Source organism: Stenella coeruleoalba, assembly GCF_951394435.1.
Source record: "Stenella coeruleoalba genome assembly, chromosome: 9".
Taxonomy (NCBI): Eukaryota; Metazoa; Chordata; class Mammalia; order Artiodactyla; family Delphinidae; genus Stenella; species Stenella coeruleoalba.
Window position 1 is genome coordinate 286920 of NC_137155.1, and position 72089 is coordinate 359008.

General features: G+C 38.5%; 1 long non-coding RNA gene across 1 annotated transcript; it reads right to left on the reverse strand.

The window, feature by feature from the left end:
• Positions 1 to 24089: 24089 nt before the first annotated feature.
• On the reverse strand, positions 24090 to 39964 carry LOC307191252. Its single transcript, XR_013829667.1, has 4 exons — positions 39573 to 39964; positions 34783 to 34864; positions 32419 to 32509; positions 24090 to 25289 (listed from the first exon to the last, which is right to left on the reverse strand). It is a non-coding gene; the product is annotated as an uncharacterized lncRNA (long non-coding RNA).
• Positions 39965 to 72089: the final 32125 nt, after the last annotated feature.

Consider the following 72089-nt stretch of genomic DNA (forward strand, 5'->3'; position numbering starts at 1 on the left):
GCAAGTGAAAAGTACAACCCAGGTCTTTCCTGAAGGAGCACATAAAGGAAGACTGATCTCTGAATAGTAAGTGACACAAGATAATGGCTGAATGGGTGGTTGCTTTTTATCGTGTACTTGCAGGATAGAAAGCAGAGAGAAAAATAGCTCCAAAGAGTTGGACAGTTATATTATCATTGATTTTCGAGTGACCACCAACTAAAGGGCATGCTTAGCAGCTAGAAATGAGGACCTCATTAGATGACTACAAGAGCCAGACACTTTCAAAACTTTCCCCTTAACTCTCAGTTCCATTTTCATTTCATGAAGAGACAGCTTGGGAAGTCAGAGGTCATGCTCTTGTATGTCCACAACAGGGATGATTTAAGGCACTGGTAAGCTCCTGCTGAGCTGCCACCTAAGGTCATACGACTGTGAATCATGGCGGGATATAATGACTTGGGCAACATTCTTTCCTGCAAATACGTACAAGATGGATGATGAACAGTATTGAAGTATAATATATGGTGCCGATCATGAATTTAAATTCCCTCAGAAATGGAGGAGAAACAATTAGCAAAGGGCATTCTTGACTTCGTTGAGCAGCAATGCCTCTCTGACTCCCGAGACACTCATTTTCAGCAGTCAGGCCACAAGATGTGTCTTCAATTTCTGCAAAATCTAGTTCTAGCTAGATTTGGGGAACTAATGGGAACATGATCTTAATGGATGTCTCATGTTTCTCATGCAGTGTGGCTGTGGAATTTTATGGGAAGGAGTCAACAAAAAAGACAGGTCCTTTTTTAAAGCATTCTTTATATCTGTTCAATCTTGTCACTACCATAGTGTCCTACTAAAAGGACGTTTCAGGGACTGTGTGAGGCCTGGTACAGTGCGTTTTTATAGTCAGAGTGGGTCAGCGGATGGAGAATCACATGAGAGAAAAGAAGAGGATGAGGTGCTATTCCTGGCTCCAGCTTCACCTCAGAGAATGACCTTGGCAGAAGCACTTAACCTCACTTTGAATCTTTGAACCTCAGTTTTCTCATCTGTGAAATGAGGAAAGAACATCTGCCCCTTTGCTCCCTCTCAGGATTGTTGGAGGATTAAACAGATCAGGGCTATAACCTGAAGTACGGTGAACTCATGAGGAAAAAAATTAGACATCACTTAACTGTATAATATTCTTTTTAATCATTACTAATTTCCAAAGGTGAAGAAAACCTTGTTTAAAAAAAATATGTAAGCTGATTGTTTTTCTGGAAACAAAATAAAGGCTCAACTAGCAACCCTGCATTACAAAAGAGAACCTGAAATGCACATTCCAAATCTACTTCAAGACAGAAAGACCCCCAAATTCCTTCCAGTTTCCTAAGATTTTTCCACTATAATTTTTTTCGTTATTGTCTTCTTCATAAAATGTTAGTTATATTTTGGGGTTTTGCTATTGCATAGTTTAGCATATATAAGGAAATCGTCTTTCCAATTCACTAATAAAAAAGGGAGTACAGGAGACAAGAAGGAAGAGAGGGAAGAAGGAAGGAATAAATAGAGAACAAACCCACGTGGCTAGAAGAAACTGACCTGAGAAGACCAAACAATTCATAATTTAAAATACTATATAATACAAATGAAGTTAAAGATGTGTTTGCCCAGAAGAGGACTGACTTGAAGTAAACTGATATGATTTTCTGGATAACACCCTGTATTTCCCTGCTTTAGTGAAACAGTCACTCATAGAAGAGCTCTATCTACAGGGAAATTATGAAAGAAATAATCTTCATTTCTCCATGATTCTTTAAAACCAAATTGGACTTTATTCCTTCTTATTTCTCTCTCAAACTCCACTCTTTGACATAGAAAATAGCATTCTGGAATGACTTAGAATTAGAGATCAGTCAATATTTCATGATTTTTAAGGTTCTTCATTATGAACAATGTGAATTTGGACCCAATAATCCTAATCCTAGCTTTTTCTTTAGTTCTATAGTTCTATTAGGCCATGTTGTTAGAGCACTGTTTACACTTATTGCCAATAGTCTCTGGATTGGAGGTCAAACTGTTACTTACCTTCTTCAGCATACCCTTCAATGATTAAATGCCCCCAAGGACTTTTAAGAATCATTTTCATCTTGTAAATATTTTTTAATTGACATCTTAACTTTATAGTTGCTTCCCCTGTGAGGGAAAGAGACTAGGGTGATGGAGGGTTTTTGCTTCTTACTTTGTATTTTTTCAAGTACTTATTACTTTTTAAATTAAAATCAAGGAACCAGCACAAGAATGCTAGTAAGGTGTAAGTGAGATGTAATGCTTGGTGTGCATAAGGGTTCAATAGTCCACTGTGAGAATGCAGCCTTTTGAACAACCTCAGCGATAAGTGGGAACCACTTGTCCACGACTATTTTATTTAAGATGCAATACTCAGTTCTATCCCCTTCAATACATTTTAAGTACCCCAAGCTAGAATAATGGGGCTAGAGGTGCAAGAAGAATATTATACCAAACAGGGGCAATATAAAAAAACATTACAATCAAATTTTCCTTATTAAAAATATAAGTCAAAAACCTAAATACACTATTATTCCACGGAGTTTTAAGGTATATTAAAAACATTGTGATAGGATGTTTCAAAAATTATGGTACAATCCCCTTCTGACACCCTCATTCCTGAGTCACCACTTCAGCAGGACTGGGCTTTGGCATACTCAACCCACATGATGAGACAATAGCAAAAGAGCTTGATGGCTCAGTTGCCGAGGACTAGCCCACTAGGTTCTGAAGACAAGTGGACCAGGTGCTCCCACTGTCCATGCCAACCACCAAACCTGTGAGTGAGGCTGTCTCAGACCAGCTCTCACTCAGCTGATCCATCAGTTGACTAAAACTGCACGAAGGAGCCCAGATAAAACCAAAAGTAAACACTACCCAGATGAATCCAGTCCCAAATTGCCAAGTAATTGCTATTTTAAGCCACTAAGTTTTTTGTTGTTTTTTATATCTTTATTGGAGTATAATTTCTTTACAATGGTGTGTTAGTTTCTGCTTTATAACAAAGTGAATCAGTTATACATATACATATGTTCCCACATCTCTTCCCTCTTGTGTCTCCCTCCCTCCCACCCTCCCTATCCCACCACTCTAGGTGGTCACAAAGCACCAAGCTGATCTCCCTAAGCCACTAAGTTGTGAGGTGGTTTGTAATACAGCAAAAGCTAATCTATACTCTAATACGATTTGGTCAAGTGGGTGTATCCTTGAGAATGCAAGGTTGGTTCAGTATCAGCCAATCAATTCATATGATTCACTGTATTAGTTAAAAAAAAGGAGAAAATCATATCATCATTCTTTTTAGATAGAGGAGATAAAAAGCATCCCATGAGGTTCAAAATCTATTGGGTAGGGTAAATTTTATAAAACTAGATCCAAATAATAACTATCTTTCCTTGATAAAGGCTATATACCAAAAATACATGGCACATGTATACACTAACAAAAATTATTATACTACTAATTTTTTTTAAAAATTAGCATTTCCTTTAAGGAGAGAATTGAGATAAAGATTTCTAACATTACTGGTCTATTGGAACTGACCTTTTTGGAGCTGTGTATTGAGAGAAGTAGAAAGAGAGAGAAGGTTTAGAAGAATATAGATAAAAATGTCATATTTATAGATTGTTTTGATTATGTATTTCATTGGAAACACAGGAAAATCAATAAGCTATTAAATCTAAGAAAAGAGCTCAACATAGGGGCTGGAAAAAAATTAATACACCAAAATCAATTGTGTTCCTCCATAGCATCAATATCTAGATACAATACAAGATGAATTTACCATAGTAACAAAACCTATAGAGAGTATGGGGTTTCACCTAATAAATTATGCAGAAAACCTTCATAATGAAAACTTTATTAGAGGACACATGAGTAAAAGAAATATATATCACAGGTATGGATGAGATGACTTGCTATAAAAATATAAATGTCCTTATATTAATCCATAAAATTAAATGCAACTGTAATAAAAGGCCAAGCTTTTTTTTTTTTTTTTTTTTGAGGGACAGCATAAAAAAGTGATTCTAAAATGTATCTGGGGGACTTCCCTGGTGGCGTAGTGGTTGAGAATCCGCCTGCCAATGGAGGGAACATGGGTTCAATCCCTGGTCCAGGAAGATCCCACATGCCACGGAGCAACTAAGCTGGTGCACCACAACTGCTGAGCCTGCACCCTAGAGCCCACGAACCACAACTACTGAAGCCCACGAGCCTGGAGCCTGTGCTCCGCAATAAGGGAAGCCACTGCAATGAAAAGCCTGTGCACCACAACAAAGAGTAGCCTCCTGCCCCACCCCTCGCTGCAACTAGACAAAGCTCACACGCAGCAATGAAGACCTAATGCAGCCAAAAAAAAAAAGAAAAAGAAAAAAAAAGAGCAGATTGCTCTATCTCTTATAAAAAAATTAAAATAAAATAAAATAAAATGTATCTGGAAGAATAAAGTTCTCCATACAGCTAAGGTAGTTTTGAAAAATAAGCTCAAAATGGAGAATGTGCCCTATACATTAAGATATATTGGGAAGTCATGATAGATAAGAACTGTGTGATGCCCTTGGAAGAAACGGCAAACAAGAAAACAAATCAAACAGGTGGCCTAGAAATAGAGCTATATACAGATAGGAAGTTGGCACATGAAAGAGATGGAATCATAGTCCAATGGAGGAAGCTGAATTACAGCTTTTGGGGAAACAGTCTCATTTTAAAAAGAGATATGAGACTGGATCTTAACCTAGTGATATCACTTATGTTGTACCCAGTCCTATATAGCTCACCTAATCTTCACAAAAAAATCCACAAGGCATAAACTATTATCCTCATTTTACAGATGGAAAAACTGAGGTATGAGAGATAAAATGACTAGCCTAAGAAGTACATGGTGGAGCTGGAACTTAAACCCCACAGAAATCATTCTATTAACCATTATGTTATATAATTCCACCTAATGTACAAAACTAAAATACAACAGTTTTAATATCTAAATGTGAAAAATAAAATCTAGAGAGAATAAAAGAAATTGCAAGGTAATATATTTGTGATTTCAGGGTAAGAGATGAAATAGATCTTTGAAAAATAAAGAAGCATACATTGTATGAAGCAAAAGTGATGAATTTAACTATATTAAAATTATAAATTTATTAATATAAAAAATCTGATTTAAAAAAATGGGCAGAAGAGCTGAATAGACATTTTTCCAAAGAAAACATACAGATGGCCAACAGGCACATGAAAAGATGCTCAACATCACTAGCCATCAGGGAAATGCAAATCAAAACCACAATGAGAGATCACCTCACACATGTCAGAATGGCTATCATAAAAAAGAACAAAACGAACAAGCCTTGGCGAGGATGTGGAGAAAAGGGAACCCTGGTACACTGTTGGTGGGAATGTTAACTGATGTAGCCACTAGACGGGTGGGATAGGGAGGGTGGGAGGGAGACACAAGAGGAAGAAGATATGGGGACATATGTATATGTATAGCTGACTCACTTTGTTATAAAGCAGAAACTAACACACCATTGTAAAGCAACTATACTCCAATAAAGATGTTAATAAAAACAAAAACAAAACAGAACAACCATATAATCCAGTAATTCCACTCCTGGGTATATATCTGAAGAAAACAGAAACACTGATTTGAAAAGATGCATGCACCCACATCCAGTGTTTATAACAGCATTGTTTACAATAGCCAAGATATGGAAGCAACCTAAGTGTCCATCAACAGATGAATGAATAAAGAATGCGTGCCATATATACACAATGGAACACTGCTCAGCCATAAAAAATGATTAAATTGTGCCATTTGCAACAACATAGATGGACCTGGAGGGTATTATGCTTAGTGAAATAAGTCAGACGAAGACAGATACTGTAATGATATCACTTATAAGTAGAATCTAAAAAATAAGACAAATGAATGAAGACAACAAAACAGAAACAGATTCACAGATATAGAAAACAATCTAGTGGTTACCAGTGCGGAGAGGGAAGCGAGAGGGGCAAGATACAGACTGGGAATTAGGAAGTGCAGACAACTATGTATAAAATAAATGAGATACAAGGATATATTGTAGGGCATGGGGAATATAGCCAATATTTTATAATAACTTTCAATGGAGCATAATCTATAAAAATATCGAATCACCATGTTGTACACCTGAAATTAACATAATATTGTAAATCAATTGTACTTTAATAAAAAATTAGAATTTTATGTACAATAAAGGATACCAAAGTCAGACTGAAAAACAGTTGATGGGTAGAAGACATATACATTATCTAAAACCCAATAAAGGACTCAACATCTGAATACAAAAACTTCTGCATCTCTAAAGACACTGAATACTCAATAGAAAAATGAGCGAAGGTCATGATAGGCAATTCATAGAATGGAAAACATGAATAGCAAGAAAGCATATGAAGACCTAACTTTTCTAGAATCAGAGCAATGCAGAATTAAAACACCTTACTTCCTATGAATCCACACATGCCAAATTTCCAGAAGTTAAAATGCAAATTATGCCGTGGAGCAACTACGCCTGCGCACCACAACTACTGAGCCTGCGCTCTAGAGCCTGGGAGCCACAACTACTGAGCCCGCGCGCCTAGAGCCTGTGCTCCACAACAAGAGAAGCCACTGCAATGAGAAGCCTGCGCACCACAACGAAGAGTAGACCCCTCTCGCTGCAACTAGAGAGAGCCTGAGTGTAGCAACGAAGACCCAATGCAGCCAAAAATAAATAAATTGATTACTTTTTAAAAATGCAGATTAACAGCATGTGGTGACAAAAGATATGGCAAGAGAAAAATTCCAAGTATTGCTGGTGAGGGAAAATGGTACAGCTATTCTGGGGAGGAATCTGTGAAATAAGGCATATATATGACTTCTACCTCAGCCATTCCACGGCTGCACTGTTACTCTGCACTGTTACTCAAGGGAACATGTGGAAAGAGTGTATTAATGCTTTATGGTGGACATAAAGTGTTGAAAATAGCCTAAGTATGTATCACCAGGGTAATGGATAAGCAAAACATGGTATTAACATATGGTGGAATATTAGACAGTGGCCAGAAGCAATAATTTCTATGAAGCAACATAGACAAATTTTAAAACAATAATTTTGTGTAGAAAAAATAAAAGAATAGGATGTGATTTTTAGTCGATACTACTTTTGCAAAAATTAGAAAATACAAAACAATTCGGTATTTCAAATATATACATATGTTTAAAATAACTATGAAAGGTGAGTTGGGAAATTACATATTAAATGGCCCAAATGGTGCTATATAGGGGAAAATAAAGGAAATAAATCTGGCAGAGGAACATTGGGGCCAAAACCAATCTTAAAAGTATTAGAAAATAGAGTGACCATACACACTGATGATAGAGTGACATGAACTGAGGCATATGGTCCCTTTTGAGTAAATGCCTTAAATACAACTAAAAAAGTAATGTCATAAGATTTACAAGCACTATAAAAATATTTAGCATTATTGCAGTAGATAGTAGAAATATATAACCTTTCAACTTAAATAAAAACAAGACTGATGAAATATCATCTTTGTTCTCAAGTCATCCATGCAAAGGAAGAAATAATAAATCAGCTTTTAAGATAGAATTTTTTACAATGAGAGATAAAAAAACAAAGAAAAAGAAACCCTGTTTATCCCATGAAGGGAGAAAAAAACAATTTGAAAAGTCAGAGTAGAACTCTCTGAGGACAACATTTAACATCAATTTTTGTAAAACAGAATTTTAAGAAGCTGGTTTTGAATTGTTTATAGAGTTTCTAATTAGCATGCTGAGGAAATACAGGGTCCATCTTAATCCAGAAGCAAATAAAAAGTTCTGACTCTTAAAATTCTAGGCTCTAGAGTAGGTGCGTGCTGGTGTGCTGGTGTGCATGTATGTGTGTGTGCACATTTGCTGTGTGTTTTCAATAAACTCAAGAGTACATAACGGTGTATGTTATTACATTGTAACAATTCTTAAGCAAGTCTAACTGAAGGTCAGTAGCAAACAAGTAGATGCCGCTTAGTGGCCCCCCAAACTCTCAGGTAATGTGCAGATCTGGCTTGGCAATCATGTTCTGCTTTTAGACATAATGCATTTTTATGTTCTTGTTAGCATTGAAAGACTAACTTGAATATTCTGCAACTGATGAAATGGACAACAGAGCAGTAACCTAGAGTTTACAAGTATTTGGGGCAGTAAAACTTTAGTTCTAGATTTAACTTGGATTTTAGTCCTAATTTAACTTGGATTTTCTACAACACATTTTTTTTCTATAAACTGGAGGTATATACCACCATAATCCTAAAAAACCTGTGACTTAGGGCTTCAGGGGTCTAAGCCTTCTCTCTAAGTGACTGAAAGGTACAACTGGATATTAGACCCGTCTAAAAATTGTCCTTTTCTGCCCTCACATACAAGGGTTCAGCTTGATTTTTGGATAGCTGTCATTAAAAAAAAAAAAATGTGCAAAGAGCTAATGCCTTTTGCTACAAGACAAAACCATTTCTCCTGGACATGCAGGAATAGGAGGCAATGCCATGTGTTGGAAGCATGCACATATTTTATGATAGATATTAATCTGGAGGTTAACAGCTAGGTGCTCTGGTTGAAGTAGTTTATTTCAAACATACATATAATGTTAACCCACTTTGTAACAAAGCCTTCAACATTTCATATGCAGATTCTTTTTTCTTTCTAGTTTAAGCCCAAGGAAATCCCTATAAATCTTGTCACCAAAGAGAAAATATAAAGAATTCATAAGATTAAACAGTTCTTATCAATTGTATAAGAAACTAGAAATGTACTAACTAGACAAAAATGTAGATGTCTAAGAGAACGTCCAACAAACAGAAAAGTAGAGGACTGCACTGAGATTGCAATCCTGAGAAAAATACATTATTTCTAAATGAAGAAGTAAAAGGAGATAGTATAAATTGAAGCCAGAAGAAAAATTTAAAACCTACAAAAATACGAGTCAATACAAAGTTAAAAACCCATTAATTTTACTATATACCCAAAGGCTTCACAAAAGATCTCATGAATATCACAAATTAAAATAAAACAGACAAAAGCCAGAAATATTGTTTTCCCCAAATTGTACTACTACCTGCTTATTGCTTCAGTGGTAAGAAGAAAAATTATCTTCAAATAGTTAAATTGTATACCTACTTATATTTTAACTCTTAGGTGGATTTGTTATATAATATATATGATCTTTAAAGAAAACTTGTTGATTGTTTATTTTGGCATCTGTTAGGAAATTCCTATTTAATTAGATAAATCTCCTTAGATAACTCTTAAATAAAAATAGATGCAAATATAGTATGTTTCATATCATTCATTTTAGACCTCTGAGAGTTGGAAAAGCTCAACCTGGAGAAGAAACTAATTTTATTGAGGGAAGAAACTACTTTCCAGTTTAGAAGAGGAGGGATTATCCCATTTCTGTAGAGGAAGCAATCAGGAAGATACAAAAAGAATGATCCTTGCCTAGTGCTAAGGCCAGAACTACTGTGAATATTGTACCAGATCTTGTAAAAACAGCCACTGTGCTGGCACTCACAGGCCTGGGTCATGGTGTGTTTAACAATAAAACTTTGTTCCAAAGGATGGAACTCCTTTGGGCCGAAAAGCTTTCACCTGCATTACTGCATTAACCTCACTGTTTTGTTATGGGAAATGTGTTTATTTTTTGAAATGACATTGAAATATATCCTTAAAAGAACACTTTAGGTCTCAACAAGATTCTCTTCTCTTTCAGCCAACACATTACCTTTTAGAAATCAACAGTTTACTACTTTCTTTAAATCATCACATTTCAAAGCTGTAGCAGCTAATAAATGTTAATATGATTTTTCCAAAACTGCAATCTCCCTAAATTTCTATGCTGTCTTCTTTATCCTGTCTTTTCAAGGTAAAGGTATCTTTCCAGTTTTCTTAGCATTATCAGGATTATGGATTTTGTTCATTGTTAAAGTTCGTTATTTATGGACATAAGTTAATGTAAATGCAAAAATATCTCGTATTATTCACAAGCTGGCTGACTTAAATCACTCGCTCTTAAAACAACTTTACTGCTCTCCAATCTGTTCAAATGCACGGAAATATAAATTCAGGATGATGTGGCTTCTCTGCAATGCTTTCTTTTCAGGCTGCAGTCTACATGACAGCGTTATATCTTATCCTTGCTGCTGCTGTTGTTCAATCTATAAAATCTCTCTTGAAGACCCCCAAAACAGCTTGTAATTTAAACTTTTACTTTTGGTGACTCACTGTTTTCAAATTGCCATCTCTGACCATATCCCCCTTCCAGGGGAATTTATGCAGACTCTTAACCCATAACTGCTTTACTCTTTACCTCTATTTCTGGGTTCTTAAATTAACTGTTACATCAGTGTGCTTCATTACTCAAATTATTTTTTCTTAGGATCTTTTCCTGGAAGTAAGTTCCTGCTATTTTTGACAAGCAAACATTTGACTTCTGAAAGAATTCTTATGGAAATGGGTTTATATCCCAAATGCACCACCAAAAATCTTTGTGACCTTGCATAAACGTCCCTTACCATTTCAGGTGCTATCTTTACTTGACTCCAAAGTGAACTGATTAAAACTATAAGCATCTAGCTGTTATGCACTTTTGTCTCAGTTTGGTCAGTGAAACTCTCAAAAATCCATCAGATTTTCATTATTTTTATCATTAGCCTGTTTGTATAAAATAAGTTACCATTTATGGAGCCAGTGTTCTCCTTTATTCCGGCATCCAATCATTGTAAATATTTCTCATGGACACATTCTTAGAAGGCCTATGAATAACCTGGCCTCTTACTGATTCTCCCTTTTGGAGTCTTACTAGCCAGACTTCCCCAATAACTTTCAGAGAGAGTTTTCCCCCTTTCTGGGTCTTCTTTTTGACTTCTATACGCCATAGAACTTTCAAAAGTCATCACACCAATACTAATATTACCACATACCCTCCAAAAAGCTCCAAGCTGTTTATGCCTATTCATTAAGTTAATACTTTATCAAAACTTGTCCAATTAAGTAGTTTTAGCACAGACATTTTACACATTTTAGCACAGACATGCTCTGTTTAAGGCTGACAGATCCATTAGGAATTAACTTTCTGGTACATTTTCCCTCTGACATTTTCCTCAACTGGGTTTCCTCATAACTGAGCCATCAGTTATCTCTTGCCTATAGAAAGGCAGATAAGAGAAAAGAAAGCTAAGTGAGAAAAGATATGTAAATAGACTAGCACAATATTGGACACATAATAAGTATTCAATAAATGATAGCAAGTATTCCTACCCTTATCCTCACATTAGTTTATATGTATTAAAAACTGATTACTGGACTCAACTCTTACTTCCATTGCTCATTAGATCCTCACAGAAACCTTGGAGGAAGCGAGGTTTTATCCCCATTTTACAGGTTGGGAGACTGCAGCCTAGAGGGCTTAAGTACCTTAACTGAAGTCATATAGTCAAGAAATAAGCCTGTATTTGTCACAATCACTTGCCCATGCTTTGATGTGACACCACCACCCATCATTTACCCAGCTTCACCAAGGTACTACTAAATTTTTTACTCTTATTCTCTTCTCTTTGCTTCATACTGCCATTGTCACCAGCCCACTCAAATTCACTTTTAATTTTCCAATGTTAATGAAGCGAGTAGAAGGTGGAAATTGAGGTTAAAGGAGGAAACTTTAATGTTATTCAAGGATGACTTCATCTTAACTTCCAGCCTTCGTCTACCCATTCTCTGCTCCAGTCACACGCAGAGTATTTGCTATTTCTTCCATAAGTCTTGACTTGCCTTGTCTTTATGCCACTTTTCTTTTCTCCATTTGCAATGAATCTCCCTTTCCCTTGGTTCTTCACCATTTCTTACTCCATACTCTCCATTAAAATTCAAATCTACCTTTAAAGCCCACCTCATATACCAGTTCTGTCCTGCAGTCTCCTGGATCTGCCAAGTCAGAACTAACCACTTGCTCCTCCGTGCTCCTGCAATGGCAATGATGTTAGAAGGGCGAGTGATTTTACAGCTCGCTCACCACCTGCGGGAAATATGTCCTATTTGCCCTTCCACATCCTTTCTCCACCCAACTCTATATGGATGGCTTGCATGGCCTATCTTAGTAAGTGTCCTTGCTCTGGCTTCTGTTTGGCTCACCAATGAAGAGAACCAATAGAAGATTGTAGGGAATGAAGGAGGGGAGTGAAGTTAGGGTATTAATTCTTGCCAAATTGCTGGGAGTCGGCCGCATCCCCCAACTAATGTATAGTGTTTCTCTGTGGGGCGTCACAGCATCTTTGGGGAGGACTCTCTCTCCAGCAAGGCTTCCTTTCTCTTTCATCTCCTATAAAGTAGCCACACTTTTACTGAACCCAGGGCACTACACTATCTCTTGATTCTCTACATTGGGCTCAATTTATCCTTACTGATGTACCCCTGATTTCCTGCTGAGACCCTGTCTGATGAACTTCGTAATATGCTCTTCTAAGCTGTTAATTTTACAAACCACATTATTACACTTATTAGAAGAATGTCTTCAGGACGTTGTCAGTAAGCTCTGATTGATGATAATGGTAAACAGCTAGAATTTATGGAACATAAAGTATGCTTTGGTTACTCTCGAGTACACCGTGTGCATTATTCTAATTAATTAAAATCACTATTAGCTAAGCAAGGCACACAGATGCTAAGAGGTTCCCAGAAGTAACTTGCTCGTGGTCACTCCAGTGTCTCAGTAGTGTTTAGGACTCAGATCTGTCCAAAGCCTAAACCTTAAGCTCTAGGTCTAAGCAGTGGGTCTCCAACTTGAGTATGCATCAGCATCACCAAGAGAGCTTGCTGAAACAGGTAGTGGGCCCACCCCCAGAGTGTCCGAGTCTGTAGGTCTGGAGCAGGGCCCAAGACTTTCATTTCTAAAAATTCCTACGTGCAGCTGATGTGCTGGTCTGGGTACCAGACTTTGAGAACCACTAGTCCAGGCATTTTAGGTCCAGAATTTCAGGTGTTAGAATAATTTTCTGGTTGATAAATGTCCAAAAAAAAAAAAAACACTGCATTTTTCTGTTTGTAAGGAGGTAATACATTCAATCTTAAAGAGTCAATAATGGGGCTAAGTATTTAAGAAAGAAGAGTTATTCTCCAGGAAGATGGGAGGAGATGGACATTCTAAGGACAGGAATGCCCTTTCAGGAAACTTGCAAAGGGAACAGAAAAATAACATAGTAAGATTCTGCTATCCAGTGTTCACAGAACATGAGTGGGGTACTCTTGACGGTAAAATGGGAAGCCAACTTTTGCTCACCATATACATACCTTATTCAGTACAAATGTTTATTAAGAATCTCCAAAAGCTAGACACTAGGCATCAGGGCTACACTGATAGAGCAGATAAAGTGCCTGGCCTCAGGGAGCTTGTGCTTCAGATGATGTACATCAGCTAGATAGACTGAATGATGGATACTATATTGGGTTCACACTTCGTCTGAAGAAAAAAATATATCCATAGACGTGATCCAGGAGTCAAATGGCAAAAGACCTAGCCTCAAAGTGAGTGTTAATTTCATTAAATGGTAGGTAAAAATTATTTTATATGCCGAGATAGGCTCTGCTTAAAAGACACACTATTCCTCCAAACGTATTACACAAGCCAGCTTATGAACCTGTGACTTTTTCTAGGAGAAATGATGCCTTCTTTCCCAAGAAGGGAGCGGTAGGGGTCGGGGTGGAAATAGTTTCATCATCAGAGGCACAGTCTCACTACTACTGCTCAGCCCCAATTCGCAACCTTCTGAATGGTTTCCAGACTAAGTAATTTAGCAAAGTGATGAAGAAAAAAATGGCCCATTAATCTTATGATGCGTGTTATAACTTAACTTTGGGTTTAGCATAGGAAAAACATTATTTGCATTGATTAGAAATATGCTTTATGGCTGCATATATTATTCACTCTGAACATTCTAAAATTATTAGCTGGGTTGACATGATGAACTGCACAGGAGTACTTCTAGATGGCATCTCAATGTCATCTGTTACTCACATCATATAGGTCTAGGAATCAATATGTATTTTACTCAATATGAGATCTTATTCCAAACACCAAAAATATGCCTGTTTTTATTCGATGGTTATCATCATGAAACTACCAGCTAAACATCATTTAGAAAATTCAAAGCAAGTAAATTACTGTATTAACTGTCCAACTATGATTATGACTTTCCTCCACTTACAGCTGAACCTAATATAATGATCTGGTCAGTCTGACTAGGAGGATTTATTCATTAATTTACTCAAATGTTCTGAGGTATAGTTTGAAGGACTTAAATTATGGTCTGGTTTGTAGGATCCAACAGTAAGGGTGCAGGTTTATCTCCTACAAGCTCTGTGACCTTGCCCAAGTGACTTAGCATCTCTGAGCCTCACTTTCCTAATCTGTAAAATGGAAACAATAATAGAACCCAAGTTGTAAAGCTGAAGGAAAAAAAGTAATATGGTAATGTATTTTGGCACGAAAGAGCAGTTACGCTGATGGTCATTATTTGTGAATACTGTTGCTAAGATTATTGAAAACCTGTTGTGTGTTAGGTGCTGTTCAAGGACTAGAATTTTAAGACTGTTCTTCACCTTTATCCCAGTTTTACCTGCAAAGTTCTGCCATGCACTGGAAAAACATACTGGTATTTCTAGGGAAGGGGACCACTCAGGTGACATTTTTGTTTCACCAGGTATATAAAGTATACAAAGGTTATAGTGTACCTTTTAAGTCCTTTGGACGTCTAGTTACCTTTCACTAGAATGATTCTAGTAGATCCTGATAGATACCTGAGACAAGGTCAGGTCAGTGATGTTGGTACCTTTTCTGGCTTAAGAGCATAGGGCAGAAACACAGGAAGACAGGTCTTCCTTTTCCACTCCTGTTACTAAGAACCCTCTCGAATAATGACAATCTGAAACAGATCACTACATTGTTGCATGTTGCAGACTCAAAGCAGTGTACACAGCAAAGAGCACTGGCCTCCATTATACTTGCATTTCACTTGAGATTCACTTTTCTAGACCGTGGAGAAAGCAGATGTTTCAACACTTTCCAGGTACTGGAATATTACAATCTGATGGCAATCTCCACCACTGCATGTTTGATCACACTATTCCCTGCAAATGGAATGCTGTTCCATCAAGGTCAGATTGACCAGTGCAAATACCTGATTTTATCATACGGTCAGAACCAAATTAACTTACTGAAATTCTGCCCAGCTCAGGGTCTACCTTCTCTGTGAAACCTCCTGTGAGATCCCAAGTTACAAACAACTCTATCTTCTTCAGAAGACATTGTACACTATATAAATAGTAATTTACATATAAATATATGTATATGTGTGTGTATTTCTTTGTTACATTAAGTTATAACTCCTGTGGTTTCTCTTCTTAACTAAACTGGACCCCCTTATCATCACAGTGGCCATGTACATCATTGTATCCTCCAAAACATCCAGATAATAATATCATGGATTCAGTATATAGTTGTTTAATAGAAAACAACTAACCACTGCAGAATACTAGTGTCTCTCAAGGTGTGTTCAGTGGATCATAAATCCTATGAGACAGTCCATGAAGGAAAAGATTTCAAGTAAATTTGGGATCTGTTGTCCACTACATCTCCTTATCAGAGACTCATAATTCACAAGACTCGTAAAAAGCTCTGTAGCCAAAGAAACTGTTGACTTAGTTTGACCCAGTATTTCTCTTACAAGAGTATCAGTTCTGGAGGTCAAGGACATTTTCCACCTCTAATACAACATCTCTACTGCCTAGTAGAGTGCCTGGCACTTAGTAGACACCTAATAAATATTTGAATAAGTTTCAACATACATTCCCCTTTTAAGCTATAGAAGAAAAACATAGTATATAGTAGATTTTGATTGGGGAGAATAATCATATGAATAGATAAATTCACACAAATCATTTTAAATGATTTTTTTCCCACAAATCTACACAATTGCACATTTAGTGGTGATAGTAAACGAACTACATTTGCTTCTGAAAACTTGCTAAGAAGCATGGCTACTAAAAACTACAACTTGAACCCAGAACAATTGATTTAGTTCATTGGTCCCCACTCCTTAGCACTTTTAATATAGAAGAAAATAGACGCATATATTTCTTTTCTGCCATAATATGACATCATATAAGGAATGCTATTTCATTAGCTAGAAATAAGATTTGTTTTTGTTATTTTAGTACATTTGATCACATAAGAATAATTCTAGATTTTTTCCCCTCCTATGACTCTCATAGCATCCCCATCTAAAATAGACTTTGGAGATTTAGATCAAATGTCATATCAATTGTCCTAGACTGCTTACTACGTGCTTTCACTATAGATTTTAATGTCAATAGAGAAAGGAGAAGGAAAAGTCAGAGGGAAATGAAACAGGTGTATGCAACACCCCTCTCTACTACCGACATTTCTCAGAATTCTGGGGGAAGTTGCATCTATAAGTGGAAAGTTTTTCACCATGTAACTCACGGTGGTTGAACTTCTCATGAAGAATTTTTTTTTCACTACTGAAGAAAAATATGTTTGATTTTACCATAATTGAAAAGTTCTCCTGTTTCTACTTCTGAGGTTTGCCCTCAAGACTACTGTTTACCTAATGGAAGTGACTCCTATGCATGGAGGAAAAAGTACACCATTTGAAGGAAAAGCTAAAGGAGTGATATTCAGGTAGCTGCTCATTCCACCAATGAAAACATACACATAGATTTTCCACTTTACACCTCATTTTCCACCTTATTTTCATGATTTTGAAATGAATATGTAGGGTCTGATGAGTTTGTCAATAGTCTATAATTATTAGTGTTATTAAAATAGAATACAAATGATAAGCCATATGTAAAAATGCTGTGTGAATAAACTGCTATACCCCAAATAATACAAATGAGTGAATGGCAGTAAATGCTAAGAGGGATTAACAACATAAAGGATATTAAAAAAATGATGACCGTATTTCATATTTATGTGTCTTTTTCTCTCTCACTCTTTTTTTTTTCTTTTTTTGCGGTACGTGGGCCTCTCACTGTTGTGGCCTCTCCCGTTGCGGAGCACAGGCTCCGGACGCGCAAGCTCAGCGGCCATGGCTCACGGGCCCAGCCGCTCCGCGGCATGTGGGATCTTCCCGGACCGGGGCACGAACCCGCGTCCCCTGCATCGGCAGGCAGAACACTCAACCACTGCGCCACCAGGGAAGCCCTTCCCTCTCACTCTTACTCAACTCCTAAATAACTAAGAGAATATGCTCACAAATGGTAAGCATGTTTTGGATGTTCGATGTGTGTTTGTGGGAAAGAACAAAAAAAAACTGCCTCAATTAGGTCAAATATCATACAAGAGATGAATGAGATTAGAGATGGGATTGGGATTTGTGTTAGTTACTCAATAGCTAACCAATCACAGATATGACAGTGTAGTGCAATATGCAAATATACTTTTAAACAACTTCTCTTAAGTTATCTACTGTCTGTAAAGACAATCACACTCAACTGCTCTGCACTTAACCCCAGAGCTTGAGTTAGAATCCGTTAGAAATAGGTACACGTTTCATTGCTTTGGCAACATTTACATGGCTCTGCATCAGGCAATACAACTGCTAAGATCACACTCTGGGAATTCAGGAAAGGCTAGTGTCCAGTTCTGGTCGTTCTACCACCCTACTGTGATCTAGGATAAATTCCTGATTAAAAAAAAAAAAAAAAAGAAAAACCCTGAAGATGCTGAAACAGTATTTCCTACTTCACAGGGTCGTCATGGGGATAAAAGGTCATTAGGATAAAGTGCCTCTCACCCAGGAAACACTGATAAATGCTACTGATGCTACCATCATCATCATCATGACCGATCAAGAACATATTGCCACATGGAAATTCAACATTCCCTGGGCCATTCACAGCTTTCCTTTAAAGGACTCATATTCTATGTGGGGTCTTAACACCTTCAAATAACAGAAAATACAAGTCTTTAGCCTTTTTTTCTGTAGCTAATTTTGGCATCTTTCACCTCTGTCCACTTAAGTGTTGGTTTAGCATATTCTTGTCACACAAAGAAGCTACTTCCCAAAGAGAGGAACAACGGGTCAAGTGACAAAGACATTGAGTGAAGTCTTTCACATCCTAGATTGTCCACGGTACAGCTCAGCTGGTCTCTGGGTTGGAAGGCCTGGGTCTACTTTGCTCGTCTGTTACAGGGGCAGGGACATGGTCCTTAGCATGTGGTCTGTGAAACAGAGGCAGCTGCGGGTAGAATTATAACACAAGCAGAACTGGCTTCAATTCTTCCTTCTTAGGTCTTTTCCTTCTTTTTCAGCTGTTCAAGGAACTTGCCTGCCCTCTGTCCCTGCCAGGACGATGTTACATCTGCCTGGATAAGTAGGTCACCATTGTATATCAGGAAAGGTCTTATCTGTAATCATCAGGAACCATATACGGCTAATTTGAGCAGAAAAGGAAACTTTTGGTAGTTTATGGTTAGGTCTCAGTAACTAGAAGCAGACTAAACAACCGAAAGCCAAGGCTATGCTATTGCAATTATAGGATCAGGCCAAAGTGATGTTATAAGTCCTAGCTGGCCTTGCTACCAAGCAGGAACAGGAAACAGGAGGTTGACCCAGCACTGCTGGCCTTGCTTCTTTACATCATTTATTTGTAATTCAAAATCCAAGAGAGGAGTGCAGTTGGCCAACCCGAGGTCGTCCGACTGTTTTCCATCTGTAAGGGAGACTGAGCATGTGAGTAAACAGTGTATCTGACATGTTCAGCTTGTATAACGAGAGGAAGGCTCTGTTTCTCATCAAGACCCACAAAGTGGAAAATTCCCCAAAGAGGAAGGAATTTCAGATCAGATGCTTGAAAAGTTAAAAACAACAACAACAAACAAATGCAGATGTGGAATTAAAGACATGGAGTAATTAAGAACCTATATGTGGAGTGATTCAGACCTGAGTTCATACCTGGAGCAAGCTACTCAATCTTGCTGAGCTTCAATTTTCTTTAAAGGAAACAACGTGGAAGATGATATCCACATGTAACTTGTGGTACACATGAAGGAGGGTAGTACAGTATATGATGCCTGGCACATCCTATGCATTTTCTAAAACTACTAGTAGTACTATTATTATTGTTACTTATTATACAATTTATTGTAGAAATTAACAGGGGGAGTATTAATAAATGTTAATACAGTGCTAAGTGTCACATTTATGATCTCAACTAATTATTTGTTGATTCAACAAACATTCCACATATCAGAAAATAACCTGTTAGTGTGTATATATATATATATATATATATATATATATATATTTTTTTTTTTTTTACAGAAGAAAAGAAACCCTGAGGCTTAGAAAGTGTAAACAATGTACCAAAAGTCACTCATTTAAGAGGTAATGGAATATTATTCAGCCTTAAAAAATGAAGGAGATCCTTTCATTTGTGACAATATAGATGAAACAGGAGTGCATTATGCTGATGAAATAAGCCAGACAAGATAAATACGAATGATATCATTTATATATGGCATCTAAAAAGAAAAAAAGCCACACTTATAGAAAGAGAGAGTAGAAAACTGGTTGCCAGGGGCTGGGGTGTGGGTGGGGAAAAGAGGGGAAGATTGGTAAAAGGGTACAAACTTTCAGCTGCAGGATGAATAAGGTCTGAGGATCTACTGTATAACATAGTTACTACAGTCAATAATACTGTATTGTATAACTAACATTTTCTGAGAGAATAGAACTTAAGTGTTCTCACCACAAAAAGAAAAAAAGGTGTCATGAGCTGTTAGATGTATTAATTAATGTGATGGGAAGGATCCTTTTGCAACGCATATGTATATCAAATCATCATGATATACTCTTTGACTATCTTACAATTTTGTCAATTATACCTCAATAAAACAAAAAAAAGAGGTAATAAAGGCGAGATTCCAATCCAGGATTATCTAGCTCAAAAAACTACACTCTTAACCATTACAATATAGTATCCATCCATATGTTGTAACTGTAAAATGCTTAACACAAAGGAAACGTTAAATAAATGGTATTTATTCTAACTCTAATGCTTACTAGATATTAGTTATGTGGTATGCTTTACTTCTAACTACAAGGGTATAAGGTGCAAATTCTTGCTACAGAACATAAAAGCCCCTGTGGTACCCTGTAGGATAAACACAGTACCTGTAAATCTCTCATCTCTCAACCCAGAGTCTCCTCAAGTTGGAGGTCTTTACCCCCTTTATAATGTGGGAATAATGCCTTTCCCACATTTGCACTGGGCATGAAAATCCATACTTCCAGGTGTATACTGAACCTCCACTTAGCTCCTCGTCACCTTGGAATCACCAGACCAAAGATCATTTATTCCATTAATATAAATGATCTAGGGATAGAAGTACAGAATATACAGAGAGTGTTGGAGGAATCCAAACAACAAGTCCTCCACTCTCAAAACAAATTTTAGAGTTCCAAAAGTAAAGAGCAATGTTTGGAAATAAAACTAAAAATGAAACTAACATCTACAACTAGCCAAGTATTTATTATGGGCCAGGCTACTTACTAGGCACTTGATAAACATTACAGCTCATCTTCCTGCAGTCCTTCAAAGCATATAATATTGTTTCTACTTCATAGAGAAGAAAATTGTATCTAAGCAGGTTAGTGATTAGCCCAAGACCACAGGGCTAGGCTCTAAGAAAAGAAGGCCAAGTTTCAGTGGTCAAGATGGTGATGGATGTTATAACTAGAAGATTATGGCTAATCAAATAAAAATATTCAAAACGGTCCTAATGTATTATTAGGATTTCTTTAGAATAACTTGGGTCCCTTAGTGAATACAGTAGTGGTAGGCACTATAGTCTCTTTAATTTGCTAATCATACAAATCTACTTTAATATTCTTGGTGACAAGGAGCTAACTACTGATAAGACAGCTTCTTCAGTTTTGGGGCTACTCCAGGGTGAAATGCCGGAACGTCTTACTGTCTGCAATGTTATCTAGTTCCAGGGGGGAATAAAGCAGAACAAGTAGCCACTGTTCTTGACAAATGGATACAGTTTCAGTTTTTCAAAATATGAGTGTCAGATTCATTCACTGTATCAGATAGATCTGTCAAATGGCTTTGCCCATTTACTAATGGATGGCACACTGCAGACACACGTTGGGTCAAAGGACTCAATGTCACCTCATTGATACTGTCATCAGTATAATTTGTATTGGCATTTTGTCTCACCCTGACTTTAAGGACTATGTGAGGAGATCCAAGTCTCCAGACCATGGACTGATCACCTCTCCTTGACACAGTATTCTCTGCTCATTTCCAGAGGGGACCAAGGATGAGATCTTGTACCTCTGAGTCTATTCACCCTACCTGGCAACACATACTAGCTGGGCTGATTGGATCAAGCAGGAGCCCCAGAGTTTAAATTTCCAGCTGCATTGGAGGAAACAGAGGCTATGCCCCAATCCCATAACCCCTCACTTCTTACTGCTAGCCTATCCTAGGCTGTTCTTGCTGATAGGAGTATTTCATGCTAAAAATTAATTTTGCTTACCTGATGGCAGTCACACAACCTCAAATGCCATTTTTATAAATAAGGCAACCACCAATGGAGTGTGATTTAGGGTTTTTTCTTCTGTAGACCCTGCCTACCCTATAAAATCTCCCATTACTGCATCATGGAGACTACAATCCCTTTCCGAGGGAATAGATTCTTTCCAACCATAAGATGAAATAAGAACTTACATTTCCATACTGCCCAAAAGGAAATAAATTGATTACAAAATGCAGGAGAATGACTGATTTTCCACATTTGTTGTGTTCATTAAAGGGTTTTTGAATAGACTTGACAGTATTAAAAAAGTTCAACACACACAAAATAAAAATTAATAAATGAAGAGAAAAAAATTGCATTTACAACAAACAAAATAAACACATTGATATATAAAAGGTTCTTATACATCGATGAAAAATGGATGCCATAAAGTCACAAACTAAAAAGTATTCACAGCCAATAAAGATATGAAAATATGTTCAACCTTGCTATTATTAATCAAAGAAATACAAATAAAATAATTCAGGTGTCATGTTTTACTGACTAGAATGACAAAGTTTTAAAAAACTTGATAATACTGGTATTGATACTGATAATACTGGTACTGATGAGTGTGTGTAAGAAACCACACTGGATGTTAAATTCTTGGTAGAAATAAAAAGCACGGTAACCTTTCTGGAAGACAATATGTCAGTATGTACCAGAACTGACAACCAGCCATTCAAGTTCTAGAAGTCCACTCTAAGGAAATAAACAAATGCTCAAAGACATATGAACAAGGATGCTTGTCTCATTGTTTAGCAAAGCAAAACAGGAATAATCTAAATGTTGAACAGTAGGGACTGGTTAAATAAATAATAGAATGCTGTTCAACCATGAAAAATGATGCTGCAGATTTTTATTAGGTGATGAGTAATCATACTTATATTACTAAATAAAAATCTTATAGAACTGTATTGTAGTTTGATATAATAATTAAAGGTATTTTACACTTGCATTGTATTTATATGCACCCCGTCACAAAAAAGTTTCAAAAGATACCCTCAAAAATGTTACAGAGATGATTTATCAGAAATGGGATTTTGAGTTATTTTTCCTTTTTTCTTTAAATCCTTTCCATTTTGGAGTTTCTGCAATGAGCCTGTATTATTTTTACAATTAAAAATATTTAAATTTACAACAAAAGGATCTAAATTCACCAATTTTCCATTTATTTTCCACCCTGGCTCAGGGTATTTGTGTAAAAAAAAAAAAATCAGCTTATTTTCTCTTTTGTATCAATCTAAATTTACTTTTCATAAGTTAACTATTTTAGTCTGGCAAAAGTTTCACACAGGAAAATTGTTAAGGTCTGAGTATTCTATTACCTTTAAAAGCACTGGAAACTTTGAAATTATTTCTTTCAGAATTTTCATATAATACTGAAAGGCGGGGGGGGAGGTAGCAAAATGAAGGGAAATAGATAGTAGTAGTCAACTTCAATTAAGAAAAAGCAACAAGAGGCATTTTGTACTCTTTTGATACGGCAGAAGCCCCATGTGTCAACTCTTGCTAAAAAATGTATATATACACACACATATATATGTTTGTGTGTAGTATATGTATATGTGACACACACACATAATTAATCCACAGTCTTAGGCTAATCACTCATTGTGGCAGAAACAACGAGCTGTTGACTACACTTTAATTAGCTCCTCCAGCCTGTAGAGGCATCACTAGGACCAAGATAGGAACAACATTCTCCATCTCCGCTTGCATCTGGGTATGGTTCTATTCCAAAGAATGTGACCAGAGGTGACCTGAAGAGTTTATTTCTGAAGGATAACGAGTTGATAATTGTAGCTTGCAGCTTCCTCTCTCCTTTCCTTTTTAGGACAAACGTAGAGCCACTGGATGAAGGTGGTGGGTCCCTGAATAACTGAGCAGAAAACTGACCCTCAGACCACCAAAGTCCATACTACACTCCTGAGTGAGTGAGAAATGAACCGTCCATGTGTTGCTCCACTGAGGTTTAAGGTTTATTATTTAGTGTTTAACTAATGCATTTTTTCTTTAAACCTCAGTTGCCTTCTCTGTAAAATAAAGTATTTGAAAAGGACCAACTGTAAGTTTTTTCCATTGCTTATGTTTTTATCTTAGTTTTTAATTCTCAGAAACATTGCGCGCATTTTAAGTTAGTAAGTCTACTTTTTTCCCCACAAAGACGGGTTCTTCAAGGTATGGAGAAGTCATAGCAGACTGTTGCTTCAGTTTAAGATACACATTCACATATGAGATGAGAAGGGTGAGGACCCAGAGAAACGCCTTTGACAGAGGGGAGTGAGAGCATACTGAAGAATGTTTAGTAATAAAGAATTCAGATGGGAGAAGCGGATGTGTTACATCTAACAGATTTGCTCAAAGGAATTCTGGAAAGGCAAATATGTGAAAATGTATAGCAAAGACATGAAATGCCTTTTGGTCCCTAAATGGATTTCATTTCAAAGACGTGCATATTGCAAATACATGTACCATAACACTTCTCTGTCCACTTCTAGAATTTTCTAAAGCCTGACAGAACATCTGCAGAGAGAGATGTCATTCCAAGATAATCGACTGCAAGTTACTAAATTAAGATAAAAATGTCCTTAACCTTGAACAGTTTTTAAAGAGATTTTAGAAAAAAGGAGCCCTCCAGGGGGTTGTATAACTATATAATTGTACCCTTTCTAAAAGGCTATTTACAGATACATAATGTTTCCCCTTCATTCTTTAAAGTAAAATATAGGATAAAAAAATAGTTTGGGGATAATATTTGTTTGGGACAGCAGGCACTGTTAATCAGTACCACTCTCTCCTTATTCCTTACTATCAGAGCCCTGGTTTAGGAGACCCCATTATCCTTAAGGCTAAGATGGCCAGTTTAAAATCCGAGCTGATGAGATCTAAGTGCAAGTCTGCTGACCATCTGTGGTAAAAAATTTGCTCTCTGATTTACACACTGCCTTTTTTTTCTTACTTAATTTCTTTTTTTTTTTCCCTTTTCTTTCTTCCTGCCCAAATTGCTGGAACACTATTGGAGATTCTGGGGTCACTTTGAAGCTATGTGGACGTGCTAGAGATGTGGAAGCTGGAAGAGCTAAGCAACGCAGTCCCCTGGTGATGCCCTTCAGCTGCTGGACTAACGCTAGAGCGACTAACTCCAAACTTCCTGCTACCCGTGGAAAGTAAGGTAAATCACTCATTCACTTTCTGTTACCTACTAACTGATCCAGAACTCTAACCTCAGGGTTCTAGAACCCTTCTCAGTATCCCATAGTCATACTCATGTTCCAGACTCCTGATCATCAGACTTGCTTATAGTAGATGTATGGGGAGGGTGGGCTCTTCTGGAAGCCCTGATACTTCCTCCCCTACCCCCACCACACACAAATAATGATCTTTATGTCCACTCATCCTTTTATCTACACTCAGAGGCCAGGGCCCCCAGGAAGGCTTCACTGACAACCCTTTACTCCTCTCTACATGCAGAAAGGGTAGAGGTGTGGGCTCTGGAATCAGACTTCCTAGACTTGAATTCTTAATCTGTTACTTACCAGTTTAGGACGTGGGCAAAGTAGTTACCTTCTCTGGACACCCCTGTAAAAGAGGAACACTAAGTAGCACCTATGTACCTTACTGAAAGGATTAAATGAGCAAATGCAGGTAAAGTTCTTATAATTTTTTCTTGGGTCAACCAATTCTAGCTGCTATTGTTACCTTTGGCTAATTTAGGGCAGAGTCCCTTTGCCCTCCTTTGGTTCTCTGGGCCCGTCTCGTTCACAACACACACAATCGCATACTGCAGAGTTTTGAAAGGTGGTTCTCAAAATGTGGTCCCTGGGCCAGCAATATCAGCCACACCTGGGAACTGGTTAGAACTCTGGCACTGGAGCCCAGCAATCTGTGTTTTAACAATATTCTCAGGCAAATCTGATGCACACTAAAGGTTGACGACAACTGAGAACATCTGTCTCAGACTCTCCTGGAGGCATTCACCAAAAATAGAGTTACAGGACCTTACACCTGACCAGCTGGAGAAGGGGTCTAGTAATTGCCCTGGTTATCATGCTTGTCATGATTTTTCAGCTCATAAATGTTTGAGAATCACTGCCATTTTGAACGTGTGTTTCACTTGTCTGCTTTTCCAGTGGACTTTACTTCCTTGCAAGGAAGGTTTGTGAAGATTTGTTGTTGTTGTGTGCATTATTAGTTTTATTATGCTAATTCTAGAATCTCTGGTGCATAGTGCAATCTCAGGCAGGAAGTAGTGGCTCATTAAAACAGGTATCCCAAAAGTCTTAGTAGAACTTCAAGATTAATTCCTTCAGGAAGAGGTAAAATTGTCATTATATGCAGATGATATGATACTACATATAGAAAACCCTAAAGACTCTACATGAAAACTACTACAACTGATAAACGAATTCAGCAACGTAGCAGAATACAAGATTAACATACAGAAATTGGTTGCATTTCTTTATACCAACAATGAAATATCGGAAAGGGAATGTAAAAAAACAATGCCTTTTAAAATCACAACCCCAAAAATAAAATACTTAGGAATAAACCTCACCAAGAAGGCAAAAGACTTATATGCTGAGAACTGTAAAACATTAATAAAGGAAAATGAAGATGATTCAAAGAAATGGAAAGACATCTCATGTTCTTGGGTTGGAGGAATTAACATTGTTAAAATGCTCACACTACCCAAAGCAATCTACAGATTGAATGCGATCCCTGTCAAATTACCCATGACATTTTTCACACAATTAGAACAAATAATCCTAAAATTCATACAGAACCATAAAAGACCCAGAATTGCCAAAGCAATCCTGAAGAAAAAGAACAACGTTGGAGGCATAGCCACCCCAGACTCAGACAGTACTCCAAAGTCACAGTAATCAAAACAGCGTGGTATTGACACAAAAACAGACATATGGATCAATGGAACAGAATACAGAGCCCAGAAATAAACCCACACACCTCAGTTAATCTTTGACAATTAATCTTTGACAAAGGAGGCAATAATATATAATGGGAACGAGACAGTCTCTTCCACAAGTGGTGTTGGTAAAGTTGGACAGCCTTATATAAACCAGTGAAGTTAGAACACATCCTTTCACCATACACGAAAATAAACTCAAAATGTCTTAAAGACTTAAACATAAGACATGACACCATAAAACTTCTAGAAGAGAACACAGGCAAAATATTCTCTGACATAAATCATACCAATGTTTTCTTAGGTCAGTCTCCCAAGACAATAGAAATAAAAATGAAAATAAACAAAGGGGACCGAATCAAACTTACAAGCTTTTACACAGCAAAGGAAACCATAAACAAAATGAAAAGACAACCTACAGAATGGGAGAAAATATTTGCAAATGATGCGACCAGCAAGGGCTTAATTTCCAAAATATACAAACAGCTCATACAACTTGATGACAATAAAAGCAAACAACCCAATAAAAAAAATAGGCAGAAGACTTAAACAGACATTTCTCCAAAGAAGAAATACAGATGGCCAATAGGCACATGAAAAGATGCTCAACACTGCCAATTATTAAAGAAATGCAAATCAAAACTACCATGAGGTACCACCTCACACCAGTCAGAATGGCCATCATTAAAAAGTCTACAAATAACATATGCTGGAGAGGGTGTGGAGAAAAGGGAACCCTCCTACAACACTGTTGGTGGGAATGTAAGTTGGTGCAGCCACTGTGGAAAACAGTATGGAGGTTCCTCAGAAAACTAAAAACAGACCTACCATATGATCCAGCAATCCCACTCCTGGGCATATATCCAGACCAAACTATAATTCAAAAAGACACATTCACCCTGATCTTCACAGCAGCAATATTCACAATAGCCAAGACATGGAAACAACCTAAATGTCCATCAACAGATGAATGGATAAAGACGATGTGGTACATATATACAATGAAATACTACTCAGCCATAAAAAAAAAAGAATGAAATAATGCCATTTGCAGCAGCAACATGGATGCAACTAGAGATTATCATACTAAGCAAAGTAAGTCAGAAAGAGAAAGACAAATACCATGATACCACTTATATGTGGAATCTAAAATATGACACAAATCAACCTATCTATGAACCAGAAACAGAATCAGAGACATAGAGAATAGACTGGTGGCTGCCAAGGGGGAAGCAGGTGGGAGAGGGATGAACTGGGAGTTTGGGATTAGCAGATGCAAACTGGTATATATAGATTGGCTAAACAACAAGGTCCTACTATATAGCACAGGGAACTATATTCAATATCCTGTGATAAACCATAATGGAAAAGAATATGAAAAAGAATGTATATACCTATGTATAACAGAGTCACTGTGCTGTACAGCAGTAATTAACACAACGCTGTAAACCAAGTATACGTCAATAAAAAATAAGTTAACTAAATTTTTAAAAAGATTAATTCCTTCAGAAGAACAAGTACTACACATTCACCAAAAAAGCACCCTTTGAAAGTTTAAATTTTTGAATTTCTTTGCCACTTCCTTAGTTTTGATCATCTTGGACAATATATTTTTAATATTGACTTTTAAAAAGAATTGTGTTTCAGTGTTTGCTATCCTTAGAGAGACAGAAACAGATAAGTACAACTAAATACTTATTTTTCAAAAGTCTCAAAAGTATAAGGGAAATGAAAGTAATTATATCTTCAAATGATTTTGGGGTATGTTTCTAATTTCATACTTCTGATGCGATTCAAGATTAAAACTGTATTAAGACATTTGAGACATGCTGCATTGGTATTAAATGAATTTAATTTTGTGTAAAGTGGTAGAAATATTTTCTTCAGCAAACATACCTGCAGATATAAAATCACAACCATAGATCTACAAAACTATTGAATGAAATCTGATTGGTTATTTCCCTGCAGTATGGATCTGCTAATAATTTAATTTACTACTTGCTAACAGAAGCCAAAATTTAAATATACATATATATATGTGTGTGTATATTTATATATATTTATATACATATATGTGTGTATATTTATATTTATATACAAATATATGTACATATATATCTTCAATTTTAAATCATTCATATATATGAACAAATATACATACACATATATAACAATTGTTCATATATATATATATATATATATAAATAAACAATTTAAATTAAAGAAAGTACATCTGGTGGCCTATTTTTTCCCCCCGATTTCTAAAGAACACCATATTCTATTCTAGGCAGTGGAATGTCAATCCACCTTAAGGGTTGTTCAATGAGCATATCTGAGAAACCACTGGTTTAGCCAATGATGTACTTATTGAGGGAGGCCCTAGTGCCACTGTCAAGAGCTTATCCACAGGATAGGTAAGAAGGTACTTGTTTGGTTTGTGAAAAGGAGTAGTGAGGAACGGCAGGTAGCTGCAGGCTGATGACACATCATGTCCATATATATGTAGAACCAACACGCCCATAATTGCGCCCATTTTCCGTACCCAAATCCAAAGCCTTTATATCATTAATCCCAGGCAAAAATGGTAAGATTCATGTGTGTTACTATCCCACGGCTTCAAGATGCCTATAAACTCATATGAGTATGTCTTAGTTTTATCAGTGGAGGACAAACCAGGCTTCTATCACCAAGCCCCATTCCATAACAGGCAAACCAGTCCAAGACTTCTCTGAGTGCTGCAGGAGAGTCTATGGAAGGGGCACTCGCTCCACTGTGATGCCTAAAATGCCTTTGCACAGAGCAAACATTCAATACATGCTGAGTGAATGAATGAGTGAACTGGTGTCATAAAACAGGCTTATTTCAGGGAAATTCCATTCAACAGGCTGGCATTCCTTCCTACCCATCTTAATTGTTAAGCTTGCAATCAGACAAAAATTTAATTATAAAACGTTACAGCTGAGGAAATTTTAGAAACTATCTACTCTCCAGAGGTATACAACTTTAATTTAGTGGTAAAAATCACTAGGAGTGATTTAGGAGTCTATCAGACCTGAGTCCAAATTCCACATCTACCATATTTTCATGAGCAAATAACTACTTCTGAGGCTCTGTTCCATGTATGCATTATGGGATATCATAATAATACATACATTAATTGTATGACTATCAGGGGATGAAATGACACAATCCATTTGCCATGGTCGGCTAAGTAATTTACACCAAGTAAGCACTCAAGACATTAGCCAATATTAATAGCGGAGAGATGAAAACAAAACTCTGGGACTGATGCCTACCCTAGTGGCCCCAGTGGTCGTAATGATTTTCTTCCATTCAGCCTGCTCTCTTCTCACTAAGACTAAGGAAGAGAAGATGAACAAATTAGGAATAACAATTTGAAAATGGTTTTATACTCCCTGAATGAATGGAATTATAATAAAATGATTCATGAGTTCTGCAGAAATATGATGAGACTTTAGATCTTTATGTTAGTTCTCTACAAAACCAATTTATGGCCCTAAGATGTACCTTCCCACCCAGCCCCATCCTTACCAGGATCAAATATCATTGTAAATGGAAAAGTCAACAACACATAATCAACAAGCTAAGTTACGAGCCAGTGAAGTCTCGGAGCTTTGATAGAGAAAATTCAGATTTATCATTATATGTAAAAATAAGACGATATGAAGAACTCAGTCTAAAAAATATTACCTGGAGATCTATAATCTCTATAATAGTGCTATAAAAAGTAAACAGCTAGAAATCTATTTAGATGGTTTTCCTTATAAGAAAGCACTTTCTGTATAACTTTTAATGTACTATTGATGAGAACAATTCAACGAAATTCAAATAAATATCTGCAGATGTCCTACAAGAAGAAAAGAACAGAGTTAGATGTGACAGGGGATAACTGAACTTCAGGATGAGTAAGACCCTATACTTGACCTCAATAAATTAACATGAAATACAGTGGATGAGTCATGTACAGAATGTCAGAATTCTAAAACGCCAAGCTAAGTACCAAAAGGAACATGTGGGGACTCTTAAGAAGGAAGTAAAATATTGGTTAGTTGATTACGAAAAGGCAGAAGGGAGTAGGTTCCCTTTGGCTGCTCTTTGAAGAGATCACTTCCTTTCCCCCCTAGTCCTGAGGCTAGGATGGCATGGGCAATAGAGGAATGTGGGGACTGAGAATCATTTCTACTCTCACCAGAGCGGCTGGAAGCAGATTTTCTTACCAGGATGTAGTAGTAGGCTAATATTTAAGGGTTCTTGAAGTCAGAGAGAAGGGTTTGAATACTCCGGCTCCATCTCTTGCTGTGGGTCAAGTTTCTTACCTTTCCAACACCTCAGCGTCTTTATCTGAAAATTGGGGACGATGATAATGTCTCCCACCTGAGTGTGAGAACTACATGATATAGTGCATACGCAGGGCTAAATTTGGTGCCTGGCACACAGAAAGTGCTCAGTACAGCAGGCGAGTGTAGTGACAATAAAGGCAAAGATGACGGGGGTAGTGCTGGTGTTGCTTCTGCCCCCAGAACAGACTCTGACTGCGAGAGAGTTAAAGCACCTTTGGGTTCATGGGGGTTTATATATAAGCAACGGTTGATCAATGTGAGCTGGTTGTCCAAACGATTATGTGCAATCTAAGAAAAAAATGGGCCTCAGATTTGCTCAGCTACTTAATAATATTAGCAGTGGTAGTAGTCAAAGAAGCTATATTTTATTAAGTGTTTATATGCCAAACAACGTGCTGAACGCTTTAAAAGGATTTACTCACTTATTACAACGAGGCTATACGCTAGGTCCTGATAATGTTATTCGTCTCTTTCAGATGTTGACTGAGCCTCAGACGGGTTACAAAAGCACCTAAGATCCCGTTGTCAGTACATGACGGAAATGAGTTCAAATCCAGCCTGTCTGACTTGTTCTTAATCACTAAGGTATGAAATTAAGCATGTTGCCCTTTGCCTGATTCTCCTTCTGAGGCCTGAATATTTCACTTAGCTCTCTGAGTGCAGAAGAGAGAAAATTCTCTCTCCTTGACCCAACTTGGCATCAATATCCAACTCCCCTTCTCAAAATGGGTTGCTTCAACGAGCAGCAATGAATGCCGGGTCGTGGACCAGTCACCTTGATGACTAAGAGTCAGACACTAGGGAAAGAAAATGCTCTGTGACAAACCTACCCTTGTACAGAAACAAGACAGAAATGGGGGGACAGGGCAGAAGATAATGGAATAAGGAATAGGAAAAATAGCACCTGGCATCGTGATAGTAATAATAATAATAGTAGTAGTAGTAGTAGTAATAGTAATAATAATAGACTTTACAATGCTCTAGGCATTGTATTAAGTGCTTGGTGTAAGTGACTTCATTTTAACATTGAAAACAAGTCTATGAGGATGAAATATTATTAACATCATTTTATAGGCAGGAGTATTGAGGTTCAGGTAATCAGGTAAATTGCCCAAGCTCATATGGTTAGCAAGTGGAAAGCAGAGATTTGAACCAGCACCTACACTCCTAACCATTATGCTATAACCATTATGCTGAAGACATAAGAATTCCAATGGTCTTTCCCCATAACCCACTCCTGCACTCCAGACTTAAATAGTCCAAGATCAAGAGAGAGCAAACTTGGAGTTGCCACTCTTCAGTGAGTGTCAATCATTTCAAAACAGTGTATTTGCTAACAAGATGCAGTTCCTGTGATAATCTTCTCAACCAGGTATCAAGAAACAGGAAGCAAAGATTCAAGTAACAGTATGTTCCTACTTACGAGGAAGGTGGGACAGCATAGTTGACACTGGGCTTAACTGTTCTGGAAAACGTGGTCCCAGTAGGCATACACACTGGTACATTTTCCCCACCTACCAAATACAAAAGAAGTATTTCATTTCCATGTTGCTCTTCAAGTTCCACCTCATTCGTGCCTGTCATTCATCCTCTGGCCTCTTCCTGTCTCCATTTCTGTACAGAAAGGTGCCGAGTCTCTGCTCTCAGATACAAACAGGGTGTGTTAGGAGAGGGAGCCATGGTACCTCAATGTCTTTTTTTTTTTTCATCTTAATTCTATTATGCCAACTCCACTGAACTTAATTAGAGTGAATACAGAATTACACAATTACCCTCTGTTCTATTCTTCAGATGTTACATTTTGATAAAATTTACGACATGCTGCTCTCCCCTTGAACACCAGATGAACACTAGAAATGGATGTGTGTTGACATAAAATCTGTTATAATTACAATTAAAGTATAGCTTACATAATGATAGTGTTAACATAAAATTATAGATGTGTAGAGACAACGTGGTCCTGCATTTTTTAGTATAAGTACATGCTTAGACCAATATCTGTTAGCGGAATGAAGATGGAAGAGAATTTTGGTTAAGCCACAAAGGCTGTTTAAGGACTTGCAGATAGCTAAGGGGAACTCAAAGACCAGTAAGATAATATTTCCCCTGCCATGTTTTCAATTGCAAAGTGAAGGGAAGATGTGAAAGTAAGTACCCCTATGGAAATTACAAGACAAGTACATTTTTTTCCTTGAATACCTGGGTAAATGCTTAAATTCTAATGTATATCAGTGATGCAAATTTTCAACTGAGTTTGATAAATCATAAAATAATAATTATACATATATGTATATAAAACTGCATGGAACTAGACAGTTCAGAATTACTTCTAATTAAAGAGGTACCCTATAACAACTAACTTAAACCTTACAAAATATGGTTCCAAGTACCCTATCAGAGTGAAAAGTAGGAGATTGAAAGGTTTATTGTAAATGTTTGTAGTCATGGTGTCTTAACTAAAACTACCGTGTCACAAATACTATTAAAATAATTATGACATTTTATTCACTTTTACTGCAAACAACAAAACAAACTAGGTATTTTTTCATTTCAGGTAATTATTTTAGCTAACAGTTATTAAATGTTTTGAGAAGACAGAGTGCTAATTGCATTACTTCATTTTATCTTTAAAATAGCGCTTCCATGTAATTATTCTTAATATCTCCATTGTATTAAAGTGTATCTCTAGTTTAGACCTTTCTTCAGAACTGCAGACTTGTGTATCCAACTGTGTACTCAGCATCTCTACTTGGACGTCACAAAAATGTCTCAAATCTTATACCTCCAAAACTGGTCTTTAATCCCCCAAACATGCTCTACCCCAAACTTTTTCCATCTTAGGTGACAGTAACCACACCTTTCCAGTTCCCCAGGCCCTAAATCTCGAATTCACCCTTGACCCCCTCTTCCTTTCCATTCTTGCATTCAATCTACCACGAAATGCTGTCACAACCTTCCCAATGTGCCACTTCTGAGAATTACCAGCCGCTAGCAGCCTGGTGCAGGCCACCAACATAGACCTCGAGGATCCTGTAGTCGCCTCCCGAGATTCTCCCTGACTCCACTCTCTCCCCACATCCTCAAGACCACAGATAGAGTTATGCTTTTCAAACAAGAGACAGTTCATGCCACACCTCGGCTGAAATCCTGCCCCTGGCTGCCTACATTTAGAGTAAAAGACACAATGCATGTGATGGCCTCCCAGGACTTATCGAATCCATCCCATCACACATCCGACCTACAGCCCTCCTGCTGTCTCTTCCTCCCCACTGACTAAGTCAGCCAGGGTGGCCTCCTTGATATTCCTCCAAGCTGCCCGGCATATTTCTGCCTTAGAGTTTTGGGACTGGTTATTCTTGTTCCCAGGGAGTGGTCTCCCCCTCATACATTCTGACAACTCCCTCACTTCAAGTCTTTGCTCAAATGTCAACTTATAAAATCCACCCTGACTACCCTATTTAAAATCAGAACCTACCGGGCTTCCCTGGTGGCACAGTGGTTGAGAATCTGCCTGCCAATGCAGTGGACACAGGTTCGAGCCCTGGTCTGGGAAGATCCCACATGCCATGGAGCAGCTAGGCCCGTAAGCCACAACTACTGAGCCTGCGCGTCTGGAGCCTGTGCTCCCAACAAGAGAGGCCGCGATAGTGAGAGGCCCACGCACCGCGATGAAGAGTGGCCCCCGCTTGCCGCAACTAGAGAAAGCCCTTGCACAGAAACGAAGACCCAACACAGCCAAAAATAAATAAATAAATAAATTTGGGGAAAAAAAAAAATCAGAACCTACCTGTACACTCCTCCAGCACTCCCAACCCAAGCCTCTTCAGTGAGCTTCACATCCTTTTCCTTATCCCGTAGCGCCCATCAACCTGTGACAAAGCATAGAATTTATTTATAACATCCGTTTCCACACGAGAGTGTAAGGAGGGAGAAAGCATGCAAGAAGGAGCACGCAGGCAAAGGCTCTTGTCTAATTTATTCATTGATACGTCCAAGCATAGAGAACAGGAAGATGCTTGATAAATAGTCCTGAAAAAGATACAGATGAGGAAACTAGTAGTGAAGCTCAGAAAGTTTAAGCAACTTCCTCAAGGTTCTAGAGCTAGAAGAGGGTCACAGTAGAATTCATACTTGGGGATGTCTAACTTCAAACCTCTTAGCCTCTCTGCTATCTTTTTTTCTTTTTTCTTTGCGGTACGTGGGCCTCTCACTGTTGCGGCCTCTCCCGTTGCAGAGCACAGGCTCCGGACGCGCAGGCTCAGCAGCCATGGCTCACAGGCCCAGCCGCTCCGCAGCATGTGGGATCTTCCCCGACAGGGGCACGAACCTGTGTCCCCTGCATCGGCAGGCGGACTCTCAACCACTGCACCACCAGGGAAGCCCCTCTCTGCTATCTTAAGTCCATGCAATTCAGGATTTGTTTTAATCAGTGCCATGGAAATTCTCACTCCACTGAATAGGATCACTAAAGTGTTCTCTGTCTAGATTTATATATATATTTTCCATTTAAACAAAGGAAACAGAAGAGGGGAATTCATCATGGGTTATTGTGGTAATTTTACAGCAATTTTAGCAATAATGACATTTAAGTAATAGTGATATTTAATGATAGCATAATAATAATAAAATAATAGCTCTTTAATGTATTGAAGACGAATAGCATGCTAAACTCGGTGCTAAAATATTTCCATGTGTATTTTGTGCAAAATCCTTATGAATATTCTATCAGATGAGCTTTATGTGTAACTCCACCAGGCATACTTCTCTTATTCCGCTTTCAAAGATAAGGAAATTGATGAGAAGTGTGGTAACCGTTTGATCAAGATGAGACTGGTAATAAGTTGTGAGTATGAATTTAAATTCAGGTCTAACTCCAGAATTTGATTCTCACTCCATACATGAAAATTTTGATAATTCCTTTGATAAGAGTATGTTTTCTCCTGGAAAACATCCCCCATTATGTCTGCCTGTGCTCATACCTTCAGAACACAGTCAAGTTTAAAACATGATAAAAATGTTTAAACAGTGTGTTTTAATAAATGGAAATATCTTCATCTAAACAATAACACAAAAAGGCAGGCTGAGCCCTTTGAAGTGGCTTCGTTGCTATCCTCCATCCAGAACAAGAGAAGGAATCAACAGCTGCAGAGTAAAGAAAGCATGAAACCCAGAGATGGAGGATTCTGTAAATGACCAATTACAAGACTATTAAGCCACACTTTCATAGCAAGAGGCAAAATATCCCATTAAACTGAAAATTCTTCTACCCCTCACTCCAAGGCCCACACAAACATTAATGTTGCATTTATTAGGATGTATTTCCTGTGCTCTATCAACGTGACTTTCAGCAACTGTATTAATACAGTCCTTTCGCTTTGCACATATATCTGAATGATGGATTCCATTACTGGAGTTTTGTAGAAAGAGTGGAGTGAATGAAGTAAAGTTTGGGAAGAGCCATCATAATCCATAATGATGGGCACTGAATCAGGACAAGAAGAAACCTCTCTTCTCATTTATTTGAATGAAAATTCTACTATATATTTATTGCCTCTGTACAGGGCCATCTGTTGAATAATGGAAAAGAAGCATCTTTCATTTGGAGGTAGGATTTGTGTGCTCAAGTTTCGATGGGCCTGCAGAATTAATCTTGTTTTAGAAATGAAATAAAATGTAATTTCTTACTGTAAGTAGATGTAGTTAAGCAACTGGCAACTTTGATGTCTTTAAATCACTGCAGTTTCAGGGTAGGCAAATCTATAATTATTTCAAGCACTTCTTTATTGGTGCAACAACTGAGCAGTGTACATAGTGGTCAACAACCTGGGCATTGTCAGACGACTCTAAGTTTGAATCTAGACTTTGCCACTCACCAGCTATGTGACTTTCAGCTATGAGAAGCACTTTCTTCAGCTTTACACTGTGGATTATTATATGCCCTTTGCAGAACTACTGTAAGAACTAAATGTATATGGGCACAGTGGCTCATAGTAAGGGCTCAAATTAGTACTGTGGTCACTACTAGTAGTATTGAAAAGAAATTAGAACTTCTATTCTCATAAAGTGGGATATGTGTCCCTTTATCATTGTAATTTCATATCATTTTACTTTTGACCTTATAATTTAATACCTTGATCCAAGAAACATTTAGCAGTAAATATAATTGAAAGAAGATTACTTGTCAAACATGAAATACTGTAGTATCAAGTGTGCTGGCACAATACTCTTCTCAGATAATTAACCTGTAAAAATATGTTATTGTCTTCTTTTTTTTTTTTTTTTTTTGGCTGTACGTGGGCCTCTCACTGTTGTGGCCTCTCCCCTTGTGGAGCACAGGCTCCGGACGCACAGGCTCAGCGGCCATGGCTCACGGGCCCAGCCGCTCCGCGGCATGTGGGATCCTCCCGGACCAGGGCACGAACCCGTGTCCCCTGCATCGGCAGGCGAACTCTCAACCACTGCGCCACCAGGGAAGCCCTATTGTCTTCTTTTTAATTAAGCACATTGAACATATATATTTACTGTGCCAATTGGCGAAAGGTCCATTAATTAATCAGTCTAACTATATGTTGCATAAATGTCTTCTAAACATAATTGTATATGTATTTTATTTGTTGGGAAAATGTGTTTGAGATTGTTCTTTTCTGCCTATTTAAAGTAAAAGAAGGTGAGAAGTAGAGTTAGGCTTAATGTACTTTGTACTCCATTATGCCATGAAAATGCTTCTGTGCCCTGGAGACAACAACAAAAGATTTGCTTTAATGACAAGAATCAAGTATGTTCTAAAGCTTCCAGGTAGGAGGCGTACAGGTTGCGGTTTATATCAGAAGTATTTGCTCTCTCTCTCAACTGCGTCTAGATGGGAAAGATGTGGTCACAAATGCTTCAAGGTGATACAGTAAATGTTGGAAAGAGGGGGGTAGGAGGCAGAGTTTTGAATATCTCAAACCTGAGCTAGAAGGATTTTATTTAAAGAAAATAGCGGATATGATTTTTCACTTAAGGAATGCCACTCAGCAAACCTGACATTAATGTAGGAAATTAGCTCTTTTAGCTATGATGCTTTCAAATGCACATGGCTGAAAACAAGTTCAAAATAGTCAAAGGAAATTTAAAAACAAAAACCAAACAATAACAACAACCTCAACAAACAAGTACTAGAAATTCAGGGATGCAGCCATATTCAGATACAGTTGGATCTGGAAGTTCCAGAGTATCAGCAGGGTTCCAGCTCTCTCTCCATCGCTCAGCCCTGCTTACCTCCGCAAGACTTTATTTTACAGAAAGTCTCTTCTTGTGCTGGATGGTCACTGAGAGTCCCAGAGTCATATCTCCCCAGCTTAGAAATTCCAGAGAGAAAAGACAATTCTTCCATTTTTCTCTGAGAGAAAAGTCCTGGGGAGGAGTCTGATAGACTTAGCCAAGGTCAGATGCCTACCCATGAGCCAATCACCTGCTTTACTGGAGTTCAGTCCCTGGGCGACTCATCCCCGGGGCCAGTGAGGAGGCAGGATAGCATTATCTGGCCGTTCTCCAAGAAAAGCCTGCTGTTTTTGTAAGATGAAAAGGGAGAGGACATGGATAATGAAACCTGTATCTGCTTCTGTAAAATCCACAGAATCTTACTCCCTGCCCTGTGTCGATGACCATGCAGTAAGCTGACCCAGGAGGTCATTTTTCCCACAACAGTCTTTATATAAATGACTAAGGAACACACTGGTAAAAGAATATGGGAGAAAGTCTGAGTATGACAAGTCAGCTAGACTGATATTAACTAAAAAAGCTGTGTGAAAATATCCTTAAAAAGCTGGAAATACAATGTCATGGAGTTTGGATAAGAACAGGTTTTCTCCAAGCTGAACTATGACACAGAGATTAGAGACTTCTAGAAACTATACTTTTTCAAAGAAAAAACATCACATGAGAAAAATGAGGCCTAGAAAAATTAAATGACTTAAGCTAATTAATGGCAGGACTGAGACTAGAGTATACTTTGTGTAATTGGCTATGGTCTTTTTTTGTTTTGTTTTGTTATCACTTCAGAACGAGACAAACTTAAAAAAAGGAAACACAACCAAAACTCAGTGGCTGGAAAAGAGATGGATGTGAACGCCCACTTGTTTCTTACGTATAAAGTTACCCCTCGCAGTGTTTTGGAGGAGAAAACGCTGGCCCTTCCCAACGTTGGTTACATACACAAAGATTCCAAAGACAAGACAAGTGCTTTGCAAACAAAGTAACTAGAACCAGCTCAGGCTTCCCCGCGCCGGGTCCTACGTTCCACTGTCAGAACCACCCACTGTATCCCCCCGGGTAACAAGGTGATTCAGAAAACCTGGCGCCTTCAGAGAAGCGAGAATACTTAGCCGGGAAGACAGGAGGAAACCTGCTCAGCTTCTTGCTGGGGTCTGAAACGATCCCAAGAAAGTCCTTAAACCCCTCAGGTTTCCACAATCAAGCACCCTCGCCTCCAACCTGGGCCACCCCAGACCTGACTATCAGACGACAGAAGTCTGCGGTCGCACGGAGAGCTGACCACCCCACGAGAGGGACCTACGCGCGGCCGCGCCCACTCACCCGCCGCTCCCCGGGAAACGGGAGACCAGCCCCGGGTCCAAGTCCTGGGCGTGGCAGACTCGCCCCTCTCCGGGCCCGGCACCAGCCCACCTCGGCGCGGCCCGCCTAGGCGCCGCCATCTTGACCACAAAGGGGGCCTCGCGCCGGAGGCCCCTGAGCGGGCGCCCTGAGCGGAGCCGGAGCGCCGGGGAGCCTCAGGTCGGCGCCCTACGTCCCCCGCACGCTCGCTCCCTGTCCACGCGCGACGAGAGTCCCGCACGCAGCGCCCGACCCAGGCTTACGCGGAACCGGCGCCCCGCGCAGCCCGCACCGCGGCTCAGGCGGCGCCGAGGGCGGCCCGGGCGGAAGAGCGGGCGCGGGGCACGCGCTCGGTAACCTGGCAACGCGGAGCAACCCGGCGTCTCCGGCGAACCCCAGCCCTCCACCGCGAGGAAGCACGGAACCCCGCACCCGCCGCCCAGCCTGCGCCGCCCCTCGGTCGCTCCGCCCGCCGCTGCCCGCTGGCTATGGTCTTTTAAATCCATGATACAACGTCTATATGTAACAAATCTGTTAAACCCTAAATGTTTATGATAATTCAAGTAATCCATTATCTGAATTATTCTTGAGGATAAAACATCCAAAGACTTCTTAATTGTATGGGTATACATACATAATATACACGTGGAGGTAACTTCAAATGTAGAATGTGCCTGTCTCTATTCCTTCCCTCTCCGCTCTTTTAAAAAATGCCCCTTTAAAAATTGCCCACTCACCATCTGTTAGGTAAATTTGCTGAAACACAGTAAATGTGGAGACAGAAATTGTTATAGAGACTATTCCAAATGGCACTGACACCTGTATTTATGAAATTTTTAAAAGGGTAAGTTAGAGTTGTTTTTTTTTTTAAAAAAAATCCCACTATAGTAACACCACATCATCCTAGGTGCCCAGTTCTATCCAATTACATAAGATGGAGAAAGAGAGAGAGAAACAGAGAGAGAGAGAGAGGAGAAAGAGAAAGAAGGAAGAAAACCAAGTACTTATGTATAAAATGTTGCTCCCAAAGTTTGAGATTATACTCAAGCATCAATGAACAGAAGGAAAACACTTACAAGTTTACAAATGTATTTCATTTATGGTATGAGGGACACAGGTTTAGATTTGCAGCACGCTCCCACAAGGGTCAAATTGACCACTTTTTTCTATCTAGTTGCTCTTGAGAGAACGAAACAATTGAAACAGATGCCATTCAATTCCAAGTCTATAGCTTAGACCATGTCACTGCACATGAAATATTGTTCATTCAGAGTCAGCACATAGCAAGAGTAATTTATACTCTCAGAGTGTTTGCTCTCAAGTCAATAGCAGAGAAGCCTTGAATAAAAACGTTCCCATTACTTTCCATTGTAATATATCTTACTTATAGCCCATGAAACAGCGGTCAGAGGAGATTTATTCTTTGGACACCATATTATATAATCTCTCCACTTTAAGCCATCCCCCACTCGGCGATTATTTTTTAAATATGTTACTCGTAGTCAATATTAATTTACATTTAATCTTTCTTAGCATTAGGAGAGTATTATTTTGTACAGGCTCAGAAACAAATCTCCCGAAATTCCTCTCTGATGCTCCCTTCAGGCTGAAAATGCATTGCAGGGTGGCTGCAGTGACTTAATTCTAGTTGGCAAAGCCCTGGCCACACACTAATTTCATTAGCCTCAAACTCCTGGATTTGAAAGATCCACTGAATATGATTCATGTCCTCTGACATGTCACTTACTAACCAATTCAGTGTGCATACAGAGGAGAGAAAGGACTTGCTCAGCTCTGGCCCACCGGCAGGCAGATGAGAATTCCCAGTCAGAGACACTGTTTACATCTGAGTGGTCATTCTTGCCTGGGTCCTCATTTTCAGGAAGGAACTTCAATCCAGGCTTTGCTGGCAGCTGCAGCATTTGTTACATCCATTACTAGCTCCTTGTTCCTTCCTGCCCCCCAGTGCTTAGCATCCCCCATTTCAGTCACTAAGTCTTCCTTCCCCCAGCCTAGAAGCTTACCTCACCATAAATTTTTATCTCAAATGATAGGTTTGGCACATTCCCCACAGCAACCCACAGGGACTGGGGAAAAGAAAACTCAAATCTCCGGAGAGCTAAGAATTCAACCATTTAGAGGAGTTTCTTTTATATAGGACAGTCTTCATTGAGCTGAACCCTGCAATCCCAGAGAAGATTCACCTACCCGTTCTTTTCCTCTTTCCCTAAAGTGACTGTGTCTTTGAACAATAGGTCTGTGTTCCACTATTCTCTCTATTCATTTTGCAGGTTTACAGAGGCTGGGAAACTGGGGACTGGACTTACATGCCAGGAGCTTCTAAGATCACATGCAAAAATAAGGATACTGGAAGAGATTGTTGGAATCTATCTCTGTATATTTGAACATGGGCAGTGGTTAACCAGGATGCTCACACCAAGCTTATATCCAGCTTGCAGCACAAGCTACAAGTTGGTGCATCCCTCCTACTACCAGCCTCTTCTCAATAAATGCAGGTGAAAACTGGGGGCTCTTTTCCCTCAGCTGTTCAATCCAACATGAATAGCTGCAATTTGCAAATTAGAGGAAAATGACAGTGTTTTCTCTGAATGGTTTTGGTCCCAACGCACACTGCTAATGCTGGCATTCAGTTCCTTTCCTTCCCAGCCCAGGGAACGGGGGATCCTTCAGCCTAGTCTGCAAGCTCTCTCTTGACTTTAAGATTTCACTCTTTTTTCGACAGGCAGGCCCATCTGCAGTACTGCCCAAGCTCCAAGTGAAGGCACCAAAATAATTTTTAAAATGTCAAACAGCAAATGTGCCTTCAACCCCCAGAGCTCCAGTAAAAATACTGTGAGTTGCCCCTGTGGTTCTCAGGTGACCTCTGGCCTCATCCTCCCTGCAGCGCTGCCTCCTCAGGTTCTCTAGTTTAAGCTCAGAGGTAAAGGAAGTGCTTCTGGGTTTTGCTTACAACAACCCAGGCTCTTCCTGAAAGCATTACCTCAAAGTGAAGGCTGCCCAGAAGCACTTTTGGCCTTGCAAACATCTAGAGGTGGCATACTCAACAGGTGCTAGGGATGCTCAGAGACTCAGAGGGGCCATACCAGGCTGCAGCTTTAGACAGGCACCCCTCCTTCTGGCACAAACACAAACTTCATACCCCTGGGTGCTGATGTAGTGACAGCTTGAATCTCACAAGGAGTCCCCTCCAGAAACCCAACATGCTTCAGGAAAGGCACTTGAGAGGGAGCCAACTTTTTAGCTACAGGGAGCATAAGGGTCAGCCAGAACATCTGGAGAAGGGACTAACTGAGCTTGGGTCCTACCAGGCAGGGAGAGAGCTGTGCATTAGGAAAGGATCACTTCAAGACAGAGATGAACAAAAAACTTGGAGATAGCGGTAGAGAAGGAAAAGAGAGGCAGAAATTGAAAGGGAGAAAATAAAAACAGAGAGACAAAAAAAAAAGGGAGAAAGAGACACAAGGAGAGAGACACACAGGAAGAAAGACAGAGAAACAAGAGAACCCATAGTCACGCAGACCCTGAAACTCAATTTCTTCATCCAGAAGCCATCCATCTATACCCAGGGTGGCACAGGAGCCGTGGGGCCGAGGCTGCGGGAGCAGGCGGTGAGAGAGCACTGCAGCACCGCCCACGGCTCAGCGGGCCCGATCCGCCGTCCTCGCATCTTCCGCCGTTGCCCGCCTGCACCCGGAGCTAGAGGACCGCCCGGCCTTGCTCAGCGCAGCCTACTGCCTCCCTCCGGCGCCTTCTTTTCTGGCTCTGAGAATCGTCCTCAAAACCCAGAACTGGGGCTGGGGGCTGCGTTAGGGAGGTCGTGGGAAAGGATGGGCACCGGGTGGGTGCAGAAGAAGCGACTGTGTTTCGCAGTTAGCATGAGCTCACCTCCGGGCTCTGAGCTGGCAGGAGTAGAAAGCGGATCGCCCGTCTCCTGCCAGTGGCCGGATCGCAAAGGCAGTTTAGACGGTGCAAACAACTGCTCAGAGCAAATCACCTGGGGGCACGTCTGCGGGTGGCTTCTCCCCGCTTGAGGACAGTCCCCACGCCTTCCGCCCCATGCCCTCGCAGAGACAGGTTACAGGTCGGGAAATCCAACCCGAGCGAAATGGGCAATTCACGTCCAAATGTAGGTGAAGACCTAGCCTTCGGTTTAAGAACTGCCTCCCTAAGCTCTTCTCGAAATTTTCCAAGGGAGCTGCAGCTTGTCGGGCGGCTTGGGGCAGGGAAGCTGGGGAGTTGAGAAATGCCTAGTTTCTAGGCGTCTTCTCATCTTTCATAGTCCTTGCGCCTAAGTGGCTCTCACAGGAGCCCGGCACTTTTACAAGCCTGTTTTGGAACCATATTTCACTCGAATGCAAACCCATTTAAATCATCGTCTTGTTTTTCGGAGACTGTTTCTTGTCAATGGGGCCATAAATCCAGAATGTCAAGCCGGATGGAGTGGAGCGCGGACAGGGGAGAGATGGAAGGGAAATGAATCAAGCAGGGAAAGTACCTCCTCGGGTGAGGTGGGAGGGATTCGGCAGGATCTCCAGGGTGGAAATGAGCGAAGGCTGACCAGACCCCGCACCCCTGGAGTCCAAGCCAGCTTTCAGGATAAAGAGCGCGGGGAGCTACGGCGCGCTCTGCTCCGGAGGGAGCGCCCCCCTACCTGGAAAAGCCTCAGGATGTTGGCTACCATGATGGAGACCGAACTCCCCGAAGCCCCAATCACTCCAACTACTTTCTCGGGCTTGACGAAAACCGGAGGCTCGCCGTTGGTGCAGCGCACTTCGGAGGTGTCCTTCTAGATGAGCGCCTGGACGAAAGTGAGCGACTGTTCGAGCGCATAAGTGTCCCTGGAACAAGTGTCCAGGATCCGCGCTCGCAGCGTCACGTTGGGCAGCAGGTTGGGATCGCTGTTGATCTGGTCCAGGGCGTAGAGTATCGCTTCCAGCCTGTGGATCCCGTTCTCCCTCTTGATGTCGCCGCAGGGCACTCCGCTGGGACCCTTCGCGTGCATCGGGAACAGCTCCCCGAGGGTGATGTCCCCCTCGATCCGAATGGAGTACGGGGCGTACATCTCCTGGCCGCGCGCCGCCACCGCCAGCGCGCACAGAAGCACCTCCAGCACGCAGCAGGGAAACTTCATCAAAGTCAGGGCGCGGAGCAGCTTCCCCAGCTGGACCATGCTGCTTCCGCGGCTGCGGTGGTGGCGGCGGCACTCGAGGGGACGGTGGCGGGCTCGCCGGAGTCCTGGCCCCTTGGGGTGAGCTCCGCCGGGGAAGCCCAGGGTCTCCTGCGGGCGAGGAGGGTAGGGGCGCCCGGGGAAGGGCAGCCGGCGAGGGTGGGGGCTCCCGCGGCGCCTGCCAGCTTGGGGCGCCGTGCGCTCTCGGGTTCCCCGGCCAGCGCGCCGCGCTCGAGCTCGCGCTCGGTGGCTAGCAGCTCGAGCTCTCCAACAGCCCAGCACTGGGGAGAGAGCGAGGATGGCTATCGCTTTAAATGCGCGTTCGGCTCCCTCTCCTCCTCCGCCCACTCCCTCCCACCCTCGCTCGCTCTCAGGCTCTCCCCACCCTTCCCAGCGCTCACCCTCCCCATGGTTTTGTATCATCACGCAGGGAGGGGCTGCGTGCTGAGGTAAGGGGGGAGGGAATGGGTGGGCGGCTGCGGGGGGGGAGTACCTCCGATTGGGAGTTTCGAGGTCCCCAGGGAATCGGTATTGCAGGTGGCAGGCGAAGGCTGAGCTCCTGCTTCGGTCTCACTGTAGAAGCCGCTCGCTCTCCCGCCTGCACCCACACGCACATTCTAGGCACAGGGTGGCATCAGCCCCGGACAGGGCGGTTCTAGCTGGGGCTGACTGCTTCCAACCCTGAGGTCCGGAGCCGGGGCTGTCAGCGCCCGGAGAATGCGAGGTAGTCGAAGGTGATGCCGCCAAGCGTGAAGGGTAGTAGGGAGACCCCAGTCTCTACTGCTAATTCGTCTGTGCCAGTTTTTCCTAACAAAAACACACATACACACAGGAGCCTGATTTATGACCTAAAGAACCTTTACGCAGAGACTTCTCCGGGGCCAGGCACTGGGTAGCCTGTAGGGAAAGACGCCAACAAGAAATGCTGGGAATGGAAATGCATCTTTGGTCTTCAGAGGTTACCGTGGCCGGAGCCGGATGAAGTAACCCTGGTCTCCAGTAAATCTGTGGCGGATTCGCTCCTTTTCTTCCTTTCATCGCGAGAGATGGAACAACTGAGAACTCTGCAGAGCGCACTTTCTTCTCTGGCGCTGACAGGCTCCCTCCTGCCCATTTCCAGAGATGCTTTTGGGCTGATGTCAGGTTTCCTCGGGTAGGAAATAGCAAGAAAGAGGTGACAGTAGGAGGAGCAGACAGAAATCTCCCCATCGATCCAGTGATCCAGTGATCCATTCTTTTTTTTTTTTTTTCTGGCTGAAGATTTGGGGGGTTTGGGGAGTGGAATCAGGATGCCAGAGCAGGTTGTAGTGCAGTTAGGAAGCTGTTTTTCAAAGGTGTCCCCTCCTGCAGGTCCAGCCCAAACTTGGCCCATTAAAGCAACAAGTGGCCCTAGTTCCTACACAAGGAAGGGCAATGTATCTGCCCTTGGTGCCCACGTGTACTGCTTATGGTGGTCTCTACTCTTGCTGAGCCTTTCTGTTGGAGTGCAGCGAAACTGTCTTATACAGAATTGAGGGCGCAGAGAAAACCAAAACAAGACTATACTTTCTGTTGTAATGTTAGTGTACTAAAGAAAAATATCCTTGCACATAAACAAAACAACACACACACGCACCTAAAAAGTCAGAAGTTGGGAAGTTGGTTGTCTCTTCCACCAACCACCTGTATGACCTTGGCACTTCTGTTCCTGCGCCTGAGTTTTACTTTGCCCATCTGTAAAATGATGACATTGAATTGAATGTTTTACAGGTTAACTTTTAGCTTTCAAATCCTCTGTTGAAATAGGCCATGCACCTTTGGCCATGGTGTTCTTTTTAGACCAATATCCTTTGTTGCTTTATGTGTAGGGCACCCATTTTTTGATACCCAAACAAAACTTCAAACGTTTCCTGGTACAGAGGATTTTTTTTTTCTTGTTGACCACCCATTTATCTTCCTTCTAGGGAGAGTCCAGTCCATCATTTTCTTTTCAGACATGCCCCTCCTCCAGGTTTCAATACTTAAGGTTTGAGGAGGAAAAAAAACCTTCTGGCTACAGTGTTCAAGGAAGGGAATAGAGGCTAACAAGAGTTATGCAGGGCTAATCCCTGGACTTCTGCTGGAGTAACGAGGTTGATGACATAGGGTTACTACTGTCCAATAGACAATCCGTGCCGGAGTTAAAAGAAAAAGGAGCCTCCTTCCTCTAAATGCTTTATGTATATCTTTTGGACAATGTTACACTATTTGATTTTGTAAACACATACCATTTTACTGCCATCTTCAAGAAAAGTGATGTAAAAACTACGCGAAACTACCCCTGTATACAATGTGATCATCAATCACTCATAGATGTGATGCCCTGCTATATAAGTGCACACCTTGTGCAACCTTATGCTGTGATGCGCCCGCCCCTTCCAGCCAGCCCTGGAGCTGCGAGCGCATAAGCCCGCAGCTGTGCCAGAAGCTCCCACATAAACAGGGAAATATTTGAATCCCATAATGAGAGATACCAGAGAGGAGAAAAGGCAGAGAGAAGAAGGGGTGGGGAAGAGAGAAAGGGACCTGGTTAAAACATGTGAACTCCTGGATCCACATGTGCCTGAAAGATTGCCTCTTTTTTTTCAGTTATAAAGTATTTTATTTTTGTTGTTTGAAGTCAAAATATCCTCTTGTAACTCACCTATTCAATACATTGGATCAAAAAGGCTGGAACAAGTGAAATAGATATCCTGTTACGGCAGCATTAGCTAATTTGGAAAGGGGGAAAGAAGCAAAGCAATAGAAAGGCATCCTTGGGAACACAAATACTGTGATCCTAGTATTTAGGCATCAGTACCTCAGGCTATATTTGATAGAGACTGTATCCTTATTTAGTTTTTAATTTAAGGCTATTTAGTAGGCACTTGGTGCCAAAAAATATATTTGAAGAGCTGTGTTACAAGTAATAACACTTGAGTTTTCACCTGCCCATGTGAAGATCTATGTTCTCCTCTTCCATTTCCAGGTCACAGCTTGCAATTGCTCAACAAATAGTTCTTGGCTGACTGTTGAATGTTGCCTTATTCTGTGTTCTCTCTTTGCTCTACTCATTCTCCCCAAACATCTGGCAGCAATCATTATCTTCTTTTTGTTGCAGTCATCTGTGTGCATGTTTTATTTCCCTTGCTAAGCTGGAAGATCCTTGAGGGTAAGGGGCTAGGTATTATAAGGGGCTAGGTATTATTTATCTTTTTACCTCGGACAATGTTCAGAATGGTGTTTTGTACCTAAGAAGCACTCATGTGTTGAATGAATCAGAATTGGTTTGCCATTCCCCACTGCCTTTATCTCACAATAACAGAAACATAAAGTGGGCAAAGCAGAAACGACAGCAAATAAATTGTCTTCTTAGTCACAGAATGCAGTTTCTAGAACTTAAAGAATAATTAGTAGATTTTGAAATAATTTTGTTTTACAAAAATTTCATAAGATTGAAATACTCTAACCTTAAAGCTCTTGATCAACTCTAAAGGAGGGCTTTAATTGGCTCTTCCTGAGTCAAGTGTTTATTCCTGGGCCGATAACTGGGGCCATTGTCATAATAGAAAGTGTGATTTGTTACCAGAGAAAGAGGAAAGTGACGCTGGGCTTGCAAGATATTTATATCTTCAGCCAGAGTGCATAGGATCTGGAACTTAATTGATGATGCAGTATTTGTTTGAGATTATATGAATGAAAAATCTTTGTGTAAGAGTGATTAATCTAAAACTTGGCCAGTCATTGTCCTAGTGTCATGTTAAATTTCAGGAGAATCTAGTTTTAGTCACAAAGATCATAAATATAAAATGTGTTCCCAGGCTTGGTTCTGTGTAGTCAGTAATCTATACTCACCCAGTCATTAATAAAAATGAAAGTTAAGGACTCAGTCCTAACTTATATGATTAGCATTGTATTTTGTTAACAATCTCAGTTTTATTTTCTTTGTTCTCCCCTGTCCATCATCTTCTGCAGAATATAATGTCTCCACTTTCAATTCCCTATTTAAATCCAATTTGTAATTTATAAAGTTGTCCTCCTTAAGGGCTGTTGCTTCTGCCAGAATAATGTACTCTGGCCATTATTATACTCTTCCATCTTTCATGTAGGTCTCCATCCATAGGTTTTGTTTTCATAGCTTTTTTTTTTTTTTTTTGGCGGTACGCGGGCCTCTCACTGTTGTGGCCTCTCCCGATGTGGAGCACAGGCTCCGGACGCGCAGGCTCAGCAGCCATGGCTCACAGGCCCAGACGCTCTGCGGCATGTGGCATCTTCCCGGACCGGGGCGCCAACCCGTGTCCCCTGCATCGGCAGGCAGACTCTCAACCGCTGTGCCACCAGGGAAGCCCGAAGAAATCAAAATCTTTACAGACAAGCAAAAGCTACAAGAATTCAGCACCAGCAAACCAGCTTTATAACAAATGCTAAAGGAACTTCTCTAAGTGGGAGACACAAGAGAAGAAAAACACCCACAAAAACAAACCCAAATTAATTAAGAAAATCGTAATAGTAACATACATATCAATAACCACCTTGAATGTAAATGGATTAAATGCCACAAACAAAAGACACACACTGGCTGAATGGATACAAAAACAAGATCCTTATATATGCTGTCTACAAGAAACCCATATTGGACGTAGGGACACATACAGACTGAAAGTGAGGGGATGGAAAAGGATATTCCATGCAAATGAAAATCACAAGAAAGATGGAATAGCAATACTCATATTAGAAAAAATAGACTTTGAAATAAAGACTGTTACAAGACATAAGGAAGGGCACTATATAATGATGACGGGATCAATCCAAGAAGAAAACATAACAATTATAAATACTTATGTACCCAACATAGGAGCACCTCAATACATAAGGCAAATGCTGACAGCCAAAAAACAGGGAAAATACAGTAACACAATAATAGTGGGGGACTTTAACAACCCACTTACACCAACAGACAGATCATACAGACAGAAAATAAATAAGGAAACACAAGCTTTTAAATAACACAATAGACCAGAGAGACTTAACTGATATTTTTAGAACATTCCACCCGAAAGTAGAAGAATATACTTTCTTCTTGATTGCACATGGACTGTTCTCCAGAATAGATCACACCTTGGGTCACAAGTCAAGTCTTGGAAAATTCAGGAAAACTGAAATCATATCAAGCATATTTTCCAATCACAATGCTATGAGATTAGAAATCAATTACAGGAAAAAAAACAACAGTAAAAAACACAAATATATGGAAGCTAAACAGTGCACTGCTAAATAACCAACAGATCGCTAAAGAAATCAAAGAGCAATTTTAAAAAATACCTTAAAACAAATGACAATGAAAACACGATGGTCCAACACCTATAGGACAGAAAAAACAGCTCTAAGAGGGATATTCATAGCAATTCAAGCTCACCTCAAGAAACAAGAAAAATCTCAAATAAACAATCTAACCTTAAACCTAAAGCAATTAGAAAAAGAAGAACAAAGAAAACCCAAAGTTAGTAGAAGGAAAGAAATCATAAAGATGAGAGCAGAGATAAATGAAATACAAATGACAAAAACAATAGCAAAGATCAATAAAATTAAAAGTTGGTTCTTTGAAGAGATAAAAAAAATTGATAATCCTTTAGCCAGACTCATCAAGAAAAAAAGGGAGAGGACTCAAATCAATAAAACTAGAAATGAAAAAGGAGAGATAACAACCGACACCGCAGAAATACAAAAGATCAAAAGAGACTACTACAAGCAACTATATGCCTATAAAATGGACAACCTGGAAGAAATGGACAAATTCTTGAAAAATTACAACCTTCCAAGATTGAACCAGGAAAAATTAGAAAATATAAACAGACCAATCATAGGTAATGAAATTGAAACTATAATTAAAAACCTTCCAACAAACAAAAGTCCAGGACCAGACGGCTTCACAGGCAAATTCTAACAAACATTTAGAGAAGAGTTAAAACCTATCCTTTAAAACTCTTTCAAAAAATTGTGCATGGAGGAATAATACCAAACTCATTCCACAAGGCCAGCATTACCCTGATACCAAAACCAGATAAAGATATCACACAAAAAAGAAAATTATAGATCAATATGACCAATGAAAATAGATGCAAAAATCCTCAACAAAATACTAGCAAACAGAATCCAAAAACACATTAAAAGGATCATACACCATGATCAAGTGGGACTTATCCCAGGGATGCAAGGATTCTTCAATATATGCAAAAGAATCAATGTGATACAACATATCAACAAATTAAAGAATAAAAACCATATGATCATCTCAAAAGATGCAGAAAAATCTTCTGACAAAATTCAACACCTATTCATGATAAAAGCTCTCCAGAAAGTGAGCATAGAAGGAACCTACCTCAACATAACAAAAGCCATATATGACAAACCCACAGCAAACATCTTTCTCAGTGGTGAAAAACTGAAAGCATTTCCTCTAAGATCAGGAACAAGACAAGGATGTCCTCTCTCGCCACTATTATTCAACATAGTATTGGAAGTCCTAGGCACAGCAATCAGAGAAGAGAAAGAAATAAAAGTAATACAAGTTGGAAAGAGGAAGTAAAACTGTCACTGTTTGCTGATGACATGATACTATACATAGTATCATGCAGATGATGGAGAAAGGTAAAAACACAGCAGATGATGCAGCAAGGTAAAAACCCACCAGACCTAACAAATGAAGAGGAAACAGGCAGTCTACCTGAAAAAGAATTCAGAGTAATGATAGTAAAGATGAGCCAAAATCTTGGAAATAGAATGGAGAAAATACAAGAGACATTTAACAAGGACCTAGAAGAACTAAAGAGCAAACAAACAATGATGAACAACACAGTAAATGAAAATAAAATACTCTAGAAGGAATCAGTAGCAAAATAACTGAGGAAGAAGAACAGATAATTGACCTGGAAGATAAAATGGTGGAAATAACTACTGGAGAGCAAAATAAAGAAAAAACGAATGAAAAGAACTGAGCACAGTCTCAGAGACCTCTGGGTCAACATGAAAACACCAACATTCGAATTATAGCAGTCCCAGAAGAAGAAGAGAAAAAGAAAGGGACAGAGAAAATATTTGAAGATATTATAGTTGAAAACTTCCCTAATATGGGAAAGGAAATAGTTAATCAAGTCCAGGAAGCACAGAAAGCCCCTTACAGGATAAATCCAAGGAGAAACATGCCAAGACACATATTAATCAAACTATCAAAAATTAAATACAAGGAAAAAATATTAAAAGCTGCAAGGGAAAAACAACAAATAACACAGAAGGGAATCCCCATAAGATTAACAGATGATCTTTCAGAAGAAACTCTGTAAGCCAGAAGGGAGTGACAGGACATATTTAAAGTGATGAAGGAGAAAAACCTACAACCAAGATTACTCTACCCAGCAAGGATCTCATTCAGATTTAACAGAGAAATTAAAACCTTTACAGACAAGCAAAAGCTAAGAGAATTTAGCACCACCAAACCAGCTTTACAACAAATGATAAAGGAACTTCTCTAGGCAGGAAACACAAGAGAAGGAAAAGACCTACAATAATAAACCCAAAACAATTAAGAAAATGGGAATAGGAACACACATATCAACAATTACCATAAAGGTAAATGGATTAAATGCTCCAACCAAAAGACACAGACTGGCTGAATGAATACAAAAACAAGACCCATATTTATGCTGTCTACAAGAGACCCACTTCAGACCTAGGGACACATACAGACTGAAAGCGAGGGAATGGAAAAAGATATTTCATGCAAATGGAAATCAAAAGAAAGCTGGAGTAGCAATTCTCATATCAGACAAAAGAGACTTTAAAACAAAGACAAGAGACAAAGAAGGACACTACATAATGATCAAGGGATCAACCCAAGTAAAATATATAACAATTGTAAATATTTATGCACCCAACAAAGGAGAACCTCAATACATAAAGCAAATACTAACAGCTGTAAAAGAGGAAATCGACAGTAACACAATCATAGTAGGGGACTTTAACACTCCACTTTCACCAATGGACAGATCATCCAAAATGAAAATAAATACAGAAACACAAGCTTTAAATGATACATTAAACAAGATGGACTTAATTGATATTTATAGGACATTCCATTCAAAAACAAGAGAATAAACATTCTTCTCAAGTGCTCATGGAACATTCTCCAGGATAGATCACATCTTGGGTCACAAATCGAGCCTTGGTAAATTTAAGAACATTCAAATTGTGTCAAGTATCTTTTCCAACCACAACGCTATGAGACTAAATATCAATTGCAGGAAAAAATGTGCAAAAAATACAGACACATGGACGCTAAACAGTACACTACTAAATAACCAAGATGTCACTGAAGAAATCAAAGAGGAAATTAAAAAATACCTAGAAACAAATGACAATGAAAACATGATGACACAAAAACCTATGGGATGCAGCAAAATCAGTTCTAAGAGGGAAGTTTCTATCAATACAACCCTACCTTAAGAAAGAAGAAACATCTCAAATAAACAACCTACATGTAAATGAATGAAATTAGAACACTCCCTAAAACCATATACAAAAATAAACTCAAAATGGATTAAAGACCTAAATGTAAGGCCAGACACCATCAAACTCTTAGAGGAAAACATAGGCAGAACACTCTGACATAAATCACAGCAAGATCCCTTTTGACCCACCTCCTAGAGAAATGGAAATAAAAACAAAAATAAACCAATGGGACCTAATGAAACTTCAAAGCTTTTGCACAGCAAAGGAAAACATAAACAAGACGAAAAGACAACCCTCAGAATGGGAGAAAATATTTGCAAATGAAGCAACTGACAAAGGATTAATCTCCAAAACATACAAACAACTCAAGCAGCTCAATATCAAAAAAACAAGCAACCCAATCCAAAAATAGGCAGAAGACCTAAATAGACATTTCTCCAAAGAAGATATACAGATTGCCAACAAACACATGAAAGGATGCTCAACATCACTAATCACTAGAGAAATGCAAATCAAAACCACAAGGAGGTATCACATCACACTGGTCAGAATGGCCATCATCAAAAAATCTACAAACAATAAATGCTGGAGAGGGTGTGCAGAAAAGGGAATCCTCTTGTATGTAAATGGGAATGTATATTGATACAGCCACTACGGAGAACAGTATGGAGGTTCCTTAAAAACCTAAAAATAGAACCACCATATGACCCAGCAATCCCACTACTGGATATATACCCTGAGAAAACCGTAATTCAAAAAGAGTCATGTACCAAAATGTTCATTGCAACTCTATTTACAATAGTGAGGATATGGAAGCAGCCTAAGTGTCCATCAACAGATGAATGGATAAAGAAGATGTGGCGCATATATATATACATGGCATATTACTCCACCATAAAAAGGAACAAAATTGAGTTATTTGTAGTGAGGTGGATGGACCTAGAATCCGTCATGCAGAGTGAAGCAAGTCAGAAAGAGAAAAACAAATACCGTATGCTAACACATATATATGGAATTTTAAAAAGCCATACTGATGAACCTAGTGGCAGGGCAGGAATAAAGATGTAGACATAGAAAACGGATTTGAGGGCACAGGGGAGGGGGCAGGCGATGCTGGGATGAAGTGAAAGAGTAGCACTGACATATATACACTACCAAACGTAAAATGGATGGCTAGTAGGAAGCTGCTGCATAGCACAAGGAGGTCAGCTTGGTGCTTTGTGACGACCTAGAGGGGTGGGATAGGGAGGGTGGGAGGGAGGCTCAAGAGGGAGGAGATATGGGGATATATGTATACATATAGCTGATTCACTTTGTTGTACAGCAGAAACTAACACAACATTGTAAATCATTTATACTCCAATAAACATGTGAAAAAAAAAGAAAATATGGGGCAATCTAAATAAATTATGTAAATTACAGGTTGTGCAGGGATCTGGAGAAAAGAATGGCAGTGGTACACAATCCCTGTCATTCAGACAATTCTGCTCTTGGTATCGGTAGGCAGGAGTGTTAGGTATGTGAAAACATGATGCAAGAACACATGCTAACATGTAAAGGAGGCCAGGATTCATCCCTGTGAATGGAGGTGTTCAGAGACATTACTATGCATTCACATGAGGCATATTCGGGAGAAGGGAGATCGCTTTGGCCAAAACAGAGTTAGTAAACCAGAAGCAAACTGCAACTGATCCTAACAAAGTGAACAGTAATGGTGGAAATATCAGCAGAGGCTAAATTATGAGGAGCTTTGAATATTAACTTTAGACTTGCTTGTATAGTTACAAACGCTCATGGTTATGTCATTTTTTTCTTTCAACTTTGCATATAAAAGTGATACAAGCTCCTAATGAAAATTGCAATCAGTAATTAAATGTATAAATTTTTAAAAATCTATTTACATTTATTTCTAAGAGGTAGCTGTTTTAATAAAATAGGGTATAGCCTTCCAAACTTTGTCTGTACATACAGATGTACGTATGTAAACACATACTTATTTTCTCAACTAAATTGTGTATCTACTGTAAAATCCCTCATAGCTTGCTTTCTTATTTGACAATCCATCTTGGGGATTTTTCTATGTTAAGCCAGGTAGATTTATCTCTTTTAATAGTTACATAGTATTCTACTTTGCAGATACAGCATTATTGATTCAACCAAGCCCCTGTTGATTGGCATTTGAGTTCACTGATGATTTTGAATAGACAACAAAAACTTTAAAGAAAAGAAACTGTTTAAATATAACCATTAAAATATCTCACATACTAAGAGTGGTAATTGTTCTTTGATCTAGAATAAAACATCCTATTGCACAGATGAGCTGTCCACTCTGAACATCCATACAGACTTGTATAGAATAATGTTAAAAATTTAAAGCAATGTGCCAGAAGATGATTTACAGAAGGAATCTTTAACTTTTTTCTAATCATAGATTTCCTCTAAAAATCAGATCAAAATCTGATTGTAGTATTTTACATTCAACTTCAGGGGCTGAACCTTTGAAATTTATAAGTGGAGAACATCAGCCAGGACTCCAGATAGTGAAAATAGCTGATTATTGCAAGTGCTTAATTATGGTAGCAACAATTAGAATAAGGGGGAAAAGACTGATGAGATATCAAGGAAAACTATCAATACAGCTTGATAACTAATTGCACAAGAAGAGTAAAGGGGAGTGTATACTCAAAAGTGGTTTCAAGGTTCTGATTTGGGGTGAAATAATGATGGTTTTAATTGTCACTTGACAACTTTTTCACATTAGAAAGAAGACAGAAAGAAAGAAAGACAGGAAAAGGAAGGAAGGGTGGGAGGAAGGGAGGGAGGGAAGGAGGAAGGAAGGGAGGGAGGAAGAAAGAGAAAGAAAGAAAGAAAAAGAAAGAAAGAAAGAAAGAGAAAGAAAGAAAAAAGAAAGAAAGGAGGGAGGGAGGGAGGGAGGGAGAGAGGGAGGGAGGGAGGGAGAGAGGGAGGGAGGGAGGGAGGAAGGAAGGAAGGAAGGAAGAAAAGAAAAGAATACCTCTAATGTCACTTGGTCAAGAAAAGTGGGAAAGGTAGTTACATGATTAAGGCAAATTCATATTAAAAGAACCAGGACCCTACAAGAATCTGATACAAAGGGGTAATACTACTACACTGAACGGAAAGACTTCCCTTCCAAGGAGACACTTTTATTTACCTAAAATATCAAGATGAAATAGAATCCTCTTCTAACAAGTACTGTGAACCATTAGGTTTCAGGGAAGTCAAACAAAGACAGTCCTACAAACAAAACCTGCATTCTTTGAAGGAAGTGTAAACTGAGACAAGCTGAAAAGAAACCATTTCACTGATCTCAGGGTATCAATAATTCACAGGTAATGATCAATAACTGGCCACCCTAGTTGATCTGTAAATCAAAGCTGTACCACACAGCACTCCATTGCTCTTCATCAACATTTTTATACATTATAATGCAACTTTTACTCTGTGCTTTCAATAATCAAATCTGCCGATATGAGATCTGGTTATAGTTTCTAAAAACAGAAACCCATGGTGGTTCTAAATTATTAAATGCAATTTTAAAATGCAAAAGGTTCATTTTTCTTCATCCAAAAAAACCCTTACCTACCGTGTTGATAGCAAAATGGATGGTATTAAAGTTACAAACTAATGATTAAAATCACAAAAGCAGATAGAATGGACCTGATTCTGGTTGTTATGAGGAGAATGTTAAGGAGATGGGGCATGGAGGGCTTTAGAGTTTATGGCTCATCACCATTTGTTGGGAACAAGCAATCAATAGGATATATGACTCTGACAAAGATGGGAACCATTTTGAGCCATTATTTTCACCCTCTCTCACAGATGAACGGGATATGAGCAAAGAAGTGTGGACTTGTATATTTTCCAATGACTTACAAATTTAATAAAAAAGAAAGAACACCCATTGATCCTTCTTATGGTCCTGAAGTATGGATGTTCATAGAAAGAATTGTAAGAAATAAAGCATCACATCTTTACTCACTACTTTAACTGCATGCTTCTAATGGTACATTTGTTTGAATCAATTTTTAGACTGCTATTCCTTTTAGTAGTATTTCCCTCCCTCACTAGCAAGATTCACTATGGAAAAATATTAACTATTTCTCAAGCACGTGCTATATTATAGTATGAAAAGTCTCCAAAGGTGTTTTGGGGGTAGAAATTGGTTTAAACCCAGCATGTCTTATCCTATCCAATTGCTCTTCCTTACCTCCCACTAACTCATAAAGTCAGCAATGAGGTAATAAGAGCTGCACCCAGAAAGCTTTCTCCCAAAACTGTCATTAGGCTATCTAGTAGAGCAGGGCATATGGTACATGTCCTCACATCTTTTGGAGACAACTATTAAAATACCCTCAGAACAAAAGAAATAGGCTTGTGTTTTGAGAGCAATCTTTTGTTTGAGATTAAATTACAGAACCCACCCAGTAAAGGCAATTTCAGTGTAAGCAAACTGAAGTTTGGTGACCTTTTCCAGGTGTCTGAGGTACCACAGGGCACTTCTGATAGCTGGGGCAGGGGGTGGGGGCAGGTCAATGTAATACTGTGATGCTAGAGAACTGTCCACAATACCACCCTTTCTTCTGACACCATCTAAAAAGTCTGGGCATTTCCCTAATCACCCTCACTTTTGACACAAATTACAAGTTCAGAGATCTCCAAGACCACCCGCAAGTTCGATAATTTTCTAGAAAAACTGACAAATATTGCTGAAAGCTATTATACTCATGGCTATGGCCTATTACAATGAAAGAATACCAATTAAAATCAGACAAAGGAAAAAATGCAATTGGTAGACTTTAGAAGGTCTCCAAACATGGATCATCCAGCTGTCCTTTCCTGGTGAAGTCATGGGCAGTGTTAACTCCTCTCATCAATGACGTGTGCTAATAGACATGAAGAATTTGCATTCAGGAAAGCTCATCTAAGCTTTGGTTTCTAGAGTTTTAACTGGAGCTTCGTCACAGACCCAGTTGACTGTCTCCTGGAGGAGTTGGTCAGGGTTATTCTATAAAGACATTATTAAGAAACTGACAAAATTGAAAGATGCACTGTAGATTAAAGGATTATATTCATGTAAATTTATAAAGTTGATAACTGTACTATGATGTGAAAATGTAAGAGGATAACCCTATTCTTAGGAAACACACACTGACATATTTAGGGATAAAGGGTCAAACTATTATACATGTGTAACTTACCCTAAAATAGCTCAAAATATTATGTGCATATGTATATATGTATATATATAATTACTTACATATATACTCTGTGTGTTTATATAGATACGCATATATACATATATGTGTGTATGTATGTGGTGTGTGTATGTCATGTATATGTGTGTGTGTATATATATATACACAAAGACATATATATGTTATAACATGTTATAATATATATGTTAGAGAGAGAAAGATGGAGAAAAACAGGAGGAGAGAGAGAGGGAGATAAAGAATAGATGGCAAAGCAAATTGGCTAGAGTGTTAAGACAGGTAAAGCTGGGTAGTCTGTGTAAACAATGGTTTTTCTTCACACTATTTTTATTATTGCAAATTTTGTAAATTTGAAACTACTTTGAAATAGTAAAAAAATAGTGAAAAAAAACCCATCTAAAACTGAACAGAAAACACTGCTCCACTTCCAATCCTGTTTCAAGATGAGGCAACAAAACATTCTTGTATGAGTGAGGCTTTCAGTTGCAGGTAATGCTGAAAACTCAAAGGAGCTCACACACTAAATGGAAATAATAGAGAACAGGAGAAATGTCAGGCACTCTGAATCTATGGATTCCAACTATGTCACACAACTCCATCTCTGTCTTTCTTAAATCCATTTTCCTCTTTGTTATCTTCACCCTTTCAGATACTCGAAATCCTTGTGGTAATAAAGGTGTTCCCCAATGACTCTTAGATTCAAGTGATTCTTACAGCTAGTGATTGCAGCAAAAAGATTCAACATATTTCCTAAAAATTCCAGAAGAAATAAAAATTAAAACGAATTCTCTAGGTTTTCAATGGTTTTGCATGTATTAAACACCGAGGATTAAGCACTATGGACGGTGTGTGGTACTCTGATTGGCCAGGTCTGAGTCACATGACCACCTGTGAGCCATGGGGGGTGGGAACTGTGGGTGTCAAGCATGCAGAAACCACCTGATTGAGAGATGGAAGAGTGGTTCCCAAAAGAAAATAAGGAGTTCTGTTACTATACAAGAATAGGCAAATAATAAAATAAGAAAATCCCCATGACCACCATTCAATGAACTTTACTATACTATCACACTTCATGTTCCCCTACCTCTTAACACCTTTCCTCACAGCAGCATCTTTTGTTGAATCTGAGAAAGAGGCTTTGTATCACAAGGCTGCCCACAGCGAGTGCTCAGGGTCTACTTACACATTCAGTAAAGACCCACTGTGTGGACACAGTAGGCTCGGGGCTATAGGGGTTGGCACTGCAGGAGCTGAGGAGTAGGCCAGCCATTAACTCCACAGGCAGAAGCACTTGAACAGTTCTTCCCGGTGAAATTTATGACATTCACGAATCCACAAGCACTCTGAGAGTTTTCCTCTTACACGGGCAATCTATAAAACCAAAGCTTCTGGATGAGACCTGCAGGTGGTTTATTTCAATTGAAAGTTGTATTCATTTTAACGTGTATTAAATTTATCACACAATGAATGCATAATATATGAATATTTAATGAGCATTCAAAATATATTTAAACTATCAAATATTCATGAATAAATAACCATATACTACCAGAAAAACAGAATACATTTGCCAAGAGAGTTGATATCCTTTATTTCGGGGACTGCGATATTCATCTCAATACTATAAGGATATAAACTGATTTAAACAAAAACAACTTCTTGAACTTAATGTTATCAATGAAAAAAAATGTTGCCTTCCATATCAGTAAACAAAGGATGTTGCAGCCTCAAGCCATTACATTACAGCAGCCTGAGGGTGAGCCCTGAGGGAACTCGGGATAGAAACAGGATGCCTGCCATCTACCAGTCAACTGCTACAGCCACCCCCTGAAGGTGCATCCTGAGGACACTCAGGATGAGAAAGCACAGGACTGGCCCCAGATAGCTGAGATGCATATCAAAGGAATAATCTCAATGAGCCCTGACGTTTGCATGTTCCCATACACAGAAAAGCACTAAATTCCTTAACTTGAGATACCTGGTTTTCCTTAATTAACAGTAATCTTTTCACATTCAAACTGCCTGGTCTTTGTTGCAAAGCCCTGTATATCCTGGCTTCTCCCTTACCTCTTCTGAGCGGTCTCTCAGAGCTATCTGAGATGCTGTGTCCCCAGCTTAAGTCCTCAATTTTGTCCACCAAATAAAACATAATTCTCAACTTTTAGGCTGCGCATTTTTTTCAGTTGACAATGTTAACATGACACTTCTGTCAGATAAAAAATGATTTAAAAACAATCCTTGTAGAGTCTATTATTTGCTGTCAGCAAAGCCAAAGACTTGGTTCTCAGCTAACTAGTCCAAAGGAGAATCTAGTAAAATAGCTTTCTAAATGAAGAAGCACCAACTCTAACCTGCAGTGCAATAATGTGTTTCTTCTTTCCACAAGAGAGCACTTAAAATGAAATCTCTACCTAAATGCCAGTCATATGATAACAGTCACTGGCTTTATAAAAGTAATTGTCCAAATTACTTTTGGACAATTGTAATTGTCCAAAGATAATTTTTTATGTCACTATCCATCCAGAATGAGGGAAACAAAATTATTCCTATCTCCAATTAAAATATTTTTTGTCTCAAACATTTCATATGAAAGTCCACAAAACAACAGGGTGTAAGTGGTAAAAAGATAAATAAATAAAAATAAACAAAAAATTTGTGGTTAAAAAAAAAGGCAAATTTTCCCACATCACAATTAGAGCCATGTTTAGTTTTCCTTCGTCTGTAACTACAAAATTAAAGTATATATTCCTGCTTTCCTTTTCTCCCTTTTAGCTAAGCTCTGGGGCAGTAAACAGGTATATTTGTGGAACTAGGGAAGTATGGGAAAAAATGACCAATCTTTGATATTTTTCTAGCCAGTTCTCATATCCCATATCCTGAAATTAATATTTCACCTGCTGCTCCATTCTACATCTCTGCAAGACTTCAGAAAGATGCTCACTGATCACTTCTAGAATGGAGATACAGGGTGAAAAGAGAAGGATAGAAAACGTCTGACAGCTGTGATTTGCTACAAATGGAATGGTGGCTCATCCAGAAGAGATTAAATAATTTCAATTCAATAAATACTTATTTTACTAGACCTATCACTTATATGCTATGTTCAAATTCCCCTTGTAGCTAAACAATGCATTTGCTCAGGCAAAGGATACCAAGCTACTCTATAACCTGGTTTACTTATTTCATGGGTTGAGTCATAATCTAAAATTATTTCGATCACATAAATATATGTTTGTATCTTCCACACAAGCTATGCCCTGTAAATGCAGAATCTTGTCTGTTTTGTCCTCTCCTTTCCCCTGGGTGCCTGTCACCTAGTGGATGCTCAGTAAATATTTGTTGATTAAATGAAGATAAGGTGTTTAAGAATTAGGGTATACCAATAGCTTTAATAAGTCACCCCCACCTCTCAGTGGCTTAACCCCAAAATAGATTTTCTCCTGGGTCACATAAGAGTCCAAAGCAAGTCAGTGGGGATGGTAGATACTGGATCATCCTCAACATACAGCTGCTGTTTTTTTTGTTTTTTAGGAAATGACATCCAGCTGGCAGATGCAGGGGGTGGGGGAGCAGAGAGATAGAGAGAGAGAGTTAAAGGCACTCCCTCTGTTAAATTATCTAGGCAGAAGCAACACATGTCACTTGTGATTTTTATATAGAAATATAGTGACTTAAACTTGAATAAGGGTTTCTTAGAAATAAAATAATCCAAATTAAAAAAATTGTGTTTTGAAAATGAAACTATATTATTTTTATGCACTCATATATAAGGACTTTTTCAGGCAAGTTTTTGCTCCATTTAAAATAAATTTGATGGAAATTCTCACGGTTCAATGTCCCCCAAAACAATCATACTCTACCTTTTAATATGAGAAGGGTTCTATTTACTGAATGCAATTATCCTCTATTAATACAACACTGTTTAATTGCTTATATTATAATCAGCATTTCTGACATAGAATAACACAATAATTTTGTTTCTATTAGCAACTTAAAATTACTTTGCATGATTACAGTAGTTTCCCTTATTTATTTCATTATTGGCATCAATTATAAGAAAGGCTCATGGTAAGTCCAATAAAATGTGAATCCTAAATTTCAGAACCTAAACTCCAATATGTTTCAACCATACTGTGGTATTCCTAAAAGGTTTCATATTAAAAAAAGTAAGATAGATTTACAAAGTAATGTTTTAAAGTCCTATAATTTTTAGAGGACACTCACATATTACTTCATATGATCCTTACCAAAAGCTTGAGTTAGGTGGCATATACAGGTGGAACTTTTTTTCGTGTGTCCATCTTAAAAATTAGGAAAGTGAGTATGCAGTTGGTCCAGTGACTGAGGTGATCTTCCCCTCTGCTCCCTACCTAAGAATAGGAAATTCTCTCCTCAAGAAAATACAGTTGACCCTGGAACAATGTAGGGGTTAGAGACGGTGACTCCCTGTGCAATCAAAAATCCACATATAACTTTATGGTCGGCCCTTCTTATCTGTGGTTCTGAATCTGAGGATTCAACCAACCACAGATCGTGTAGTACTGTATTACTTATTGAAAAAAAAAATCCATGTATAAGTGGATCTGTGCAGTTCAAACCCAGGTTGTTCAAAGGGCAACTGTAATGTCATTCAGATTCTCTACAACTTGTCATATCCCAAATCTGGTATTCACTGAAGAACAACCAAGACTACCAAGAAAAGGAGAATTAGAATAAAAAACAAAACAGAATCAGAATCATAGATGACCTAAACATTAAATTTCATACATATTTTGGTAAATATTATCAAGTTCAAGAAAATAGATGACAAGGTGAAGAATTTAACTTGACAACTAGAAACTATAAACTGATTGAAGTTGAACTGATAGAATTAAAAATTATACGAAATTTAAAACTCGATAGTGGATTGGACACAGGTAAAGAGAGGTAAGTGAACTGGAAGATAGAGTAGTAACAATATTAAGACTAAAGCACGGGAAATGAAAAGAATAAAAAGGACACAAAAGCGCATTTGAGACATATGGGCCGCGGTAAACATTTTTATCATATGTGTAAACTGGAGTCCAAAGAAAAAAGGAGACCGAGATTGGGGTGAAAACAATATTTCAGAAATGTTAACAGCTGAGAGTTCTCTAAAACTAAAAAGAATATATGGAGCCATAAATTCAATAAGCACTAAAAAAACGCAACAAGAACAAATACAAAGAAAACCACACCTAAGATCACCACAGTACAATTCATGAATGGCAAAGAAAAACATGACATCTTAGAAGCAGCCAGACGAAAAAGAGAGAGATTACTTTCAAAGGAACAATAGGATTAAGATTACAGCTTACTTCTCAGTGAAACTGAATGGATACTAGAAAATAATGGAATAACATTTTTAAGTGCTAAAGAAAAGAACTTCCCATTGGGAATTCTAGAGGCAAAGAAAATGTTGTTTGGAAGGAAAGATGAAATAAAGAAATTTGTAGACAAACAAAATTTAGAAAATATTTTCTCATCAGAACTGACTGAATTAAATTATAAAGGGAGACCTGCAGGCAGAAGGAAGATTATCACAGATGAAAATAAGGACTTTATAAAGAATTATGTATAACAGAAAGGATAAATAAGTGGATAAACCTAAATAAAATCTAACAGCACAAAAGAGTAATAATAAAATATATCAAAAATTAGAATGCATTAAAACAAATGGAAGAGGAAAAAGTAGTAAACGAAATTTAAGATCTCAGCATTGCTTGAGAAGCAGTAAAAGAGCTAATAAGTCATGGTACATGTGTAACTGCTACTTATGCAAAAATAACAAGCTAATACAAGGGAAAATGGAATTTGAAGAAATCTCAAAGGAAGAAAGAAGAGCAAAAGGAACATAACAAGGTGGGACAAATAGTAAACAAGGAGTAAACGGTTTATAAGAAAATACATTAACTGTAAATACTCAAATTAAAGGACAAGGATTATTGAAACAAACAAAAAACCTAATTCTATGCCACCTACAAGAGACAAGAGTCAGATTGAAAATGAAAGGATTCAAAAATTATGTCATAACAACAGTAAGCAAAATTGAAGAAGATTTTTAAATGTTAACATAGATTTGAAAGCAAAAAGTATCACTGGCGATAAGGCAGGATAATAAAACCCACTGTTACTTTACAAGGAATATATTATAAATCTAAACTTCAATGCAATATATGAAGGGAAATTCCAAAAATCGAAGTAGAAATAGAAAAATCTGAATTACCTAGATCAGTAACATAGAACCACAGCAACAAATCAGCAGATTATAGGAGATCTGAATACCATCATTAAAAACTTTGGCCTAAATTTACATAAAACACTGAACCAACAATGATGGAATATATATATTACGCAGAAATTTTTAGGTGCGAATGGCACATTTATAAAATTGACTACATTCTGGTTATAAAACAAGACTCCGAATAAGCAAGAAATTTAAAACTATACAACCAATATTTTACCAAATAGTTGGATATTAAAAACATATTTCTGACCATTATGTAGGTCAAAGATAAAGTCGCAATGGGAATTAGAATTTTATTAATTGAATGATAATGAAAATATGCCATAACAAAACCTGTGGGTTGCAAATAAAGCTCTGGTCACAGAGAAGTTTATGTATTCCAATTATACTCTGTAAATGTAAAATGGAAAGGAATAAAGCAACTAGAAGAGAACCTATCACCCTGAGATAGGCAGCTCCTGAACTGTACCTGGTGGGGAAGGCAGGGCAGAACTTCAGGAGGCCAGCTGGGAGCACGGTGAACACCATCTCAGGAGCAGTCTCCAAGAAAGAGAATTTAATGTACAAAGGGATGACTAAAATATATTTAAGAGCTAGCACCCTGACCCCTCTTAAGGATGACTTATGCTGCTGGGGGAAAAATAAGAAGTGCTCGATGTAGAAGGTGAATAGCTTTATAATTCCCAGGAGAATCCTGGTACCAGGACCACACAATGAAGAACTTGGAGTCCCCGTGGCTAACCCAGCAGAGAGAAAATGAGAAACAGAGATGCGAGAGAAAATAAAGGGAACTCTTGGTGCAATTTGGTGCTGCTGCAGGCCCAAGTCCAGGTATGTGCTCTGTATCTCCACACCTTAAATAAAAGCCACCATGATCCTCAGTCTTTCAGGTACTTAGAATTTCTCTTTAGAACCTGAAAATGGGGTCAGGTTTGCTGTCTGCATCGCTACAGTACAAAATAGAGGCAGGATGTTTGAAATAGTTCTCCATCTGGCAGAGGAGACCTTGAAGCTGTGAGCCACTCGCTGCAAACCAGCAGGACATGAAGGATTCTTGAGAAGATCTGAAGCTACTGGGAGGCCTTTGAGGAGTTAAATCCCATAGTAAATACTGTACCTTCAATGGCCCCTTCTCCCTCTCTGTCCAGTCTTCCTCCACTCCCGTGGGGACCCAAAGGGGTTAAATGAGCACTCTGATGTAATCAATATAGCAAATTACTGGTATCTTCTATGGATTATTGAGATCATAAATGCCCTATATACAGTATTATATAGAAAGCAAGAGAGTTGACATAATACTTATATAAAACCACGAAGGTGGAACTATCGTCCTTGGTCCTTACCATATAAACACACACACATAGACACACACACACTTAATGGAGACTGAAAATTTACATATTTATTGTTTTCCAAACCAATAGATGCACACCTAAATCTCCAATGATAATGTCTATGACAAGCTTTTCTAGTCAGGGTATCACATGTAGACATAGCAGTTTCAATTCAAAATCAGGCTGCCACCTGTTAAATATACAGGAGTCCACGTTTATGTGCTATGATCCATCACCGTTGTGCGAAAGCCATGTAAGCAGATTCAATGGGGAGATCCAGGAATCACAGCTACTGCATTTTTCGTATCTTTGACAGTAATACACATCTCTTCAATAATTCCAGAAATGCAGTATTGCTGTTGACTTCAAGCTTGTTGGAATGGGAGACAAGTTCAGTTTAGTTTCGTTTGGCTTTCCTACACAAATTTGAAAAGCAAGACAAGGGGTGTTCTATCACTAACTGTGTTTTCCCCACTTACATATCAGGAACGGGATAAATATCCACAAATTTCATTATGAACCAATGAGCACACTGTGAGTTGGGCTTGGGTCAGAACTCAGCTTATCACCTGACCTCCATATCTCTCATGCTAACAACTTGAGAGGGTATCACTTCTGTTTAATAGATGTTATTGATACCTCAGACCACTTATCTAGATGTTTTTGAAGTGTCTGAATGTTACTCCAGGTCAGTGTCAGATTCAATAATTCAGTTGCTGATTCAAGACTCTTATAAGATACACATATGCATGTGCACGTGCACACACACACACACACACATCCATTCATTCATCTATCTGTCATCTACCTATCTATATCTATAAATATTTTTTGACATAGCATTAAGTGAAAGAAGTGTGAGAACATTTCCCAGTTTGTGGATTTTCAATTTTCCCTTGTGAAGACTGAGTTGCTATATTTATAGAAGCTTGAGAAGCTGGAGTTACTAGGTCTTCTTAATGATTCATACATTTTATCATAGTAAATATCTTTTAATCCCTCAAAGTATTTTTGACTTCTTTTTCTGATATTATTATAACTAAATCCATTTCTTTTTGATCAGTATTCTCCCCTTAGATTCTTTCTGTCACTTATACTTCAGACTTTCTATGTCCTGTTAAATTGGGTATGTCATAAATAAATAATAATAATTGTCTATTTAGCTAAATTAAATCTTACGTTTAATGTATTTATTGTGATTTTAATTTTAACATTTTTCTTTCTTAAGAACTTCATGGGATATTTTGCAAATAGATATAAACTTTTTCTTGATTTTATCTTTATTTTATAAAATATTTTATATAATTTCTTTACATTTAGAACTGAATTTTCAAAAATCACTGGATTTATTGAAAGACATGGTATGTATATCAGTTCTTTTTTTTAGCTGACTTTTATTTATGTTTGACTTCATTTCATCTATAGTTCATATTTGATATTGAGGTCATTTTTTTTTCAATTTAGTTTGTTGAAATTCTGAGGGCTTAAGTAGAGAATAATTTCCTCTAAAATAGGTTTAAATGTGCTTCTTCTGGGTTCCAAGGAACACTATTAACCTGGGAAACTATCTTGAGCTTAGCTTCAATTCATCAATATATGATTTTTATGATTAGAGATCTACTTCTAATTTGAACTTCAGACCCAAGTGAGATCTGTAATTGCAAACATGCAGGGCATATTATTATTAACCCCCAGCCACAGCATAAAAATATGATTTCTTACAGCCTTCCATTAGTGATAGGCACATTTTTGTAGCCTCCTGTTTTAGCCCCCAGTGAGACTCTGCACTTAATATACAGGTGTAAGATTCATCCCCAACTTAGCAAAAGTCCATGATTTAGTCAGTTTTTCCTAAACTGACATTGAATTTGCCTCTAAGACAGTCTCAGATTTCTTTGACTAAAATCACTTCTCTGATTACAAGTCATCTTTTGTTATTTTTATTGTTTTGTGTTTTATTTCTTTGGTGGGAGAACTTAATTGCCTGCCTTATCGTCTTACAATCTCAGCAATGTATTAACTTTTATGTTATTTTATCCTCTCTCTAGTAATACTGTGGACTGGTATTCTTTTTAAGACCTACTGTAATACACTTATTTATATATTTTGTAAAAGGTATGTTTATATTCTTAATATCAATTTTTTTTTTTCTTTTTAGCACCTTGGTAAAATCCACCATGTACAGACAGGCATAAGGAAGACCAGGACTTTATTCATCATCAGAAACTCATCCTATTAGAAACACCATGTATTGGATAATGCGATAATATCTAATTGACCCAATCAGATTCTGTAGCAGATAAAATTCCCTTGGAAACAGAGTCTAAGAATATGAGATTTGTATGTAGTAGAGCTATTAATGTGTGTTCTTGGGAACAATATCTGTTAATAATATAGTAAAACAATGTAGGAAGAAATACAACATAGTTCTCCAAAGAAAATACATCTAAAGTTAGTTGAATTTCCCGAATGTCTTGTAATCATGAAAAACTATATATGGAGTCCCTATGATTACTGTACTTACCTATGGGGTAGTACTGCTCTTACATTTCCATCAGTTCTATCAATCTTCATGTCCTAAGCCTTAATACATTTTTTTATCAAGAAATCCAGTAATTTCCTAGTGTCCTCACAGTAGATACGGTTGTTTACTTAAGCCATAGCATTGCTTCCTTTTACATACAACTCTGATTTTGATTAGATATCAACCTTCCCACAGGCAGCTTGGATATCCATAGGCTGTGGATGACACATTGGAAACCAATAACATGTCATTCAAACATTCTGGTTAAGCTGTCATTCTACTTGTCAGTGATCTTTTATTTTTCAGGAATAGAAATGTAGTGAAATTCAGATCACAGAGAATCATAAAGAAATTTGCTTTTGGAAAAATCATTTCTCTGTAATTAGCAATGATTTCCAGAAACATTTCTTCTTCTATCACTGATGTGAAGGAAAATGCAGGTAATCATGATCATTCTTGGCAGTAATTCTACAAGTATGTACAGAACCAATTTTAGGGTGGCATCAATACTGTGGCCAGGAGAGCTGAGAGATAGTAAAACTTGAGCCTTTATAATACTAATGAGCACCTAAATTGATAAATTCTGAAGATTGTCTTTCTCCTAGACTTCTTCTGTATCAGCTTAATCATAGCAATCATATTTAAGCTGTTTGAATCAGAGTTCCTTGAGTCAGCATCCTAAATGAATAAAATTTTTGTGTTAGAAATGGAAATCTGAAAATAACATTCTAAAATATGGAATTGAGTAAAATTGATACAAGGCAATAACGATAATATTTTTCTGTCACAGGAATCTGAAAATACTATTATTCTACAGAAAAGTTCTGTTTAACTATTGCCTATCATATATTGAGATGTATCAACTTTTGATGATGGCTGAGTCATCCTGAATCCTAGTAGGAAATATTTATGAGATTGAACTAGGTTGAATCTTTTCTTTGGCATTACATAACACCTTAAATATGAGAAAACTTTTGTCTGCAAGTGACTCATATGAAATCTGAGCGAGAAAAATATGTCTCTGCTAAGAGAGGTCATCTTCACTTATGGATTATAATCAAAACATTTGGAAGTTTAGTAATCAGGGGCCTGGATGATTTAGAAAAGCTAAGTCTTGTAAGAACGATACTCTAAACGTTTGGGAATTTGAGAGAAAATAAGATTAGAACAAAACACTTGTCCCCCCCAAACCTCTTCCAAGCACCTCCTGTAAAGCATTGTGTGACTGATGAAGGGCACAGTCTGATTATTGTGAAGATACAGCTGTCTAAAGCAGCGATATTCGTGCCAGAGGCAGTTGGTTAAATCACCTGGTAACTGAGACCAAGAGGAAAGGAAAGTGTTACATTAAGGTCTCATGGCACAGACAGAGCACAGAGCTTGTTATCATAAACCAGAAACTTCCAGATTCATAGGCCCAAATAATTGCTGATTGTGTATTAGTATTCATGCAGTTAATTGAAAACAAGTAGACTGTATAACTAGTTTTAAAAGAAATGTATACCAAAGTGACCCCAAGCCTGGTTAGAGTATATGATTGCTAAACCTTCTAAAGTAAACACTAGTCCCAAGAATTTTTGCCTACAGGAAGTACGTTGCTAAAGTGGTGCAGACCCAGAAAAGAAATTTTACACTGTCCACTCTAAGGTCACAGAGACAACAGACATGGCTATACTCTGAGAGAGGAGAATAAAAGCTCTCTGATTCACAAGCTATGAAAATCACTTCACTGACAGAACAGGAAGTTTTTGTATCCCTGTCCAACAAGTAAAGTATATTATAGACAACTGCATATTTTCCCATTGTCCACCTTTACAAAAGGGAGTTTTTTATTGTAATTATCATGCTTTTTACCACTTTGTGTACAGTTAAGGAAGATAAATCACTTTATCACTGGACCATTGGGAGCCATGTCAGAGGACTGAATACTACCCAGAGATCTTGTACTTCAGAATAAATGCAGTAATTGACTTTGGATTTTCTCCCTTTGGGAAGGAATTAAGACATATTTCAAGTGGGCACGAATTTTTTTTAAATGTATTGTAGAATGTGTGGAATGAAAATATGTATGTGGAATAAGTTCTTGGATAGCCAAAGAGCTTGTAATATTGGATTTTAATTGTTGCTTATCCATTTATATTCCATATTCCCCCTTCATTTCCCTACTAGAAACTGAATTCATTTTCCCCAAATATCCAGTTCATCCTATGAAGCTTATATAACTTAGTAGAGACTGAGTGGGCTCTGTTTAGTCTGAACCAATCACAATATTTATCTTTACACCTATCAGTGATTGGTTGGAAAATAGACATGGAATTTACTGAGAATTAAAAGAATTGGGAAGTCAGCTAAGGGCTTCTGGGAAAGTTCTTTGCTCTTCAGTCAAGAACCTAAGAACAGGAATAAGCCTCTAAAACTGATTGCTACTGGCAGTCACCTTGTAACCCTGAGGGCAACCAGTCTTAGCATAAAGCTAATCTGAGGACAAAAGAGATAAAAGACAGATAAAACCAATGACTCTGATGACCTCATTAAGTCATGTATTCAGTGAGCTTAGAAATCTGCTCCAACTTCCAGTTTTATGAGACAATAGATGATCTCATTGTTTTAGCAAGTTTATATAGAATTCCTATTAATTAATCCAAAAGCATTCTAAATAATATAATCATATTCCCCATCTATTCCCTCTGGAAAACCCAGAGGGTGCTTGTGAAGAGATTCTATATAGGACAGTTTTCCAGGGGTATCCACAGTAATTCCATACGTCAAGCATCTCTGTGGTCTAGTTTTACAGAAAACTAAGTGCTTTTTACTCCATTCTGTCCTCTTTTATGATAACCCCCTGTAAAACTGGATGGTCTATATATGTCTGTACTTCATTTCTGGACTATTCAGGTACTGAGCCATGTGACTTCAGGTTTCCTTGAAGAGCAAAAAATTACACTGGGTATTTATTTCAGTGTCTGGACAGCTCATGATAAGAATATTCTATTTCATTTTAGTTTTGTCAATAGGGAGGGTTGTGTGCCCAGAGGAAAATGATAACCAAAACAGTATAATGTTTTCTCATGCTTGAGAATACTAATGTTGTTAAATATTTCTTCTGAAACACTATGTGTAGTGAATGACTGGAATTCAATCCTAGGTGTAAACTTTAATTTACTCCACCTTTCCCCAGTTTTTATACTTACATTTTTTATTGTCCTTTGCTTTTATAAGTAATGCCTCTATAAATATTTTTATACAAAATCAGTATTATTCAATAGAATTATTTTTGAATTCCTATTTTAGCAAGATGCTTATGTATTTCAAATTTAGTACTAGGTATTCATTAGGAAATTTGATTCTTGTTATCATGGAGCTTACAAAGTACTGAGGAGAGCGATGTGAAATAAAATCTCACAATAACATATTTTTCTGTGATGAATACTATCCAAAAAACGTATAGTATT